This window comes from Podarcis liolepis (genome assembly GCF_965112155.1).
Source record: "Podarcis liolepis genome assembly, chromosome: 6".
Lineage (NCBI taxonomy): Eukaryota > Metazoa > Chordata > Lepidosauria > Squamata > Lacertidae > Podarcis > Podarcis liolepis.
This window is the reverse complement of record NC_139559.1, coordinates 7,317,804-7,389,715: the sequence shown is the minus strand read 5'-3', so window position 1 is coordinate 7,389,715 and position 71,912 is coordinate 7,317,804. Positions and strand designations below refer to the sequence as shown.

The following is a 71,912-nucleotide window of genomic DNA, read 5'->3' as shown; positions in this document are numbered from 1 at the left end:
AGGTAATAGAATCATAGAATTGTAGGGTTAAAAGGTACCCTGAGGATAGTCTGGTCCAACCCCTGCAATACAGCTGTCCCATATGGGGATTGAACCTGCAAACTTTGGCCTCATCAGCACCACACTCTAACCAACGAAGCAGATGAGCAAGTCAAATGAAACACTTAGACTCATAGAATCTTAGAGTTGGAAGGGACCCTAAGGATCATCTAGTCCAACCCCCTGCAAATGCAGGAATCTCAGCTAAAGCATCCATGACAGATGGCCACCCAACCTCTGCTTAAAAACCTCCAAGGAAGGAAAGTCCACCACCTCTCGTGGGAGTCTGTTCCACTGCTGAACAGCTCTCACTGTCAGAAAGTTTTTCCTGACATTTAGTCAGAATCTCCTCCCTCGTAACTTGAAGCCATGGGTTTGAGTCCTACCCTCCAGAGCAGGAGAAAACAAGCACGCTCCCTTGATGTAACAGAAATAATTGTTTACACCTGGCCCACCTAAATGGCACAAAAGAGGGAGCCAGGTGAAGCTCTATGGACAGGAAGTTCTACAACATGGGTGCCACAACGGAAAAGGCTCTGCCTTGCATACTAGCAAACCGCATTTCTGATGGCAATGGGGCGCAAGACAGGGTGTCAGATGATGTGCTCAGGGGATCGGGAGAAATAGGTTTATAGGGATGTCTGGAAAACGATAATCATTGCAAATTGTAACCAGAAACAGACTCAACTCTAATGCACATGAAAGCCCTGCTAGATCAGGCCAAAGGTCTAGGTAGTTCATTATCCTGTCCTGAAAAGTGGTCAATGAGATGCCTCTCCTGGGAAGCTGGAGTAAAATAGCAACTCTCCTTAACTGTGATTGCTAGCAGCCTACGCTCAGAGGCTGTACGCCTCTGACAGTGGACATGCAACATAACCATCATGGCTAGTAGTCATTGATATCCACGAATATCCTCCATGAATTTGCATTACATTTCCTACAAGGTCAAGGCAGTGGAGTTGGTTCTTCCCATCTCATTTTTATCTCACAACGACCCTGTGAGGTAGGCTATTCTGAGAGGCAGTGACTGGCCCCAGGTTGCCCAGCGAGCTCATGGCTGAGTGGTGACTTGAACCCAGGTCTCCCAGTCCGACGTTCTATCTGCCACGCCACACTGGCTCTTATGCGTTTGTTTGATCCTGTTTGAAAGCCATCCAAGTGGGTGGCCATCCCTACGCCGTGTGCTGGTAAATTGGAACAGTAGCTATGTGCAGTTTTAACTATTGGTTGCTTGAAGGAGTCCTCCCAGCTACTTCTAGGTGTGCACCCAATAAGGCGGTTGCCAGAACAGAGAGGCTCTGTCCCCGTCCCAGCTTCTGTATCTCCCCCTCCCAAGCTGCATGCAAGCAGGCAAAGACTTGGCCAGCGTGTAACCTTCTGCTTCTCCCTGGGAGACAGTGGAGCAGGAGAGGTGGGGACAGGAAGAGGAAGTGTAGAAGCCCTAGACTCAACACCAGCCTGGCCTATCTCTCCTTTCTGCACCTGTTCTTCATTCTCCAATTCTGCAGCGTCTCCTCCCTCTGACTCTCGTCTCCTGGCTGCTACAGGTCCTCCCAGTTCCCTGATCCCTTATTTAAAGTCAGCGTCCAAACCCACTTCTCCTGGTGCCCTCTGATCAGTATCCAGCCAGCACTGCTCAGTGTCCAGCCAGTCCCTGCGCCAATCAGCTGTTCTCCTGAGCATCTTCAGCACTGACCTGCTGGACAGCTCCTGGCCTCCCTGGCAGGATTTTGAAACACATGTTAGAGCTGGTGGGAACGAGGCCTGGAGCCAAGTGCACTTAAATACCAGGTGAGAGGAATCTCAGGCCTGGGGGCCAAATGCGGCCTTCCAGATCTCTTTTTATGGCCCTCAGGAGTGTCTCCAGACCACACACACTTCACTGGCTCTGCATCACCCCACAAGGGATTTTGCCTGGCTGGAATTTGCCCTTGAGTGCGAATAATTCTTCTTACATGCCTGGATGGAGAGGGATGGGTGGATGTGGGTGGAAACTAGCCTACTCTACAAATATAAAATTTACATTTGTTACTCCAGTCAGACTAGGCAGCAGTGAGCTAGATGGAAATGCAGTCTGACCTAAATGCCTGCCAAGAAACCATGTCTTGTTCCACGTTCCTCACACCCAACTCTACCTGTCTCTAGACTCTGATGAGAGACTATTCTTCCACCTTGATGTTACATTTCCTGGAACTGCTTCCCCTTGAGAAGTCAGAGTGTTTGTGGACATTTAATAAAGTGCCTAAAATCTGAGATCAGGAAGGGAAGGCATCACAGAAAACAGGCGCTCTGAGTCATATTTCCCCTTCCCTTTCCATTTGGGAAATAGCAGTTTGTTCTGCCTCTTAAATGGATCCTATTTTTGTTCTTTTCCTCTGCTCCCTTTGCTGTGATGGCATGATTCACACATTTGAACACAGCACAAAAGGGGTTTATCAAACATCCAGCATCAGGGCACAGCGTCCTCAAAGCACTTCACTGAATCTGCGCCTTGGTACACTTCTGAAGGCCATGAATATTTCTTTCCCTTTATTTTTTAATAAGTGCTTAAAAAACAACAACACCCTTCTGTCTCCAAAATAAATCATGTGTAAAAGTATTTGGCACTTGGGGACTCTCGCAGGGAACTTGGCGTTCTGTGTGAGTGTGATTGCATCGCTGCCAAACAAATTGCATTTTCCATGCCACATGTCGTCTGCTTCTCTGACCTTGTTTCAAACATGCAAAGAGATTGATGGCAGCTCTCTGGGGAATTTAAAAAGTCTCACAGCCTGTGTCTCAAAACCCCTGTGAAAATATTCGACCTCAGTTGCCTTGCTGGACAATCTTTGCTTGGAGATATCAATGAAATCATGAAATGGGGTGAATCCTGGTGGCAGATGGTGGGATCTGGGTCTGCACATTGGATGGCACCAGCTAGGAGAAGTAGCTAGGACAAGATCAGGGATCAGTTGTGCTTGGAGACCCAACTCCCAACAGCTCCAGCCAGCATGCTCAGTGGTCAGGGACCATGAGCATTGTAGTGAAAGATTCGGGACAGATAAGATAAAGTTCTTCACACAGCACACAATTACTGTATTTTTCACTCCATAAGACACTTTTTTCTTCCTAAAAAGTAAGGGGAAATGTCTGTGTGTCTTATGGAGTGAATGCGTGGTCCCTGGAGCCAAATTGCCCAGGGGCAAAAAGCAGATAATGCTCTTCTTCTTCTTCTTCTTCTTCTTCTTCTTCTTCTTCTTCTTCTTTTTGAAAGAGGGAAGTAAGTGTTGAAACAAAGCCACTGATCTGCAAGCAACCGGGAGGGAGATAAAGGATGCTAGCAATAAAGGAGGCTGCCTGGGAGGGGGGAGGTAAAGACAGCGAACTTGCAAGGAGAGGAGACAGGAAGACTAAAGCAATGAGGAGAGAAATTAGAAGAAAAGGAGGAGCAAAAAACTGCTCCAGCTAAGGAAAAGACACTAAGGCAAACAAGAGGGAAGGGACTGTTGAAAGGAAGCAGCTGATTGGTAAGCAATCGGGCGGGAGATAAGGGACGCTAGCGATAAAGGAGGCTGTCTGAGAGGTAAAAGCCCATGGATCCTCAGGATTTTTACATTGAGCCACCCCAAATTCACCACCAGATCACATAGCATGTCCATGGCTACAGCCTGCACCCAAAAAATCACGCACCCACTGTTGCATAGGGTCGCAATGGTGCAAAAACATGGTTACAAAGCACGGATCCACATGGATCCTCAGGATTTTTGCATTGGGCTATCCCAAACTCACCGTCAAATCACATGTCTGTGGTCACAACATGAACCACAAAAATTATACATCCACTGTTTAGTTCAGAATATATTTTTTCTTTTTTTCCTCCTCTAAAAACTAGGTGCGTCTTATGGTCAGGTGCATCTTATGGAGCGAAAAATACGGTAAACTATGAAACTCCCTCCCAAAGGAGGCAGTGATGATCACCAATCCACAGATGGCTTCAAAAGGGGATTAGGCAAATTTGTGATCAGTTATGGGACATGTCTTGATGCCACCTAGGGCAGGTGTGTGCAGCAGGGGTGGGGGGCAGAGGATAAATGAAGCCCACCACACCTGTCGGGCCACTGCCACTGCTGGAACAACACCAGCCCTGAGTGTCATGGCTATTACTCCCTCCTTGTGCAGCCCTCCCTGGATCTGGGTCTTGCAAGGCTGCTCAGGGAGGGTGGTGTGTGGACGTGACAGCCATAATTCTTCAACATCAACTTTGTTGGACTGGTTGTGTTGTTCGGATGCCTGATTATTGCCTTCCAAAGCCACATCTCTATTCTGAACTGAAAAGTGGAAAATGTAGTGCTGGTGGTCAACAGAAGAGGTTCAAAGACTCTCTCAAGGCAAATCTTTTTTAAAGAATGTAGTATAAACACTGACAACTGGGAAACACTGGCCTGCGGGTGCTCCAATTGGAGAACAGCCTTTACCAAAGGTGTCATGGGTTTTGAAGATGCTCGGACTCAGTTTGGTTAAACTCATGTTGGTAGCGTCGAGAACACTATGAGTGGCTGCCAAGACCATATAACACCGATCCTGAAAGAGCTTCATTGACTCCCATTACGTTTCCAAGCACAATTCAAAGTGTTGGTGCTGACCTTTAAAGCCCTAAATGGCCTCGGTCCTGTATACCTGAAGGAGCGTCTCCACCCCCATCGTTCTGCCCAGATACTGAGGTCCAGTGCCGAGGGCCTTCTAGCGGTTCCCTCCCTGCGAGAAGTGAGGCTACAGGGAACCAGGCAGAGGGTCTTCTTGGTGGTGGCGCCTGCCCTGTGTAACGCCCTCCCAGCAGATGTCAAGGCAATAAACAACTATTTTACATTTAAAAGACAGCTGAAGGCGGCCCTGTTTAGGGACGTTTTTAATGTCTGACACTGTATTGTTTTTAATATTTGGTTGGAAGCTGCCCAGAGTGGCTGGGGAAAAATACATTATTATTATTATTATTATTATTATTATTATTATTATTATTATTATTATTATTATTATTATTATGTCTACCCATCTCGTCCTCTGTCGTTCCCTTCTCCTTGTGCCCTCATCTTTCCCAGCATCAGGGTCTTTTCCAGGGAGTCTTCTCTTCTCATGAGGTGGCCAAAGTCTTGGAGCCTCAGCTTCAGGATCTGCCCTTCCAGTGAGCACTCAGGGCTGATTCCCTTCAGAATGGATAGGTTTGGTCTTCTTGCAGTCCATGAGACTCTCAAGAGTCTCCTCCAGCACCATGCTACACCCCTGCAATCAATGCTACACCCCTGCAATCAATGGGTCCTACCCCTGATGTCTACGTTCTGCCTCCACAGTTGGAAGCCACAGGAGGAGAGAGGGCTCTTATTCTTGAATCTGGTGCTTAGGCCTTCTACGGGCATCTGAGCGGCCACTGTGAGAACAGGATAGTGGAATAGATGGGCCTTTGGCTTGATCCTGCAGGTTCTTCTTATTCTCTGATGTCCAGCAACATTTGGAGTGTCTCCAGCCCTGATCCACACTCTGGAAAGGGTTCAAAAAAACCTTCCCTTCCCCTTCCATTTCCAACACTGGCATTCATTTCATAAACAAACCCTGTGCATTGCAATTTAAGCGTTATTAATATGGGACTGTAATTGATGGAAGCCAGCCTAAAGATGAATCAATAAGGTATTAGATGTCCAAAGTTCTGACTAGGGAGCCTACAGCAAGGTAAAAATCAATGTGCACATGGTCGAGATTTTGCCAAGACGAATTTATTAGGCGACTCAACGCAGTCCTCGTTGTTTAGAGTCATTAATCTCCGAGCTTAACTCCTCTCTTGAATGACGTGCCAAAGCCATTTGGACACATTAGCAGGCCCTTTGGGTCCTTTGTGATGACAACCACAGGCAAGGATGGCAGTGGAGGCATAAATAGAACTAATTGCACTGAGAAAGTATCTGAAGTGCAGGCTGTCTTCCTTTTTTGCAAAAAAAAATTTTTTAAGATGAGGATACCAACCATAATAACAAAAGCAAGAAAATTCCCTTCCCCTTACTACAAAGGTAAGTAAATGCAAATAAACTCTATGGCCAGTGATTCATGTGATGGTTCTGTTTCTCATCCCAGAATCCCAAGGATACAGCATAGAACCCCAAGGATACTGGCAAATGGTTCCTATGGGAGGTCTCTTTGATTTCTAAGGTAAAGGTAAAGGGACCCCTGACCATTAGGTCCAGTCATGGCCGACTCTGGGGTTGTGGCGCTCATCTCGCTTTATTGGCCGAGGGAGCCGGCGTACAGCTTCCAGGTCATGAGGCCAGCATGACTAAGCCGCTTCTGGCAAACCAGAGCAGCGCATGGAAACACCGTTTACCTTTCCGCTGGAGTGGTAGCTATTTATCTACTTGCACTTTGACGTGCTTTCGAACTGCTAGGTTGGCAGGAGCTGGGACCGAGCAACGGGAGCTCACCCCATCAAGGGGATTCAAACCGCCGACCTTCTGATCGGCAAGTCCTAGGCTCTGTGGTTTAATCCACAGCGCCACCCGCGTCCCTTTTACTACAAAGGTAAGTAAATGCAAATAAACTCTATGGCCAGTGATTCATGTGATGGTTCTGTTTCTCATCCCAGAACCCCAAGGAGACTGGCAAATGGTTCCTATGGGAAGTCTCTTTGATTTCTAAGAGGCAGCTGCTATTGTGCTCCTATCTGCCTTGTTAACAGATTTATTGCTTCTAGAACTAGATGAAAATGCCCATCCCCACAATTCCACACTTTATTGAACATGAGCATGAAATTTATTTCGGTCAGAGACCAGCTTGTAAAACACAAATGGAACTACAATTCCAACAGCAAAACAAACATTTAAAACGATGGATTTTAAGTTTTAAAATGTGATAGGCATATAAACACATAAAAACTTTTAGACTACCTTAGAGAAAAGACCCAGAGTCACCAGTGGATCCGAGTTTGGGAATTTTCTTAACAAACTAGATTGAATCGGGGGGGGTGGTCAGCGCCTACAGATCTGTGCACAGAATCTGGGTACAATCCGGGTCGTCTTGTGGTCTTTGCCTAACAGGAGAAGATTGAATATTTGCTTTAGCGTGAGGTCAGCAAGCCTCACCAGCAGGGGGTCAATGGTTTTTCTACATGCCTCATTGTAAAAGGGACATCTAGAAAATATGTGTTTGGGGCTTCCTATATCCCCCAATTGTTGTTGTTTAGTTGTTTAGTCGTGTCCGACTCTTTGTGACCCCCTGGACCAGAACACGCCAGGCACTCCTGCCTTCCACTGCCTCCTGCAGTTTGGTCAAACTCATGCTGGTAGCTTCGAGAACATTGTCCAACCATCTCATCCTCTGTTGTCCCCTTCTCCTTGTGCCCTCCATCTCTCCCAACATCAGGGTCTTTTCCGGGGAGTCTTCTCTTCTCATGAGGTGGCCAAAGTATTGGAGCCTCAGCTTCAGGATATGTCCTTCCAGTGAGCACTCACGGCTGATTTCCTTCAGAATGGAGAGGTTTGATCTTCTTGCAGTCCATGGGACTCTCAAGAGTCTCCTCCAGCACCAGAATTCGAAAGCATCAATTCTTCGGCGATCAGCCTTCTTTATGGTCCAGCTCTCACTTCCATACATCACTACTGGGAAAACCATAGCAAATTCTCTGGTCATATGGGACTTTTTTAAAGGATCCTTCCAAGACCGGTGAGGGCAGAGCCGAGCTTCAGGCAATCCACATTTTATTTATTTCTTGCATATCTCCTGCATTTATAGCCCACTGTTTTCTCCAAGAAGCTCAGGGCTGTACACGTGGTTCTCCACCCTCCTCACTGAATCTCCACAACAACCCTGTGAGGTAGGATAGGCTGAGAGACAGCCTAGGCATGCCCTGTGGAACACCTTCTATAGCAAGCAAAGCTCTAAACCACGTAAGCTACAGAACCATGTCTTCATTATCAAAGACCCATTGCATAATCTCACATAGTTGGAGAGTAACTGAGTAGCACTGACAGCCCATAAATCATCAGAGCTTGAGCATGTGCCAGGCTTACTAAGCATGTCGCTTACTAAGCATGTCGCCTTGAGCCAGAGAGTTTGCATAGCATTACATCAAATCTAAATTGGAGATTTGGATGTTTGGATGTGTCAGTGATGTGGCCGTGTGCTCGGTGGCATAACGCTTGCATCATCCATCACAGCCACCAAATCTGCCTTTAAACAAAGCTCTTCCTAAGCCTGTTTTCCCCTGCTCTGTTTTCCCCCGGACTTGAACCCAAGTTACAAGAAAGGAGATTCTGACTAAACATCAGGTAGAACTTTCTGACAGTCAGAACTGTTCGACAGTGGAACGGTCTCCCTCGGGAGGTTGTGAACTCTCCTTCCTTGGAGGCTATTAAGCAGAGTGAAATATATTTGGAGTCCTATAGTGATTTCATGCTCTTTATTGCAGCTTGTAAAAAAGTGACTGAATTGGCCCCCAAACCTCAGGCTTTTACAGACATTATTTATACAATGAGTTCTGTCTGATTGGCTGGTTCTACTTCCCTGCTGGAGCCTGATTGGTCTTTTCCTGCAGGCCAATCAGTTGTTGCATTCTACGATCCTACCAGCCTAATAGGCTGATTAACTTCTTCCTGGAGCCTGATTGGTCTACTCCTGCAAGCCAATCTGTTGTTGCATTCTAGGATCCTACTTGCCTATTGCTCTAGGATCCAAGGTTAGTACAGTTCCATATCTTTAAAGCCCATCCAATGCACATTCAAAGCACACCACTTTCCCTAAAGAATCACGAGAACTGTAGTTTCCCACTCGCAGAACAGCAATTCTCTGAACGCTTAACAGACTGCAGTTCCCAGGATACTATGGGAAAAGCTATGTACATTGGGGGAAGTATCCTTTTTAATTATAATTCTTTTTAGAATGTCTTAATCTATTTCTACTATGATTTTGTTTTTAAATTGTATGTCTGTTTGCCGCCCGGGGCTCCTGGAGGAGGAAGGGCCGGATATCAATTCACCAAAAACAAAACAATAATAATAAACATGTAGTGTAGATATACTGGATAGTTCACAACAGCTGGGTGGACCCTGCTAGCTACCCCTTTCTCATTCATTGTGTCAATCGTAGCCAGTATTAGATCTCCACTGAGAAGCCAGCAGCAGCTTCTAGCATCCTATCTCAGAAGATACCAGGTGTCCTAAGAAGCCAGTAGGGGCTTCTAACCAGTGGTATATAACTGCTGCCTTTTCCCTTCCTGATACAACATGTCCCTGCAAGATTCTAGACCAGCCACTCTACCCATAGGTTTGAAAAATCCCACACAGCAGATTTCATCTACAATCCTACCAAAAGGCCTATTTTCATGCATTTAGCAGGCATTGAAAGCTGTTCCATGGAGGTGCTTTAATCTGCAAAGGAAGGAGAAATGAACTCTAGCTAATGAATCCTGCCTTTGTTTATGTATAAAAAAGGTGTTTTGAGAAGAAAGGGCTTTGGGAGATTAAGAAAAAGAGAAAGAAAACAGCGCCAGGAGGGTAAAAACTGCCTAAGGTTGTAGGCATGGCAAGCAAATTCATCTTGAAAATGGAATATTGCTGCATCAGATGCATAGATATTATTATTATTATTACCCCACCCATCTGGCTGGGTTTCTCTAGCCACTCTAGGCGGCTTCCAGCAAAATATTAAAATAGAATAATTCATCAAATATTAAAAGCTTCCCTAAACAGGGCTGCCTTCAGATGTCGTCTAAAAGTCAGGGAGTTGTTTATTTCTTTGACATCTGATGGGAGGGCGCCACTACCGAGAAGGCCCTCTTCCTGATTCCCTGTAGCTTCACTTCTCACAGTGAGGGAACTGCCAGAAGACCCTCGGAAGAGGACCTCAGTGTCTGGGCTCAACAATGTGGGTGGAGATGCTCGTTCAGGTATACAGGGCCAAAGCCGTTTAGGGCTTTAAAGGTCAGCACTTTGAATTGTGCTCAGAGCGGAGTGCTACATTCCTAAGAAGTGATGACTCCAATGAAATTGATGGAGGGAGGGAGGAGGACAGCAAAAGACCATTCATCATGCATCCTACTTTACAGAGAGTGGTCCTCTGCCTGAATGACTGTCAGAGAATAGAGCTCCATTTCAAAGAGACCTCTATCTGAAGGGCTGTCCAGTCCACGTCTTAGAACCCTAAGATAGGGAAGGAGGAAGGCTTGAAGTTGTCCAGGAAAGTTGAGCAGGCAAATCTATCACCAACTCTGAGCCTTCCCCACTATGGCGAGATCAATTGTGTTTCCCTTTAGAGCAACTTAAGAGGAATGGCTAAGGGAGCTGGGCATGTTTAGCCTGGAGAAGAGGAGGTTAAGGGATGATATGATAGCCATGTTCAAATATATAAAAGGATGTCACATTGAGGAGGGAGAAACGTGGTTTTCTGCTGCTCCAGAGAAGCGGACACGGAGCAATGGATTCAAACTACAAGAAAGAAGATTCCACCTAAACATTAGGAAGAACTTCCTGACAGCAAGAGCTGTTTGACAGTGGAATTTGCTGCCAAGGAGTGTGGTGGAGTCTCCTACTTTGGAGGTCTTTAAGCAGAGGCTTGACAACCATATGTCAGGAGTGCTCTGATGGTGTTTCCTGCTTGGCAGGGGGTTGGACTCGATGGCCCTTGTGGTCTCTTCCAACTCTATGATTCTATGATTCTAACTCTTTCTCAATTGTTGCATTCATATGAATTAGTATACAGTGGTACCTCAGGTTACAGACACTTCAGGTTACAGACTCCGCTAACCCAGAAATAGTACCTTGGGTTAAGAACTTTGCTTCAGAATGAGGACAGAAATCGTGCTCCGGCGGCGCGGTGGCAGCGGGAGGCCCCATTAGCTAAAGTGGTGCTTCAGGTTAAGAACAGTTTCAGGTTAAGAACTGACCTCCGGAACGAATTAAGTTCTTAACCCGAGGTACCACTGTACATCGTTTTTATGCAAAACTCCGTCATCTTTTGCTGTTTTATTTAATGTTGATGATGCATGTTGGGGTATTTGTCGGCCACCCGGTCTTAGAGCAAAACCCTCCAGCGCCACCTAGTGTTGCCTTATTGATGGAAGAAGGCTGAGCAGGCACACCATAGATCTGGGGCCCCTTAGGAAGACCTGGGGGCTTTGTGGCTCAACAGCGTCATTGTTGGGGAAGGGAGGAAGGAGGAATTGGACTCAGAGTACAGGGCAAAAGGGATTTCAGATTAAGTCCCCCACAACGCCAGACACACATAGATGATGATGGGGAGGAGTGCTTTTTTCTGGGGGTACACAGAGGTACACATACCCCTAAATATTTTGTGAATCTAAGCCGGCCTCATTGAGGGACCATATTTCAATATGAGTAAGAAAATGAGAATACCCCTAATTAAAAAAAAAAAAATTTTAGAAAAAAAGCACTGGTGGGGAGCAAAGTTCTTTCAAGACAAAAGGATGCCTCCTCTCTCCCTCCCTGTTCTGGGGGTTCTCCCAACCAATTTTGGGGAGCACAGGGAAAGAGGTGGGAGGGAGTCCTGTTGCAAGAGCAGAAGTCCTTGCGTAGACTTCTGGTGATGGGGCTAGGTAGGCAAATCCTGCTCTTGGAAAGCAATTTGAGGGCACAGATGTCACACCAAAGCACATTTTATGAAACGTGTAAAGGCGAAGGTTAATAAGCATTGGGTTGCATTCAATGCTAGTTCTACTCAAAGTAGACCCATTGGAATGAATGGGCATGACTAACATAGTCTCATTGATTTTAGTGTGTCAACTCTGAGTAGGCCTTGGTTGGAGATAAAATGGCATTGTTTAGGGCAGGGGTCAGCAAACTTTTTCAGCAGGAGGCCAGTCCACTGTCCCTCAGGTCTTGTGAGGGGCCGGACTATATTTTGAAAAAATAATGAAAGAATTCCTATGCCCCACAAATAACCCAGAGATGCATTTTAAATAAAAGGACACATTCTACTCATGTAAAAACATGCTGATATCCGGACCGTCCGCGGGCTGGATTTCGAAGGCGATCTGGCCAGATCCGGCCCCCTGGCCTTAGTTTGCCTATGCATGGTTTAGGATGCTAAACTAGGAGCTGGGAAACCAGGGTTCAAATTCCCACTAAGGCATGAAGCTTACTGGGTGACCTTGAACTAGTTTCTGTCTCTCAGCCTACCTCCCAGGGTTGTTGTGAGGATTAAACAGGGAGGCCGAAAACCGTATAACCACCTTGAGCTGTTTGGAGCAAAGGTAGGTAAAGGTAAATTGACCCCTGACCATTAGGTCCAGTCGTGACCGACTCTGGAGTTGCTACACTCATCTCGCTTTATTGGCCGAGAGAGCCGGCGTACAGCTTCCGGGTCATGTGGCCAGCATGACTAAGCCGCTTATGGCGAACCAGAGCAGCGCACGGAAACACCGTTTACCTTCCCGCCGGAGCGGTACCTATTTATCTGCTTGCACTTTGACGTGCTTTTGAACTGCTAGATTGGCAGGAGCAGGGACCGAGCAATGGGAGCGTTGCGGGGATTCGAACCGCCACCCTTCTGATCGGCAAGTCCTAGGCTCTGTGGTTTAACCCACAGCGCCACTCGCATCCCTGTTTGGAGGAAAGGTAGGGTATAGATAAATAAGTAGATAACTACAAGGATCATTCCAGGAAGGACTGTCGGTGCAAGTGGCGTTTTGTTTCCCCTTAATGTTTTAAGAACCTCCTGCAAAGGTTCTTCGCAGAGCATAGGACTTAATTTGGAACCGTGGACAGGAGCACTTCTCTTAGGGCAAAGAACAGCTGCAACTTTTTCATGTACTGTAGGTAGCACAGCCCAAATGTGTTGTGATGACCTTCTTTGTACACCAGAGAGTGCTCTTATCCCAGTTTTCGAATGCTACCTTGGGTAATGGTATTAAATATTTTTTTAAGGGAATAACAATAGCTGCTAATGTGGCTATAGGTGTTATAGAGTAATCAGCTAAAGATTTACAATAGTTGCTTGAACAGGTGTGTGTGTGTGTGTGTGTGTGTGTGTGTGTGTGTGTGTGTTGCAGGGGGGTGTCAGTCTGAATCAATGGCTGCAAACTCTGATCAGTAGCTGTGCAAGTGACTTGCACATTTGCTTATTTCTACGGCTGTTTGTGTACACATGAGTATGAATATTATTTATTTGTGTGCAGCAGAAGCCACTGGAAAAAACCAAAATACATAAAACAGAGTGAAGTATATCACATGGCTAAAATGATTACAGTCATACCTCGGGTTACAGACGCTTCAGGTTGCGTTTTTTTGGGTTACGGACCCGCCAAAACCTGGAAGTACCGGAATGGGTTACTTCCAGGTTTTGGCAGCCGCGCATGCACAGAAGCACTAAAACGTGCTTTGCACATGCACAGAAGCACTGAATCCCAACCCGTGCATGCGCAGAGACGTGCCACTGCGGGTTGCGAACGCTGAGGGTTGCGAACATGCATCCCGCACGGATCACATTCGCAAACTGAGCGTCCACTGTATTCAAACCAGGCATGCCTTCAGATAAAGAGTTTGAACCCCTGTATGCACAGAATCTGGTGGTTCTGATCCAATCAAGCTTATGCCAAAGCCACTTGTGCATTGTCATCTTTTTTAAAAACAAAAACAAAAGCCCAACTCTCACTCTCTCTCCCTCCCTCCCTCCCTCCCTTGTCATGGATCGGCTGGCTGCAGAGGAATAGTGGGAGCTGGGGAACCCAATCCCCAAGGGCAAAAGGCTCAGAGCCAGAAGACTGGTGGTGGTGGGACGACATACATTGAGCGGGCAAAGGGAGAAGAGGGAGCAGACTTGGAGGAGGAAGTGCCAGAAGCTGAAAAGGTAATAGGGTTTAGGGAACAGGAAGAGGCTATGCCAGAGGGTAGTCTCGACCCAGAGGCAGGAGAGGAGAAAGGTCAGGAGATAGAGATGAGACAGGATGCTGAAGAATCCAGGGAATATCCCCCTCCTGCTGCGACCAGCTCCTCTCCCCCAGTCTCCCAGAACAAGTAGAGGAATGAAGAGAGCAGAGCAATGAGGGACTAGATGAAGGAGCTAAGATTGCTTGGAAAGGGCCTGGGAAGGGTAAGGAGTCTTAGGGAGCAGTGGGAAGACACAGACCTTCAGTCCTCGCAACTGCCTCATTCAGGCAAGACCTACTGGGAAGGGTTGCTGTGCTCACTAGGCCTGTGCTCTTTTGTTTCCTGGAGTAAAGAATTAACTTATTTGACATCGGGTCATCGGGTGCATGGTGGTTTTATTGCTGACCTATGCCTGACTCCAGGGACGTGGGTGGCGCTGCGGGTTAAACCACAGAGCCTAGGACTTGCCGATCAGAAGGTTGGTGGTTCGAATCCCGTGACGGGGTGAACTCCTGTTGCTTGGTCCCTGCTCCTGCCAACCTAGCAGTTCAAAAGCACGTCAAAGTGCAAGTAGATAAATAGGTCCTGCGAGAAGGTAAACGGCGTTTCCGTGCGCTGCTGTGGTTCGCCAGAAGCGGCTTAGTCATGCTGGCCACATGACCCAGAAGCTGTACGCTGGCTGCCTCGGCCAATAAAGCGAGATGAGCGCCGCAACCCCAGAGTCAGCCACGACTGGACCTAATGGTCAGGGGTCCCTTTACCTTTACCTTTGCCTGACTCCAGCTCCTGACATAGAATGCTGTGTTTCTGTGTCATAATTTTAAATTACCATATTTTTCTCTCCATAACACTCACTTTTTTCCTCCTAGAAAGTAAGGGGAAATGTCTGTGCGTGTTATGGAGCGAATGCCTACGGGTGGCAGGGGGGATCTGCTGCAGTCGTGAGCAGAGGATCCATGGTTCCCCTTCCTTCCCTCCTCCGTGGCTCGCTTTGAAGCAGCAAAGTGGGAGAAGAGCCGCTGAGTGGGGAGGAGAGAGGGACAGAGAGCCTGCTTCTTTAAAGGAGCAAAGCGGGAGAGGAGAGGAGCTGCTTACATGAGTGTAAGCGGCTCCTGTCCAGTTGGCTCCTTTAAAGCAAGGAGGCTCTCTGTCCCTCTCTCCTCCCCACTCAGCTCGCTAAATAGCAGCAAAGGTTTTCAGCGAGCCGGGGAGGAGGGAGAGAAGCAGAGTCTGCTTGCTTTAAAGGAGCTAAGCGGGAGAGGAGAGGAGCCTTCTCCTCTTATACCCCTCTTCTGCATTATTAGCAGCATCCTTCTCCACCCACCCCACGCATGTTCCTTGTCCCTTGAGTGCTTTTCCTTCTCTCCCCACTTAAAGCATGGTTACGAAGCACGGATCCACATGGATCCTCAGGATTTTTGAACTGGGTCACCCCAAATTCACCATCAGATCACATAGCATGTCCATGGCTACAGCTTGCACCAAAAAAATCACGCACCCACTGTTGCCTGGGGCCGCAGTGGTGCAAGAACGTGGTTACAAAGCATGGATCCACATGGATCCTCAGGTTTTTGCATTGGGCTACCCCAAACTCACCGTCAGATCACATGTCTGTGGCCACAGCATGAACCACAAAAATCATACATCCACTGTTTCGTTTAGAATATTTTTTTTCTTGTTTTCCTCTAAAAAACTATGTGTGTGTTATGGTTGGGTGCGTGTTATAGAGTGAAAAATACAGTAATGCACACACTTTTTTGTAGTTATATGAACTCTCTATTTAGGTGCTGGTTCAAGAAGGAAACCTGGTAATTTTAATATTATACGTATAATCACACATATGACATGCAAGAATAGTCTGCCTATTTAGTGGAATTGGGGTGGGGGTGAGGCTCGCTTTTCATTGAGATTAAAGAGTGAGCTAGGCAGTCGGTGGAGGAAGACTGGGAAAAATTTAAGGACTATTTGCAGAAGTACTGTAAAATTAAGGAAGGTTAAACTGACGTCTGATGGAAAAAAAGTGGTATTGGTAAAAAGATTTCTAAGAAAATGTAAACAGGGATTGATAATTGGAAAATTGATATTTATAACAGGTTAACATCTTGAGTGAGGATAAATGCCAGAGGGTAAGGATTTGCTGAATTTATTATCTGAACTGGAATACAAAATGAGAGGTGTGAGGAGGTCAAGAAACTAGTGAAGGAAGTACAAGATTTGAAATTACTAATCTATTTCCTGTTTTGCTTTTTGGGTTTTTCTTATTGTCCTTTTTTTCTTTTTTGTATTTTTATGTGTTTTGTTTTTTGTATTTTTATATTTTTGTAGTTTTTTCTTTATGTTTAAATGTTGGAATTTTTTATTATCTGTGAAACCTTAATAAATATTGTTATATAAAAAAAAGAAAGAGTGAGCTAGGACCCCGGAGAGGTGGGGTCTGGGTTGATAAGCTCAACATTGAGCTTTTCGGAGAATCTCACCCCTCCCACGTACTTGCATTTTGCCTTTCATTCTTCTCATTAGCCAGCTCACTAAGGGAATATTATTATTCGTTTTGTTTAGCGCAGTGTGGCCTTTGTTTCGTTACCTTGCTAAAGAGCCAGAGAGCGAGCAAGCAACGTGACTCTCTTTTTACAAAAAATATCTGTTTTTTTTTAAATTAATCATTTTGCTTTTTAAAAAATTGGGAGGAGAAATAGAGGAGGGCTTGGGTATGCATTGCAACAAACTCAGCATTGACTGTTTCCCTTCATTCACTCATTACATAGGAACCTGGGAAGCAGCCTTCTGCTGAGCCAGACCATTGGCTCATCTTGCTAAATACTGTCTACACTGACTGGCAGTAGCGCACCAGGGTTTCAAACAAGGAGCCTCTACCTGGAGACACAAAGAATTGAACTTGGGACCTACTATGTGGGGCTTAGATGTTTAGTAGGAAACCACACAATGACAAACCTAGGCAGCATCTTAAAAAGCAGAGACGTCACCTTGCCAACAAAGGTCCGTATAGTTAAAGCTATGGTTTTCCCAGTAGTGATGTATGGAAGTGAGAGCTGGGCCATAAAGAAGGCTGATCGCCGAAGAATTGATGCTTTTGAATTATGGTGCTGGAGGAGACTCTTGAGAGTCCCATGGACTGAAAGAAGATCAAACCTATCCATTCTGAAGGAAATCAGCCCTGAGTGCTCACTGGAAGGACAGATCCTGAAGCTGAGGCTCCAAGACTTTGGCCACCTCATGAGAAGAGAAGACTCCCTGGAAAAGACCCTGCTGGGAAAGATTGAGGGCACAAGGAGAAGGGGACGACAGAGGACAAGATGGGTGGACAGTATTCTCATAATATGGTGAACCGAGTTCGATTCCCCGCTCCTCCACCTGCAGCTGCTGGGTGACCTTGGGCTAGTCACACTTCTCTGAAGTCTCTCAGCCTCACTCACCTCACAGAGTGTTTGTTGGGAGGGAGGAAGGGAAAGGAGAATGTTAGCTGCTTTGAGACTCCTTAAAGCGGGATATCAAAACCAAACTCTTCTTCTTCTTCTTGAAGCTACCAGCATGAGTTTGACCAAACTGCAGAAGGCAATGGAAGACAGGAGTGCCTGGCGTGCTCTGGTCCATGGGGTCATGAAGAGTCGGACATGTCTAAATGACTAAACAACAATAACAGGAAACCACAAAGTGTATTTTCCCTGCCCTCTACTGGCCGGAGGAATGCAAGGTTGCTTATACCAAACACTTTCTCCCTGTGCAACATTGTTAGTTGGACCAGCTGATAAGCCCTATTTCTTTTGGGTGAGAAACAAGGTTTCTATTGGAACTTGCATTAATGAATGTTTATGAGAAGGCGAGAGCTATTTCACTGCTCCCCTCCCCCCCCCATCTTTCCCAACCTGAAGGGCAATGCTAATTTTAATTGTAAATCTACATTTCTAGCTGAATGAAAATCCAGCCTGCATCTTTCTGGCGTTTGCTCCACTGTGAGCAACCCTGACGAGGAAAAGATCAAAGATGTCTGTGAACATCTTTGAACGTCTTTTAAATATCAGCATTTGGGGCAAGTAAAGGCCTTGGGGGAAAATACCACCCTCAAATGCACTCTGGAATTTAGTGTTTATTAGCTCGCTAGGGTTTTGGAAAGAGCTCTTGCCTCTTTGAAATTTCCTTGCAAGATTGCTACTTGGAGATAAAAACAAATCAGATAGTATTGATTGATTGATTGATTGATTGATTGATCGATCGATCGATTGATTCATTCATTCATTCATTCTATTTAGAAAATGTGTAAAATTATAAACCACTTGATGGGAGCTGCCCAGAGTGGCTGGGGAAACCCAGCCAGATGGGCGGGGTATTAATAATAATAATAATAATAATAATAATAATAGGATCACCACAAGAGTGTGTCAGCTCAAAGTTCAGAGGGTTGTTGTTGTTGTTTCTTTTTTAAAAAAATATTTTTGCATTTTAAATTTTACAAACAACAACAACAACAAAATACAAACATCCTATCCCCATTGTCTTTCCTCTCCGCCTCCCACCCCCCCTTTGTGGATCCTTATGTTATAGTTTTCATTCTGCATCTCCTCAGTAACTCCAATTATTGTAAATCCTTAATCAAGCCATAATTTAAATTCTTACTACAGGTCAAACCTACTAATGAATGTAGTTCTTTAATTTTTCAAATGCATACAAAATTTTCCCGATTCTTTATTAAAAATTGGTTCTTCCTGGCTCTTGATTCTTCCTGTAAGTTTCGCCAATTCAGCATAGTTCATTAGTTTTACCTGCCTCTCTTCCTTGGTCAGAACGATATATTCTTTCCATCTCTGGGCTAAGAAAGTTTGGGCAGCTGTGGCCACATACATGATCAATTTCTTCTGGTCCTTCAGGATCTCTGCACCTAGAACTCCTAAAAGAAAAGCTTCTGGTTTCTTAGAAAAGGTTATTTTCAACATTTTTCCCCTCTAGCTCATTTTATATCATTTCCCAGAAAGCTTTTACCACCTTACCTCAAAGTTCAGAGTTGTGGGGTAGGAGGAAAACTTTTGTGTTGTGGGAGAAAATTCCCTTGGTGGGTTCAATAAAGAGACTCAAACCAGATTCCCAATTAGTCAGACTTTATTCAGTAACGCATTATGGGATGGGAAGCCCTCCTTGCACCTAACCCAGAGTTCTAGATTCAGGTGGGTAGCCATGTTGGTCTGACGCTGTCAAAATAATAATAATAATAATAATAATAATAATAATAATAATAATAATAATAATAATATTGTCCAGTAGCACCTTAGAGACGAACTATGTTTGTTCTGGGTATAAGCTTTCATGTGCATGCACACTTCTTCAGATGCACATGAAAGCTTATACCCAGAACAAACTTAGTTCGTCTCTAAGGTGCTACTGGAGATATATATATATATATATATATATATATATATATATATATATAGACTTACCCAGAGTTGTTTTTCACTCCAACAGTCAGTGTTAGGTTTTCTCTTAACTGGTTCTTACCAGTTTTGTGGTCAGGCCACACTCTTGCATACAGTGGCGTAGCGTGGGTTGTCAGCATCCGGGGCAAGGCAAGTAATTTGCGCCCCCTAACCCATGGATTTGCGCCCCCTAACCCATGTGGATTTGCACACCCTAACCCCCAGATGTTGCGCCCGGTGTGGCCGGGCCCCCCCTGCACCTCCCACGCTACGCCACTGCTTGCATACGTGACAATGGCTATGCTGATAATCGGTTTTGTAGAATTTCTACCTCACTGAAATTCCCTAGTAAATTTTTCAGGATGTGCAAAATGTTGCTATGTATGCAGAGGATGGAGGTTTGCTGCCACCAAACAGATCTTCCCCATTCTGGACCTGTTCTTGTGGTTATAACAGCCACAACAGAGAGCTTTCTTACAATTTATGTCTTTTCTTTCTTAAGATATTTTTATGTCACCATCAGTCTTGAGGCCGCATTGGGGGGGGGGGAATGAAGAAAAAATGAAAACCTGACATAAGCGCAAGATGATGATGTGATACACCAAAAATTGGAAACCACAAGAAATACCAACAATAGAATCATAGAATAGAATCATAGAATCATAGAGTTGGAAGAGACCACAAGGGCCATCGAGTCCAACCCCCTGCCAAGCAGGAAATACCATCAGAGCACTCCTGACATATGGTTGTCAAGCCTCTGCTTAAAGACCTCCAAAGTAGGAGACTCCACCACACTCCTTGGCAGCAAATTCCACTGTCGAACAGCTCTTACTGTCAGGAAGTTCTTCCTAATGTTTAGGTGGAATCTTCTTTCTTGTAGTTTGGATCCATTGCTCCGTGTCCGCTTCTCTGCAGCAGCAGAAAACAACCTTTCTCCTTTTGACATCCTTTTATATATTTGAACATGGCTATCATATCACCCCTTAACCTCCTCTTCTCCAGGCTAAACATGCCCAGCTCCCTTAGCCGTTCCTCATTAAGCATCGTTTCCAGGCCTTTGACCATTTTGGTTGCCCTCCTCTGGACACATTCCAGTTTGTCAGTGTCCTTCTTGAATTGTGGTGCCCAGAACTGGACACAGTACTCCAGGTGAGGTCTGACCAGAGCAGAATACAGTGGCACTATTACTTCCCTTGATCTAGATGCTATACTCCTATTGATGCAGCCCAGAACTGCATTGGCTTTTTTAGCTGCCGCGTCACACTGTTGGCTCATGTCAAGTTTATGGTCAACCAAGACTCCTAGATCCTTTTCACATGTACTGCTCTCAAGCCAGGTGTCACCCATCTTGTATTTGTGCCTCTCATTTTTTTTGCGCAAGTGCAATACTTTACATTTCTCCCTGTTAAAGTTCATCTTGTTTGTTTTGGCCCAGTTCTCTAATCTGTCATGGTCGTTTTGAAGTGTGATCCTGTCCTCTGGGGTGTTAGCCACCCCTCCCAGTTTGGTGTCATCTGCAAATTTGATCAGGATGCCCTTGAGTCCATCATCCAAGTCGTTGATAAAGATGTTGAATAAGACCGGGCCCTAGACAGCACCCTGTGGCACCCCACTAGTCACTCTTCTCCAGGATGAATAGAAGAATGGCAGGTGAATAGAAGAATGGCAGATGAAGGTGCTGGACTTCTTGGAGCTGGCCGACCTGACTGGAAGAATCCGCAACCAGAAAGAAGAGGAGACACAAAAGGATTGGAAGAAATTCAAAGAATATTTAGCTAAATATTGTAATATAAGATAAATAGAAAATCCTTGGAAATAACAAATAAGCTTAGGGGTAGAATAAGGATACGTGGTAGTAAATATTAAGGATTAGAATATTAATAAGGATAAGAGGTTAGTAAATGAAAGAAGTTAATATTATTAGAAATATGAACTTGGAGAACAGAACTGTTATAAAGGTGATATAATGAAATTCAGTTAGAGGGGATTCGAGGAAGTCAGTTATCAATGTTATGAGAATTAGGTATTTGAAGAAATATTTTTTTCCTGTGTTTAATTTTATTGTATTGTAGTGTGTTTTTCTTTGTTGTGTTTTTTGTTATGTCATTTTGTGATAAATGTGGAAAGTCAAAAAAAGTTTGGGGGGGGAGAAGATGATGTGATACAAAATAAATGCAGCTGAAACTGATCATGAACAAATTGCACACTAGAAAATGCCTGATTGCTGAAGAGGGAACAAGGTTTAGTGAGCAGGGAGAGGCTGTGGCAGAAAGCAGTCCAGACTCAGGGGCAGAAGCAGAGGCTGGAGAGGAATGAGTCAAGAGGCAGAGATGAGGCAGGTTGCTGAAGAAGCCAGGGAGTCTTCTCCTCCTGCTGTGACCAGCTCCCTTTCCTTCTGGTCTCCCAAAGAGGTATGAAGGAGTGCAGAGCAAATATAGACAAGGCGAGATAGACAGGTTGCTTGGGGAGGCCTCTGGGGAGGACGAAGCTTGGAGAGCTGTGGGACAAGACCTACTGGGAAGATTTGCTGTGCCCACTAGACCTCAGCTGTTTTGTTTCCTTGAATAAAGAGTTAACTTCACTGGCACCTTGTGAGTTATTGCTGACCTGAGCCCGATTCTTGCCTTGACACAGCAGCACTAAGACCGCAGAACTTGAAAGGCAACACCATTGCTAAGAATGCTTCATCGCTTAAGTCTTTGTTGCTAAGGCATCCCTTGCTGGGCAGCTTTGTATTTCAAAGGCATGCAGGAGGCATCTCCCATCATCTCCCCTCCATCAGCCAACCACATCGCATGATTCAGTTGCCATTTTATGCAAGAGAAGACTTTGTCCGGAATCAGAAGCCTCTTGGAATTCAAAATGCTCACCGAGAGGCCTGTCGTACTGCATAAATTTAAATATTCTCTCTCCCCTCTCCCACTTTCTGCATTCAATTTACTTCTGTCCTGGGGAAAGCAGATTAATCTGCAGAAATAAATCTGTTATGTATACTAAAATGAAATTGATTTGGCAGCCATTGCCAAAAGTCAACCAGTCCCCATCCTCTAAATGCAAGCAATCAGGTGGGGAAGACGTTGTTTTGATACACCAAAGGCTGAAATATATATATATATTTATGGGGAGGGGGAATCAAAGAGCAATGCAGCAAACACAGCTCTGCACCAAAGGATATTTGTTTGCTGCCTTGCTCTTTGAGCCCCAAACTTACCCTTCAAATTCTGCTTTCAAGCAGCAGTGAAAACAGAAACTTAAATTTTAACAGAACACGCTGAACTAGAATAACAGAATTGCAGAGTTGGAAGGGACCCTGTGGGTCATTTATGTTGATATTTTCTCTCACATTGCGAGAATCTCCTGGTCTGATGTTTTGAGAAAGGAGGGGGCGGAAACTGCTTTTTTACTCTCCTGCTCCTGGCTGACTGCCTGACTGTGTGTGGAGAGAGTCTTATCTATGTAGTGACTAGATGGCAGAGTGGGAGCTGCAACACTCCTGCAAGCCGGTCGTTCTTTAGTTTGTAGTAGCTATTAGAAATAAAAGGAGTTATGCTTCACAGCTTTCTTCCGTGTTGTTCATACTCTGCTGAGTCTGATGCTCACAATGCAGTTATGAGACCAGTGCAATGCACTGAGACCTGTTTTCCAGGATTGGAAGGTCTCTGAAAGTGCTCCAGTCGCCTAGCCCAGTCGGAGCAGAACCAGTTATTGAGCCCAGTCGCTGACATCGGTTGAAAGGCGTACTGACAATTTAGCCCAACCCCCTGCAACTGACATTACATACTGAATTTTCCAGGCCAAAGCAAAACATCTTTACCCAGTGCTAAAATGTCTACTCAGACTGGAAGTTGTTCTCCATGATCTCAGACTAGAGTCTTTCCCAGTCCTGAGACCTGAAATCCACTGGAAATGGGACATGATATCCCATTTCAAAGTTGCTGAGCTTTTCTTGGGGGGGGGGCGGGTTGGGGACTTTTTTGCAGCTCTTCTGAGGGAGGGAGGAACAGCAGCAGCCACTAACCTTACAATCGCTGGACAGATGACAGCCTCCGTTTCTAAACTCCGGCTTCCCTTCTGTAACAATAGAGGCTGATGGAGGGAAAGGGGGCAGGGATGGAAGGGGGCCAGTGATCGACATGTTGGACATCCTTGTTCTAGAGCATGGGTCAGCAAACTAAGGTCCACGGGCCGCATCAGGCCCAATTGCCTTCTGGATCCGGCCCACGGACGGTCCAGGAATCGCCGCGTGGATCGCCAGCATGTGCATTCTTTCCCTCTCCCTCCCTCTCCCTCCCACACCTCCTCCCTCCCTCCTCCTGGCTTCTCCCTGCCCTGCCTAGAGGAGGAAGGGGTCTGGGCTTTGTTGGTGCCAGCAGCAGCAGCACTCGAGCGGCCGCCATTTTCAGCAGCCCCTGTCCGGAGACCTTTTGCGCACCACCCATCATCCCTCCTCTGCCACCGCCGCCGCCAGCCCCTGCCGCTCGCAAGACACAGATAAGCAGCCACCGGGGCTCGTGGTGCTCTTGCATCCCCCCCCCAAAAAAATATAGTCCAGCCCCCCACAAGGTCTGAGGGACAGTGGACCTGCCCCCTGCTGAAAAAGTTTGCTGACCCCTGTTCTAGTGTAATGTTCCTTATCCGAGAATCTCCTTTGCACATCAATAAGGAGAACTGTATTTCCCAGCTGCAATTGCCTGATAATGGAAACTTAGCAGCAAAAAATGCTGTGCTTCCTTGAGGATGTCCCTTTAGGTAAATCTGAGACTTTAAAAGCTAGAGTATGTCTCATATTTTAACATTGGCCCTGGAAACTCTAGGAGGGGGGAAAGTTCTGACTGTTAATCACTGCAGGATGAATGTCTTGCCTTTTCCTGTAAGACCTATTACAATCTTACACCCCTTGCCTTTTCCTGTAAGACCTATTACAGTCGTTAAGAGTCGTCAACAGGCTCATCTCAGCTATCTGCCAATCTCCCATTCCCACCACCCTTCTGAGTAATACCCCTCCCCACCTTCTCACTATATAGAAGGGTCTGGCAACTTCTGTTTCAGTGTATCTGCAGAAGTAAAGATGCACACGAAAGCTCATACCAAGAACTAACTTAGTTGGTCTTTAAGGTGCTACTGGAAGGAATTTTTTTATTTTGACTATGGCAGACCAACACAGCTACCTATCTGTAACTGGATGAATGTTTGTAAAGGCAAGAGCAGCCCAACTCACTGCTGTTTTATGACATCTCAAGTTAGTTTCTGTTACGGAAATTACGGGGGTGGGAGCACATCTTTAAAGTTGTTAAATGTTACAAATATTATGCCTGAATGTACCCTTTCAACTTGACAGCTCAGGGAAGTTACCTAGCTTTAAAAATAATATAAAATCAACTCCTTTGCCAGTTTCCTCCATTCCAAAGCTATTTTCTCCTTGAAACAGGACTCCAGGAAGTTCCCAGAGGTGACAATTGCTGGGCTCATTGTTAGCCAAGGGAAGCCAAATCTCATCACCTGACTTGTCTCAGGCTCCGGACATGCAAAGGAAGTTCTATTGTACTTTTGGGTGGTGGGTACTTAAGACATATTTGTCTATTCTAATCTTATACTTGTGTATTGCCCTGACACATCTGTCTATGCTAATCATGTGTAACCCTCCCCTTTTGTGACATGTAAGTGATGTAGCAATGATGCTGTACGAACTGTATTCTGGGATATGGTGGGAAAGCTTTAAAAGTCCTTATCACCCCATCCTCAGGGTTCAAAATTCCTCTTTGAACCTGTTGCGCAATAAACTTTGGTCTACAGCTATTTGCTGTAGCGTCTCCACCCCCATCGTTCTGCCCGGACGCTGAGGTCCAGCGCCGAGGGCCTTCTGGCGGTTCCCTCATTGCGAGAAGCAAAGCTACAGGGAACCAGGCAGAGGGCCTTTTCGGTAGTGGCGCCCGCCCTGTGGAATGCCCTCCCATCAGATGTCAAAACGATAAACAACTACCTGACATTCAGAAGACATCTTAAGGCAGCCCTGTTCAGGGAAGTTTTTAATGTATGATATTTTAGTGTGTTTTTTTGGTTTCTATGGAAGCCACCCAGAGTGGCTGGGGAAACTCAGCCAGATGGGCGGGGTACAAATAATAAATTATTATTATTATTATTATTATTATTATTATTATTATTATTATTATTATTATTTGCTCCGGTGGCTGGACTCCTTCCTTTATTCCGCAGGGGCTCTGCCCGACAAGCTGGGTGACTGAGTAGCCTCACACCTAGATTTTTCCGTAACAGTTTCCAACAACTTGGGCAAGGATACCTAAAATACAGACAGAGAAGGATTTAATCATGCACACCGGTGTGTGTGCATTTTGTAATTAACTACGGAAAACGCTGGTTGCTAATTAATAAGGCCAACTCTCTGTGTAATGAGAGAGGTTACATGGGGCTATGCAGTTCGGCTCTTTTGTACTTATGCAAATAATACAGTTAGTTAATTACGTTTTGGCTTCCGGTCCCACCTCCCTTAATGGAGGCAGCCCCCGTGACAGTGGAAACATTGCAGAGCAAAGCCACCGTTGAAGGAGGCACAAGGGGTTCACAATCCTCATGAAGCTGTGGTATGTACAGGCCCTAAGTATCATGAATAAAGCTGAGCATCTGTGTTTTTTCTCCAACACGGATATGCGGCGGAATGGCCAAACCCTTGGGGTCAGGTCGTTCACCTTCTTTTCCTCTTAATCCCCAAGGGAAGGTGATTATCTCTCTCAATCCGCTATGCATTTTGCCAAAGAAAATATGCTTGAAAAGGCAAGATTATAGGCTATTCAAAATGAGAGACAAATAGGCTCTACTAAAACCCTGGGAGGTGCTGGCTTTCATATAAAGCTCGCCGTTTGATAATACACATGGAAGTACAGGAATTATGTTGCCACCCAGGCTTTGTGCTTTGTTTGGCGGAGCTGAAAATTTAAAGAAGCAGCAGCAGCAGCAGCTTGCTTTGGCCAAGTGTATCATGTATGCAGGACCAGAATTAAGTTTGATGAGGCCCTAAGCTACTGAAGATAATGGGGCCCTTTATATGTCCAGCTGTCCTTTGACAACAACAAATTGTCACTGTTTTTTATGTTGAATATATGCTATATGGTACCGTATTTTCCGCTCTATAAGACGCACCAAACCACAAGACGCACCCAGTTTTTGGAGGAGGAAAACAAGAAAAAAAAATATTCTGAATCTCAGAAGCCAGAACAGCAAGAGGGATCGCTGCGCAGTGAAAGCAAAAATCCCTCTTGCTGTTCTGGCTTCTGGGATAGCTGCGCAGCCTGCATTCGCTCCATAAGACACACACACATTTCCCCTTACTTTTTAGGAGGGAAAAAGTGAGTCTTGTAGAGCAAAAATTACGGTAATTTATGGAGCTAATAGGTATCTAAAGCCATTTGCACATAACAAAATATGTACTTCATCAAAGTAATTGATAGAGAAATGAGCAAACCAGTGATATTTTAGGGAGCAGGCTAGCAGGTGAGGCCCATTACTTACATCACAGGAGCCTACACAACACAAACACTGTTGCTGTATGTAGGTTTTGTTTTATTTGTTTTTTATCTTATATTTTGGAAATGTACATCCAGGTTTTCTTTTCCTTTAAATTTTTTTTTGGGGGGGGTGGCGCCCAAGAGAGTGGGGCCCTAGGCTATAGCTTGTTTAGCTTATACGTCAGTCCGGCACTGCATATATGTATGCGTTGAATGGTTTACCTATAAAATGTTGTTTGCAGAAGTGAATCTCAATTAAGGTTGTGCATGCCCCTTTCCCACAATGAGATTTGGGACCCCACTTTGACTGGTCTTCTACTTTTCTCCCGGTGGCCAACCAAAAACCCTCCCCACTCGGGGTTTCTAGCAACAGGTATTCAGAGGCATAATGCCATGGGAACCTCTCCATCATGGCTTTGATAGCCGGATGATGATGATGATGATGATGATAATCACTGCCAGAGATTTCCAAGTGCTGGGTTGTTTTATTAGTTTCTCTTCAAGCACACGTAGCTGCCTAGAAAAATGGTCATTTGCACAGCAATAGTTACAAAGCTCACTCATATCAACAGCAGACAATTATGATAGTTCTGCAGATAATTAAGAAGACTGCATTTCAACCAGCCAGTCAGCCAATCACAGTCCATATAATTCCATAGGCACAGAGCAATAAAGCTATATTCTTAATTCTTCTTTAAATTAAAAGAGGATCTTCTTCAGGAGTCATAACTCTGGGCATGTTCTCTGTGAATAACAAGTGCTACTGAGGTTTACTGGAGATGATGGGAGTTGTAGTTCAGAACATTTGGAAGGACAGCAGCTTGGCAGAGGTTTACAGACTGAGATTCAAATGGAATGCTTAAATGTTGGAGCATCGTAGTCAAACCCCCCCCCCTCAAATGCCCTCTGCCTTTGTTTAGTTTTGAATTTCAGCTTTCCTAAATGTGGTCCAGGGATACATATTGCTGCCACCTTGCTAAAGCTAAGCAGGTCTGGGTCTGGTCTGGAATCACAATGTATGCCCCCTTGAGTTCCATGATAAGTGTATTAAGCAAATAAACATTAATTATTATTATTTTTCATTTGTACCAGATTTGCACCCTGTTCTTCTCAAAGGGCTCAGGGAAGAGCATGCGAGTTTACTTTCACAACACCCCTGCAAAGTAGGTGAGGCTGAGAGATGGGGACCACTCCAAGCTCAACAAGTGAATTTCACAGGCTGGAAAAAGAATCGGACAACCTGGATCTTCATTGTCCAAAAAAACCTAACCTTCTATCCGGCCCAACCCTCCGAAAGCTTGAAACAGCTATCTAAAGGCTTGAAACAGAACAGAAAAGCTTGTTTCAAGCATAGATGTCTTTCTAGACCTGGAAAATATGGAGCAGAGGGGAGTAAAATAAAATTTCCCTACCTAGAATTTGATGGATGGTGGGGGGAATAATATATATATATATAAAATTCAAATTCAGCAGATTTTGAAACAGGCAGGCATAATTCTCAAACTTGCTCCAAAAATTTTAACTTGTGAGAAATGTTGACCACGATCAGTCAGACTTAAGTACTTTCAAGTCCTCAGGAGAACACACACATGAATGCTTGCATGATTGAATGGATCAGCCGGATTTTAAAATCTAAGCTCGAAACAGCCCTGCTCTATTCTCACATCAATCCAATCACTAGGGGGTTGCTAGTTTTGTTAATTTCATGGTCTGGGGTTATATGGACTGATCATATTGGCAAGGGGCACAGCTTACAGGGACCATGCAGAAGTATGTCTGCCTTAGCTCCTTCAGATGGGGGAAGTTTTCTGAGCATGCCATGCCCCCTTTGCTCACAAGGCTCAGAGATACCCTGCCTTTATCCATCCATCCATCTATTGCATTTCCATCCCACATTTTCCTCCAAAGAACTGGAGGTGGCTTTCATACTTCTCCTACCCATTTTGTCCTCACAATATCCCTGTGAGGTAGACTAGGCTGAGAGGCAGTGAATGGCCCCTTATGTCGGCCAGTGAGCTTCATGGCCGACCCTGGTCTCCCATGTCCTAGTCCAACGCTCTGACCGCTAGACCAACCCTGGCTCTCTCTTTGCTCTTGAGGCTAAAGGACTGCACAGATCCCCGGAGCCATTAAAAGCTGCCCTTTGGCAGTTTTCACCCCTGCACATTTCCTTCCAATTGCCAGAACTTGGATGAAAAACAGGGTAGCCAAAAACAAGGGTAGCCAAAAGCAGAGGAACAATCAGAGGTGCTTTATGGAAATGAAAAAACCAAGCACATTGGGTTTTGGGTTTTTTTGTGGTGGTGGATAATACGACTGTTACTTTTCTCCTACACAAATTGAAGGATTTGAGTGCCTAATCGGGGGGGGGGGGGCTGTGTCCATAAAGCATTGGGCATAGAGAAAGGGCAATCAAATTGATTAATTCATTACGTGCAGGACCTGCAATAGAATGATCTATTGTGTATCTTTGCATTCTAGCAAAAATTCTCCTGTTTACAGATCTAGCCAGCAGTTGTGCCATTTCCTGGATACAGTGGTACCTCTGGATGCGAACGGGATCCGTTCTGGAGCCCCATTCGCATCCTGAGTAAAACGTAAGACGCGACTGCATGTCTGCGTGTGCATGGGTCACGTTTTGCCACTTCCGCACATGTGTGTGACATCATTTTGAGCGTCTGCGCATGTGCGAGCGGCAAAACCCAGAAATAACGTGCTCCGTTACTTCCAGGTCACCACGGAGCGTAACTTGAAAACACTCAATCTAAAGCACATCTAACCCGAGGTATGACTGTACTCTGTTCCAGAGAGAGGGAGATAATGAAAAAACCTCTTGAGTTCTTTGGGGGTTTATTTATCTTTTGTCACCTTGATTCTTTTTTTATATAAACTTTTATTTGTACTTCTGGAAGCCTCAAGCTCCCTCTGAGCGTGCTGGTAGGGAACCACCTTCTATCAAGTCAGACAGTGGAGCCATCTAGTTCAGCCTTGCCTACACTGACCGGCAGCAGCTCTCTGTGGTTTCAGGTAGACTTCTCTCCCAGCCCTACCTGGAGGTTCCATTAGGGACTGAACCTGCGACTTCCTGCATGCAAGACAGATGCTCTACCTCTGAGCCACAACTCTTCCCCAAGTGGACACATTGTGGCTCCATTCCCATCAACACTCACCCCTGAGTTTGCTATTAGGAGGAGGGATTTATTTAATCATTGGGCTGGTAATTCTGTGGCACAAAAGACTTCAGTGCAGTCTACCAGGAATACTGAGACTGAAGGGATCGTGAATGTACATTCCCCAAGTTTTCCATTGGTTATTTCTGTTTGGGGAAGCAGTTCTTGAGGATATCTTGTAAGGGCTGGCTGGGAACTACAGCAGCCACCATTTCGATTATGTTGCACCTCCAGAGTTAACATTAAACGTTCTCCCTGCCAGCACCTAGCTAGCCCCTTTCATTGTGTTCATACATTACAGATTTGCTTTGCTGCTAGAGACAGGTTGAAAATCCCTGCTCCTAAGCAGCCTTGTTCTCTCAGACATGACCTTATCTCTGAGCCTCCGATCTCGATTCCTTTGACCTTCATACTGAAAATGAGAATGCTAATTAGAACAGTGCACAGGAATCATATTGAAAATGAGAATGCCCAGGGTTGATTCCAGATGACCCTTTTACTGAGCTTTCATCTTGATTTATTTGCAGTTCCCCAACAACTACTGTTTATATTGAGCACTTGTTCTGATCCGTTTGCACCAAGCAATTATTCTACCACACTTTCCTTTGCCTCTCCCCATCACTTTCCTTCCTGCAAAATGCGGACTTGTTGCGCAAACCCACCAGAGCCTATTTAATTGGCTGGTAGGGGACTGAATCCCACCCGCAAATTAGCAACATTCTGGAAGCGTCCTAGATCTGTACGCAGGAATTTACATTTTTTATATTGCTTTCTTCTGTTATAATCAGTGATTTATTTCTGCTTATCACTATGGGGCTATAGATGTTTTGGCAATAAATAATGAAGAGAGGATATATATTTGCATGTGTGCGCATGTGAATGCTTATGTAGCCAAAACAGCCAGTACCCACATTCACAAGGGAGGTAGAAGCAGATTTATCAGATTCCCCAAGGTGCAAAACATCCGGTGGGAACAAAACTCTAAAAGGGGGGGGGGCTATCCCAGTGGGAACAGAGAGTGCCCATAGAATACTGATGGATTGCTGGGTATATTAGAAAATGGAGGGGAGAAGGGGAATGGGTTTAAGTATCCTGGAGACCATGGCTGGAACACCAAATTGATACACTGTAAAATTCTGTTGCAGATCCTACTTACACTTAAAATTCCTCAAGACAGTGCTAGGCTGGTGGGTAACAACCTGATTGATATAATAATAGTATTTTTTTTTAATAATCTACCAAGTGTGCTCGTGGGTGGATAATTTTGATGGGTCTTTGCTCTGTCTACTTGAAAGACAGTTAGAATTTGTTGCCATTGCTGTGAAATGGTGTTCGTAATGGAGCAAGATTAGATGCCCATCTTTCCGCCCACCAGCCCAGCAGAAAACTGTCAGGTTCTTAGGAAAATATCTCTAACCTTGGCTAGTAGGTGATTCTGCAAGCATTCATTATGTCTTCCTCTGACAGATCAAAACACTTAATGCAAACTTCAGTGTACCAGCCCAGAGAACTTTAAAGCAAGTGACGAGTTCCCAGTGAGCTGGAGAGGTTTTGCCTATTTATTTTCAATGTTTTTATGGGATAACCAACCTCATATAACCAACATGCTTAAGTCTAATTAACGCATGAAGGGGTTAAGACCATAGAGAAAGCTGTCCTGCCAGGCTTATCTGGGTCACTCCTCCTCACCTGAGGAAGAAGGGTTATCAAGATTTTGTTCTTTTCATTCCAGCATGTGAACCCTACCAGGAAGGAAGTCTTGGAAGGAACTAGGTAATTGTTCTTTCCTAGTCTACTAGAGGAGCTCAACTTGTGAGGAGGGCTGAGCTGGTTGCTGCAGCTCAGACTACATAGCTCTTAAAAGCCACTCTTGAGTTTCTATACCAATAATTTGGAGAATTTCACCACTGTAACAGAGCCACATTTTACTGCCTGTGCAACTTTTTCTGAATGCTGCATGGAAAGGCACATGAATCTGACCTTTGGAGAGTTTGTAAGTAAACCATTTTAAACTTACAAAACATGGTCTTTTTCTAAGGCAAGGGACGAGAGGAGTTTGGGAACTCACAGGGGCCTATATTTCCATGCTTTACATTGCTGTGATTTTAAATCTCTGATGGGGTTCTCTCACCAAAGAGTACTTGCCCCAAACTTGGATCTTGGCATCCAGGAGTTCTCCTTGTAATATACCCATTTTTTTTTACTTGCACCAACAGTTTTAAGTATGCTAAAGAGGGTGTTAGACTTGAAGCAGTATACTTGTGAATTACCTGAATCAATGACCTGGTTCACATGGTTTTCAGGAAGATGAATGAGATAAAGTTAATAATAATAAGTCAATGTGGTATAGCCCGGAAGCATAGGCCTGGGGAGATGAGCTCAAATGAAGGCTCAACCACAAAGCTAAATAAATGCCTGGGAGCTAGGCACCATCTCTCAGCCAAAGCTACCAGACAGGGCGGTTATGAAAGCCCAAGCTATGCTAAATACTGATAGGACTGCAAAGCCAGTTTTGTTTTTTAAATCTTTGTTGAATGCTTAGTTGTTTTAGGCGAAGAAGAAGAAGAAGAAGAAGAAGAAGAAGAAGAAGAAGAAGAAGAAGAAGAAGAAGAAGAAATTAATAATGTTGATCCTTTAGGTCCTTGGTGCAACAATGATACACAAACATAATATATTTTTTTTTTAAAAAAAATACAGATATCAGGCTGGATTCAAATTCCAGACTAAGGTAGCTGAACTTCAGTCCCATTGGAACTCCCTGCCTGTTGACCTCAGGCAGACACCATCACTGTACCACTTTTCGGTGTCCACTAAGAATGTTTCTGTTTAGAGAAGCCAACCAATGCATGCAGAATATTGACGTATGTGTTCTCAATCTGTTTTTAGTTTAGTGCTGATTTTTCCCCCCTGTTTCCTTTTTTTTAAAAAAAAAATAATGCTTCAAATACTTGTTCTTAACTGTCTTTACTGATCATTTCATTGCTTTCTTCTCTTTGTAATACTTCTTACAGGGTTTCGGGTTTTTCTTGTTTCTGTTTGACAGAAGCAAGCGGTGTGAAAACATTACGAAACATAATAAATAAATAAATAAATAAATAAATAAATAAATAAATGGTGACCAATTGGTTTCAATAGGACCGAAATATCAACTAACTTAGTCGGGGTGGGGTTGGGGGGGTTACGGCATGCACGGTTATCATTTGCGGCGTCTGCCCTCCGGTGGAGATTCAGAACCGGAATCGCTCTTCATTGCAACATGCTTGCTACACCCGCTTTTTGCTTTAAAACATTGACAAGAAATATGAGCAGCTTACTGGCTGTTTGCCAAATGGTTGTTTCCAGCCATTCCCCAAAAAATGAGTTCCTGGAATCTCTTCGCCCTCCTGCTTCTCCAGTCATATTTCGCAGGAACGTCAAGTAGTTACTCACCGGGTTTCTGAAACCCCACTGTGAGAGACAAACAGTGCAATCCTAAGACGTGTCTACTCGGAAGTAAGCTCTGTGGATTCCTGCAGGGCTTACTCCCGGGTAAGTGGGGTTAGAACGGCAGCCAGAATCTACAAAACATAGAAGCACAGCAGCATATAGAGCATACATAGGAAGCGTTCCAACATCCAGCGGACCAACACGTGAAAAAAAACCACATCATCTCATCAAACCAATTACAAAGAAGTATTTCCACAAGGAGTCTGTACAGTCAATGGTAAGAGGGAAAGCGTCACACATTTCCTTCTGTTCTGATCAACTTCTGCAGGGTTCTGGTGGGGTTAGTGCTTGTCCAATGTCTCCTTTTTATGCTTTTGCAAGAGTAAAAATAGAAATCGTTTTTCTCAGGCACAGCAAGGAAAGATTCCATTTCTTTCCCAACACATTACATGCGTTAATGGAGCCTTGATGGGCAGTTTTGGTAAAGCAAAGCAGCAAGGAGAGGGGACAACTCTGAGCGGAGAAGCAAGAGGGGAGAGCTTCACCCTTTCCCTACCTTCTGCTTTCCTCCTCAGTCTCCCCCTGAGCTGATTTCCCCTCCCAACAGAGTTCTACGTGTATTTCACATTGCAAAAGAAATGTGAAGCACCCTGGGGTATTAACAGGTGGGGGGTGTTTTGGAGTGGAACAACAGGTGGTGGGGGAAGGATCAAGCACAGTGGAGATGGGATAGGTAAAGGGACCCCTGACCATTAGATCCAGTCGTGACCGACTCTGGGGTTGCGGCGCTCATCTCGCTTTATTGGCCAAGGGAGCCGGCATACAGCTTCCGGGTCATGTGGCCAGCATGACTAAGCCACTTCTGGCGAACCAGAGCAGCGCACAGAAACGCTGTTTACCTTCCCATCGGAGTGGTACCTATTTATCTACTTGCACTTTGACGTGCTTTCGAACTGCTAGGTTGGCAGGAGCAGGGACCGAACAACGGGAGCTAACCCCGTCACGGGGATCTGAACCACCGACCTTCTGATCGGCAAGTCCTAGGCTCTGTGGTTTAACCCACAGCGCCACCTGCGTCCAGAGATTGGATAGAAGGCAGTAAATGTATGAGGCTGCTGAGCAGGGACGTCTTACCCATAGAGACTAGTGGTGCAGGGCGCCAAGTTCTGGAGGGCGCCAGGGAAGAGGCGGAGGCTGGATGCGGCGCCTCCCAGCATCAGCTCGCCGTCCTCACCTGCCTCCGCCATGCCGCGCTGAAGCAGCGCCGCGCCCAGAGCCTCTGCCTGCCGTGGCCACCGTGGCACGAGCCGCCACGGCCAGCCTCTGCCTCTTCCCCACTGGAGGAGCTGCCCTCCAGCCGCTGCCCGCCACCTCCAGCCCCGCAAAGCTGGGCGCGTCGCTGGCAGCACCGTCCTCCCTAAAAAAGGTGGGCAATTCTGGGAAACGGGAGGCCACACCGGAGGGGATCTTTGCACCACGGTGCCAGATCTGCTTCAGATGGCCTTGCTGCTGAGCAGGAATGCATGGGGACCTGCTGGGGGCAGCCAGGGCATGGGTTGGCTCAGAGGAGCCTGGTGCAATAGGGCTACTAGGAAAGACGAATTTCAAGCAAAAACATGCAAAATTTGTTCCCGAAACCACACCCATTTGTTCCTGAAAGCTACACCCATACCTATCCCTCTCCCCAATTCTCACATCCTCCCCAACTCTCACATTACCCAGGGCCTGCCATCTCACACTAGCAGGTAAAGGTGAGTTCTTGGAGGACGTCATCAGCACCAGCCTACATCTGCACAGGTGTAGCACACCTGTGCAAGCCATCACCTGGTGAGGGTGCTGGGCTCTCCTCGCTCTTCCTGCTCAGCAGCTGTTTATCGCTTTCTGACAGCTCTCCCTCATTCCGGCCTCCACAAAGTGCAACCCCACCTCCTCATGTCTCTGCTCAAAGCTTCCTCCTTCCAAACCTGCTTTTCTCCAGGCAAAAAAAAACCCAACAAAACGCCACATGAGATTTTGCATGTAGCAAAAGTCGAGGGAATAAAGAGGGTCATATGAAACTCTTTCGTTTTCTAGTTCTAAATGATGATCTTGAGGTTCTTTGGAGCCTCTGCAAATGCTAAATTGATATATATCTGCAGAGCGTTTGTGGCTCTTTGTCGGTCAGATTGTTCCCTGAGCATTTCAGGGGGAAAGCAAACTCCTCCCCATTTGCAGAATGGGTCCTTTTTCTAGCAGGAAGCCGTTGAGATATTTGCATGGGGGGGGGACCTCTAGGGTGGTATTCAACCTCAGCAATTACCCAGAGTAAATTCAGTTGAAATGAACGAACATGACTAAATTAGGTCCATTAATTTCAATAGATCTACTCGGCGTAAAAGCTGGTTGATCAACCACCCATTATGTCTCTGACTACCAAATACTAGGAATAAATTACTGGGCAAGTCCACCACCAGCCATCTACTTGGGGGGAAATGAAAGCAGCATTATGGATCAGATCCAATATTCTTTTCCCACAGTGGCCAACTAGATGCCTATGGGAAGTCCACAAACAGGTGCAATGACACTCTCCCAGCAACTGTTAGTTAGAGGCATGCTGTCTCTGCCACTGGCAATACAGCCATCATAGCTAGTAGCCATTGATAGCATTGATCCGGCTTTCCAAGCCATCCAACAGTTCCTTGGCTGTGATCCACCAAGACAGCGGTCGCCACGAGTTCCTAAGAGTCGACAACGCAGCACTTTGGATTCCCTGTTTTCACGCCCATAATGAACCTGAAACATTTGTTCTTTCCACATTAAGACACTTGAATTGGTTTAATTGACTAAATGCTTCATCTCGGGTTTCCATCAGGAAACCTGCCTGGAATCCACATTGCAATATGAAAGGATAATTAGATTTAAGCAGCCCTCGGCTGTATGCTTGTCCTTAGGTACTCGCTAGGCATAAGTACAGCAGCTGCTGCAGTTTATTGTACAGGGAGTACATGGAGCGGTTGTGGGGAGGGGAGTGAACTCATCTCTTCATTTTTCATCCCTTCAGTCGTCACTGATCAAACTGATGCTTTGCATCTCAATGATGTCCCTTGATTTCATTCTAGCCATGCCCGTCCGTGGCTTCTGCTGCTGCTGCATTGCGAAAAAACCTCCCTGGGTACATTAATCAAAGTGATTAATATTTATCATCGCAGCCTCTCAGGTTGCTCACTAGAGAGATTTTGCAGATGAAGTGAGGGTGCACTTTATATATATATTAAAAACAAACAAACGCAAAAGAGATTGCATTCTCCAACACCAAGTAGGTCTTTATCCTGTATCCATGCACCCATCCACTGAAGGCTGCATGAAGAGATCCTTCTGGATCCCCCTTGCTCGAGGCAGAAATGAACGGTGCAAGGTGCACCATCGTGTTCTCATGAACATTTTGGGGAAATTGTTCCCTCTCAATGCCATTCTGGCCTGTAGCTCCAATGAAGCTTGATTTTTAGAGCACATAGGAAATCCCCAGGCAACGCTTTCTCAATTGATTCCCTGCCTGATGATCTGTTGAATTCACTCAAGCTGTACATCGTGATGAAATGTTCCTTGCCCACGTTTCGGCATTGCCTCCTTCGTTTCAAAGCAAATTGTCTCTCTCTTTCTGTGTGCATGCAAGCGAAGTCTACAGGACCTGTAGCCTTACAGAATCCAAGAGGCATAACCAAATGCAGCCTTTAGAGAGAAAGAAGAGTGTCAATCTGAGGTCACTTTTCTATATCATGGTGAAATTGGTGCTCTCATACGTTCTTCCTCCTGGCTGCCTGTGGGCCAAAACACTTGTACTTCAAAGAGCTGTTATCTGAGTCAACTCCGACGTGGGGGTCGTCGGGCTTTGCTGGCTGACAGGTACCATGGGGATTTCCACGCCTAGTCATGCGGGGTTGTTAGTCCCATCTGAGTTCTTGCAGGCATAAGCCACATCCTTGGCAATACTGCACATGCGGTTGGACATCTGCAACTCCTTCCTGAAGGCAGACGGGAAGCAGAACTTCTTGAAGCAGGTCTTAAAGTTCTCGTCCAAGAAAGCGTAGAGCACTGGGTTGAGGCAGCTGTTGGTGTAGCCCAGGGCGGTGCAAAAGTACAAGATGGCCAGCTTGAACTCGTTGTCAGCCTTGGCCCCAAGGCACCGGACCAGGACGAAGATGTGGACGGGGGTCCAGCAGATGATGAAAACGGCCACCACCACCAGGACCAGACGAGCGATGCGGCGGAGGTTTCGGTCCTTCTCCTTTGATCCGGAGAGAACGCGGACGTTCTTCAGGCGCCTGATCATGAGGCTGTAGCAAATGGTGATCACCATGACGGGGATCATAAAGGAGAAGAGGAATATGCAGATCCCAAATATTGGATCCCAATAATTCACAGGCTCGGGGAGTCTGATCAGGCAGTCGATCTCTGCAGAGGCAAAAAAAAGCAAAGAAAGGGTTTGGGCATGAAAAGAAAGTTTGTTATAGGGAGAAAGATTCAAAACACACTGTGACAATAGGGGCATTTATAATCTAGGGGTGGAAGAGTATTACAATCTGCAATGATACCATCCGAGTGTAAAGAACTGAATCTACTAGGAGTTCTTTGGGGTCTCAGCTTTCAGTGTGAGGATGTCTGTCCAGATAAAGGGAAAATAAAAAAAATTCCTTCCAGTAGCACCTTAAAGACCAACTAAGTTAGTTCTTGGTATGAGCTTTCGTGTGCATGCACACTTCTTCAGTGTATCTGAAGAAGTGTGCATGCACACGAAAGCTCATACCAAGAACTAACTTAGTTGGTCTTTAAGGTGCTACTGGAAGGAATTTTTTTTATTTTGACTATGGCAGACCAACACGGCTACCTATCTACTACCAGATAAAGGGAAGTAATATTACACCTCTCTTCTGCCTTGGTCAGACCATACATGGAGTCTTGTGGCCATTTTGTGGACACCACAATTTAAGGAGGATATTGACAAGCTAGAATGTGTGAAGAGAAGGGTGACCAAGGTGATCAAGCCTTATGAGGAACGGTCGAAGGACTTGGGTACGTTTGGCCTGGAAAAGAGGAGACTGAGAGGAGATATGATAGCCATCTTCAAATACCTCAAGGGCTGTCACATGGAAGATGGAGCAAGCTTGTTTCCTCCTGCTCTGGAGAATTCACCCAAATCAATAGATTTAGTGAGAAAGGAGATTCTGACTAAACATCAGGAAGAACTTTCTGACAGGAAGAGCTATTCAACAGTGAAACGGACTCCCTCAGAAGGTAATGGACTCTTCTTCCTTGGAGGTTTTTAAGCAAAGGTTGGACGGGCATCTGCCACAGATGCTTTAGCTGATATTTCCAGTATGTTTCCGAGCACAATTCAAAGTGTTGGTGCTGACCTTTAAAGCCCTAAACAGCCTCGGTCCTGTAAACCTGAAGGAGCGTCACTACCCCATCGTTCTGCCCAGACACTGAGGTCCAGCACTGAGGGCCTTCTGGTGGTTCCCTTGCTGCGAGAAGCCAAGTTACACAGAACTAGGCAGAGGGCCTTCTCGGTAGTGGTGCCCGCCCTGTGGAACGCCCTCCCACCAGATGTCAAAGAGAAAAACAACTACCAGACTTTTAGAAGACATCTGAAGGCAGCCCGTTTTAGGGAAGCTTTTAGTGTTTAATAGGTTATTGTATTTTAATAGTCTGTTGGAAGCTGCCCCAAGTGGCTGGAGAAACCCAGCCAGATGGGCAGGGTATAAATAAATTACTATTATTGTTATTCCTGCATTGCAGGGCGTTGGATTAGATGACCCTTGGCATCCCTTCCAACTCTACAATTCTGTTATTCTAATGCCTGACAGCCAGTGGTTAGAGTGCTGGACCAGTACCTAGGAGACCAGTGTTGAAAATCCCCAACTCTCCCTTGAAGTTGCCTTATACCAAGTTAAGTCATTGGCCCATCTAGCTCAGTATTCCTCACACCGACTGGTGACAGTTCTCCAGGGTTTCAGGCAGGAGTTTCTGAAGATGCCAGGGATTGGAACTGGGACCTTCTGCATGCAAAGCAGAACCTCTTCCTTTGAACTATTGTCTTCCCCCCAACCCCAAGCGACTCTCAGCAGTTCCATAATATGACTGACATCCACCAAATCTGGAACATTTGCCGTAAAAGACACTGGATAATCACTGTGTTGTGGTGGTTCTTGGCCAGTCACTTTCTCTCACTTTAACTTACTTCGCAGGGTTGTTGAGAGAACAAAAGGGGAGAGGGGAAGAAAGCTACATATTCCACGCTGAGCTCCATGGAGGAGTGCTGGGATATAACAATAACAATAGCAATAATAACAATAACAATAATAATACCCCACCCATCCGACTGGGTTGCCCCAGTTACTCTGGGCAGCTTCCAACATAGTAAAAGGTAAAGGTAAAGGTACCCCTGCCCGTACGGGCCAGTCATGTCCGACTCTAGGGTTGTGCGCTCATCTCACTTAAGAGGCCGGGAGCCAGCGCTGTCCGCAGACACTACTGGGTCACGTGGCCAGCGTGACGAAGCTGCTCTGGCGAGCCAGCACCAGCGCAGCACACGGAAACGCCGTTTACCTTCCCGCTATAAAGCGGTACCTATTTATCTACTTGCACTTAGGGGTGCTTTCAAACTGCTAGGTGGGCAGGAGCTGGGACCGAAAGACAGGAGCTCACCCCGCCACGGGGATTTGAACCGCCGACCATGCAATTGGCAAGTCCTAGGCACTGAGGTTTTACCCACAGCGCCACCCGCCTCCCTTCCAACATAGTACAGTATACAAAAACACAACAACAACAACAACAACAACAACAACACAATTGAATGCCACACATTAAAATCATCGCAATGCAGGGCTGCCTTCAGATGTCTGTGGAAGGATATGAATGTTATCAATAATTTTTAGGGAGCTAGGTAGACACACAGGCACACCCAGGGATGAAATTTAGCCAATGAGCAGCAAGAGGACTAATCCACAGGCAAGTGGAACATCTGATGTTTTGGGCTTCACAAGCGCTTGAACAAGTCTTCCCTTCCACCTTAAGTCCCCAAATTGTTCTGGGAGCTCAGGCGATATGTCATGGGTGGCATTAAAACCCCAGCCAAGCCCATGTAAGCTCAAGATTACTCAGAGTTGTTTCACACTTGGCAAGCAGTCAGGAACGGAAACATGGGCCCCTCGAGTCTTACTAGTGAGCCCGGAAGATTCTTTTGGTTTTGTAACTTGTTGTCATGCCCAGAATTGGGAGGGGGTGCTGGCTGGCTGGGTTGGAGTTACGTCTCTTTGCTAAATTTGCTGACAGGTGGACTAATATCTTCACGGCGCTCTGCTTCGGGGTTCTTCTGAGGATGCCGTGCTTTGCATAGAGATTTCCACTGCTGCATTTAAAGAGCGATTCCAGCTCCATGCATCTGAAGCAAAGCTGAAATGGATTTTTACCATATCCAAGCAAAATGCCCCCCCCAGACAATGCCAAGGTGTGGGGCAGCCGCCCCCAACCTGATGCCCTCCAGAATTTCAGGATTACAGGTCCCAGCAGTCCCAGTCAGCTGCACTGGATAGAGATGATGGGAGTTGTAGTCCAAAACATCTGGAAGGGACCAGGTTGGAGGAGGCTGATATATGGAAATGTACCTGGGATGAATGTACCAGGTGGGGGAGAAATTCAGTTTGCTTTGCATTTGAATGCCAAGCCCCCTATTTTGCAGTTCCCGAAACAAACACATGAGCTGAAACACATTTATCTTTCAAAATTAGCCCTTTTCGAAATAATGGGATTCAGTTCTCCAGCTGAATAACACGAACTGAAATGTGCCTATATTTATGGAAAATACGAAGAAAAATGCTTTCTAGGGAAACGTGTTTGCAAACAAAAGGTGTATATCCACAGAAATTCACATGAATTTTCATGATAACTCACCCTAGACGCAAGCTGAAATGGAATTGTTTAAGACTGGGAAAATGATAAACTGAGAGAAAATGAAATTGGCAGATTCATCCATCATCCTAGATGAACAGGTGGTTGTTGCTCATCCCTAGACATTCATAGTCTTTCCTGACCTTTCCCTTACAGCCTGTTAGGCATTGCTTTTAAGCATCGCCATTTAAAACAAAACACAAAATTAATTATACAGTGACGGAATTGATCCAAAATTCAGTTGACGCAAACAAAAACCCTAACACTGCATGATAACATTGGAAGACTGGGGAAGTTCTCTGCTAAGACATTTCAGCTTGAAAAATTGGAGGGTGGCAGGGCTTCCCCCAAGTTTGCCTGACGCTGCTTTCATTCCCTGATTTGCAGATCTATAGTTATCATTCTGTTGTGGCATTGTCAGTCTCTGCCTCCGATTCTTTAATCTCTTTCAATGTCTGGCTCATAAGATCAAGCCTCTTGATGACTGTTTGTTGGTCTTCCTGAGGGAGAATCCTAAAGGAGCTGAGAAAATCCTCTTCCAAAGGATTTACAGAGTGCCCAGATTCCTGAAGATGATTGTCTAGAGGAATCGGCTGTTTGGCTCACCTGGTTATTTTGATGTTGGGCATGATGCTGCGAATTTAACTCAGGCATGTCTGTTTCCTCCCCACCTGTCAAGTTTTTTTGCAATGTCATTACTTCCATTGGGGTTCCAGGCTTTGGTTTTGTGGGCCCCTCTGAAGCACCAGTCCTCATCTTACATAAGGGTGCAACAATAGAATTGCAAAATACCCAGGCTGGAAAAACTCCTCTGCTTGACAATCTGAATTTCAGCTTGTGAATCAGTGAGGGCAGTCTAGTAGAGGAAAAAGTCAACATAATTTTTTGGATTTGGTTTGTGGTATTCAAGGGTTCAGTCCCAACTAAGTCGATCTCTGTAAGTCCAATGTGATTTGCAGTTGTGCCAGGACTCTTGCCAAAGGCTGGCAGCTGGCAGCTGAGATTTTTATTTTCCCCAAATGCCCCCTAGATCGAGGCCATGATATTTATGGATGGCAGTGGGGTGGCAGGAGTTGGCCCTCAATAAATTGCCCAAACACCCCACTACCATCACACACACCTTTGAAGATTGCAAAATGGGGGAGGGGGCATTTTGATCCAAATGCACACATACACACACCTTCTCAGTGGTATGCATTGCAAAATTGGATGGAGGCATTTTGCCGTGTGTGTGTGTGTGTGTGTGTGTGTGTGTGTGTGTGTAGTGAGTGGTATATATCTTGCCGGCAGCTGATTCTACATAGTGAATCACTACAAAAATATCTTGCTGCACCTAAGTTTACCAGCCAACCCCATCAGAACCATTTTACAACAAAGTAATATTTATCTACAGATAGATGAATTTGAATTGTTTGTATAGTCTGAAAAGCAAAGCTGAAAATCACAGAAGGTTGAGGAAACAATGAAAGAAAGGAATGCCCTTTCTTGTGACTTTCTTATCTTCAAAGTACTCCAGAAAGTACCTATATAGCTACAAGTGCATCATCTTTTATTATTTCTGGTAGATTTCTCATTCCTTGGGTAGGAAGTCATTCATTTAGCTCAAACACCAATAAATTAAGGAATATCCAGGTAATGAGAATTAGTCTTTGAACCACAGCTGAACGGTTTTTGGCAATTTGGTGCCTTCTGGATGTTCTGGATTTTAATTCCCATCAGCCTAGTCAACATGGCCAATGGTCAAGGATGATGGGTATTGTAGTCCAGATCATCTGGAAATGATGTTCTAGTCTTTTTCCCCAGCCCAATATTGAGTGGTTTGTACTACCTTGCATTTCCGAATGACCCCAGCATGAAAACGTACCTTTGTCAAACCTGCTGCACGCTGGGTCTATATTTTTAGGAGGTTGGCAAAGGCTGGCATAAGTTAAAGGTCCATGTGGCAGTTATGCATTTTAGGAAAACATTGGGGAGCATTCAACTGCATTTTACTCAGAGTAGAGCTGTTGAAACTGATGAACCAAAGTTGGATTGAATCCAACTTGTTTTTCTACCAGTGCAATCCTAGCCATGTCTACTCATGCGTAAGTCCCCTTGAATCCAATGAGGCTTACTCCTGGGGAAAGCGGTGTTTAGGTTGCAGCCTAAATGAAGAAGAAAGTTTATAGATTTTAATAAAAAGGTAAAGGTAAAGGACCCCTGGAAGTTAAGTCCAGTCTGGAGTTGCGGTGCTCATCTCGCTTTACAGGCCAAGGGAGCCGGCATTTGTCCACAGACAAGTTTCCGGGTCATGTGGCCAGCATGACTAAGCCGCTTCTGGTGCAACGAAACACCGAAACCAGAGCAGCGCATGGAAATGCCGTTTACCTTCCCGCCAGAGCGGTACCTACTTATCTACTTGCACTTTGACGTGCTTTCGTTGGCAGGAGCTGGTACCGAACAATGGGAGCTCACCCCGTCAAAGGGATTTGAACCACCAACCTTCCAATCGGCAAGCCCAAGAGGCTCAGTGGTTTAGACCACAGTGCCACCCGCCACCCCATAGATTTTAACAATTACCTTTTAAAACAGACAGCCCATCTTGCATTCTTAACATATTTCATTTCACTCACCGTCGTTTTCATTCTCGGTCGATCCCATCACCATCACAGGAATACCAAAGACAGAGGCCAAAGCCCAAATGCAGACGTTGACGACTTTCGCCTTGTGGGGTGTGCGGATATCCAGGGCCTTGATGGGGTGGCAGATGGCAATATATCGGTCCACGCTCATCATCGTCAGCGTGAAGGTACTGGTGAACATGTTGTAGTAGTCGATGGAGATGGCAATCTTGCAGAGAGCGTTTCCAAACGGCCAGGAACCTAGGAAGGTATCGGTGCCTTGGAAAGGTAAAGTTATCAGGCACAAGGTATCAGCCAGGGCCAGGTTAAAGATGTAGATGTTGGTCGCCGTCTTCATCTTGGTGAACCTAGTGCAAGGAAGTTGCAAAAATGAACAGCTGAACGGGTCTGATTTTCAGTGCGACATTTTAAAACTCTACTTAAAAAAAAAAAATCTTGTTTCAAGGAATTGCAAAACTTTTGCATTATGTATTGGCCAAGTTCAATACATAGAATCATAATAAAAAAATTCCTTCCAGTAGCACCTTAAAGACCAACTAAGTTAGTTCTTGGTATGAGCTTTCGTGTGCATGCACACTTCTTCAGATACACTGAAACAGAAGTTGCCAGATCCTTCTATATAGTGAGAAGGTGGGGAGGGGTATTACTCAGAAGGGTGGTGGGAATGGGAGATTGGCAGATAGCTGAGATGAGCCTGTTGACGACTCTTAACGACTGTAATAGGTCTTACGGGAAAAGGCAAGGGGTGAGAAGGTGAAAAATGGCTTAGTCATGTAGAATGAGATAAGAATCCAATGTCTTTGTTCAGACCAGGTCTCTCCATGTAACTGATACATAGAATCATGGAATTGTAGAGTTGGAAGGGACCCCAAGAGTCATCTAGTCGAATCCCCTGCAATGCAGGAATCCTGGCCCTAGGCTTTGAACCACTGACCTTCTGGCTAACAGCCAGATACACTGACCCACTGCACCACCTGGAGAGTAATTTGCTAAGCTCCCGCCGCCTTTAAAAACCCAACAGCCTCCACAATTAGGAATGTTGGAAGCAAAATCTGTTTCAGATTGTTGCAAACAGATTCCAACTAGGATGGGTTGGGAGAGCAGCAGAGACACATTCTCGGTTCATTATCAACCTATTAGACACCCAGAGAGATCTTACTTAGCTCCAGTGGAAAGTTCCATGTTCCTTTCACACATGCAGAGCCATTTTCCATTTCAATGTACAATTAAATAATTATACTTAACCATGTCCACGTCCCGATTTTAAAGTATTATACTTTCCTTTTAGGTATTCTCCACAACTGTGCTAATTTGCCATTGTTTGACGATACCTGAAAAATGTCTTTCAAGCTTAAGTATTTAAAGATTTGTTTGTTTTAAGATGCAGGGATTTCAGGATTACACAGTCCTGTCTACGATCGCAAATGCTCTCATTCCTCTTCAGCTTCCTGATGGCGGTTTATGCGTGCAGCTAACAGATGAATCTAGGTGTGTATGTTGCTAAAATAATACAAGCACACAGCCAGTTATTAAGTTAATCTTTATCCTTGTTGGGGGAAACAGCTAAAAATATTTCCAGGTGTGTGTGTGTGTGTGAAGGGAAAGGGCTCATTGATTCCAGAATAAGGACTGATCACTGCATCCATATATTTAAGCACAGAGGACTGCATGAGTCATCAGGCAAAAAAACTCGCTCGGTAGATGTGTTGGTCCAGAGAAAAGAGCATGTATATAGTTCAGTGACAGAGGACATGTTTTGCACGTAGAAGGTTCCAAATCCAATCCCCAGCAACTCCAATTAAGAAGATTTCGTGTGGCAGGGTTGAGCCAACTGGGCTGAGTCACCATGGCAGGTCTGCCACCACCGCATGACGTACGGAGACTGCGGGAAGTGCCCCCCTGCTGCCAGAACCAAATCCTCCACCATTGGGTCCCATTGCTGCTGCTAAAGCAACAGCCAGCAGGGACTGGAGCTGTGGACTCCATGCCTAAACTAGCTGGCTTTGCCATTTTAATTCAGAGGAAAGCCATAGCTCAGTGGTGCAGAATCTGCTTTGCATGCAGCAGGTTCCGGGTTCAATCCCCAGCACCCCCAGGTCAAGTGAGGAACAAGCTCTGCCAGAAACCCTGGAGAGCTTCTGCCAATCAGGGTAGGCAATACTGATGTTAGGGACTGGCTGGATGAGGAAGAGTACTGGGTAACGCCTGCCCAAGAGCCCCCCCCCCCATGGATGACACAGAAGACAATGGCTTAGACCCCGAGTCGTGGTGGTGGGTGTCAGGGGTCCAAGGTTCCCAGCTTCATAACACAGTAAGCGTAGGCAATAAAAAAGGCGGATTTATTGCAAAAACAAACAGATAGCTCCAAATGGCTCCGACAAAGCCTCCAGCATCATTACTCAAGATGACCCTTCTGAAGACTCCTTCCGGTGTCCATCGAAGATATTGAACTCACGACTTTTACATCTCTTGTTTTGCTTTCTATCTAGCAGTCCTCCCATTCACCAACTCTTCGGACTTAGTGGGTCAGCTCCAACCTCTTCCTGTTCTGAGAGGCTGAGTCTATTTATGCCTTTTTGTGCTTCCTGAGAGCTTCTTCTGTGTTCTAGCCTGCTCTCAGCTCCTGCCTTATCAGCCTGCCCGTCAAGGTTAGGAAGAGCCGAAGTCTGCAGCTGCCAGCTCTCCCTTGCCTGACTAACATCTAAGTCTCTCTGTTCCTAGCTGCTTTCTGCAGTTGGCTTCAAACCTTCGCTTGCAACTGGCTCATTCCTGACAGTGGGACACTGGGGAGCAATCTGGGGAAAGGATGAGCTGGGAGGTGCTAGAAGCTGGGGGGTAGAGCGATCAAGGTGGGTCAGATGAAGGAGGCCCTTCCAGGGCAGGTGTAGAGGCAAAGAGTCACAGTGTGAGTGCAGACTCAGACAGAAAGGAGTCAGAGGTTGCCATTGCAAGAAGAAGAAGAGGAGGAGGAGGAGGAGTTTGGATTTGATATCCCGCTTTATCACTACCCAAAGGAGTCTCAAAACAGCTAACATTCTCCTTTCCCTTCCTTCCCCACAACAAACACTCTGTGAGGCTGAGAGACTTCAAAGACGTGTGACTAGCCCAAGGTCACCCAGCAGCTGCATGTGGAGGAGCGGAGATGCGAACCCAGTTCACCAGATTACGAGACTACCGCTCTTAATCACTACACCACGCTGGCTCTCAGAGTCCCAGTCCTGCTGGTTTTCCTCGCCCTTTGACACTTTGCTCAAGGAGAGTCCTGCACGTTGCTAAGCAATGGGCCAGACAGGCCCAGAGGAGGAGCCCCCCCCCCCCCCTTGAGGCAGCATTTTCTGTTTGGGGCGGATCCAGAGTGAGAGCCTAGAAGGGGAAGACAGGCCCAGTGGTCAGTCTCAGCAATGTCTCCAGCTGAATAAGATGACCCAGAGGAACTCTGCTGTCGTTACTTTCTGTGAATAGAAACTAATTGAATTTCGTGCCTTGTTTCCTGCCCTGTGGATGGCCTGTGCTTGCCTGACAGCTCCTTGACAACTGAGCTAGGTGCACCCCATGTTCCTAATGGACCCCCAGGTTCTTAATTACGCCAGCCCTATGTACATCAGGTCCAGCATATTTGTTTTTTTGTTTTTTTAAATGATATTTATTAATATTTCACAAGCAATAAAAACAAAATCCAACATTTAAACGTTTAAACAATTAAACTACAAAAACAAAACAAATAAAAATACACAGTAGAAAAACAGTTGATAAAAGAAAGGTAGAAAGAAAGGGGAAAAAAATAAAAGATGGAAAGTAAGAAGAGAAAAGGCCACAAAACAAAGCTAAAAATGAATTAATATTTTCAAATCTTATGTTTTCTTCACTAATTTCTTGACCTCCTCACACCTCCCATTTTGTATTCCAATTCAGATATTAAATTCAGCAAATCCTTACCCTCTAGCATTTTATCCTTACTCCATATATTAACCTATTATTATAAATATCCATTTCCAATCATCATTCCCTATTTACATTTTCTTAAGCATCTCTTTACCAGTACCACTTATTTTCCATCAGGCGTCATTTCAACATTCCTTAATTTTACAGTGCTTCTGCAGGTAATCTTTAAACTTCTTCCAATCTTCCTCCACCGACTCTTCTCCCTGGTCACGGATTCTGCCGGTCATCTCTGCAGGTCCAGCATATTTGAAGCAGTTGGGCCAATAAGGTCAGGCACACTGCCTGGTGCTGGAATCAGTGTTATTGCCAAACTACCACATCACCACTGCCAGGTGAGCAGGCACACTAACTGAGTGTCCGCAGAAGAACGTGTCTCAGTGGGGTGGCCCATTGATGGCATGGCTCACTGGGGATCGAGGCCATGCACCTGAACTCCCCACCACTGCTCTCTTAATGATGAGGATGCATAATTATCCTTGATTATCCTGACATTTGCATAGCCTCTGTGTAAGTGTGATAGGAAGCCAGAGTAGGTGTGAAAAAGACAGCATTGTGTGGAAGAAAAGGATTTCAGCAGGTGTTGCTTTCATGACAACCTGCACCTGGTGAAATGTCATCTTCTGCATCTTCTTTTGCATGTAAGCCCTGTGACCAGACAGCAAAATAAAAAAAAATGAGAATCACTGCACCAGCACTGAATCTTGTTGCAGCAAAATCCCAGAGGCCAAGAACTGAGAAGTCCAACTTTATCCATCACCTGTCACCCTATCCATGTAACTGATATACAAATTGTGTTGATTACATGCAACTAAAATATACCAATTAGCATCAGCTTGCTTGCTTCTGATATTCTTTAGATGCGCCATTCATTGCCGAACATGTTGTCTGTGCTTGATCTAAATAAACAAGCGAGGCTTTTTGCACCAGTCCGTCCAGATATGGGCAAGCTAATCTAGGTTTCTCTCGCTTTATCACCAGCCGTCAACACGTATTTGAAAGCTGAATAGGCTGGCCTGTAATGGCTCACAGAGCTAAATGGTTTGACCATGTCTCAACATCGGTTTGGGTGTCATAAGGCAGCTCTCTCTGAATTGCAAAGCAGAATGGAAGGGATTTTTTTTCCCCCGGTGGTGAAGGAGATTGTGAAGTTTTAGGACAACTGGTGAGTAGTTTTATCCTTTTTCATTAAATGTATGTACAGCCCTTCATCTGAAGACCACAGGGTGGTTTACAGTACAGAAACAAAAAAATACATAACACTACCACCAATAACAAAAAGTGGCTCATGTAGTAGAAATTATAGTATATGCTTTGATAGCTAGAGATGTAAAAACTGAATAGAAATGAAAAGGATATTCTTAGAAGCAGTGCTTTTTCTGGGGAGGATACAGGGGTACACATTCCCTCAAACATTTTGAGAATCTTTGTACTTTTGTCCATTTACTCTATTTATTTTTCCCGATTTGAACTATAAAATGGTGGTTTTCTTGAGTCAAAATGAGAGTACCCCTAGGTGGGAGCAGTGGTTAGAAGAATCTACTTAGGCTGCATTAAGAATGTGCCAACACATGTTGTCTGTTCGAGAACTGATCTGCTCAATTTTGCACCCCCTTGGCTCTGCACCTTGTGGGGGGGGGGGGAAACTGCCCGTACCACCCTAAATCTGGCGTTCCCACCTGAATCCACCGTTGGACGTCTTTTGCAGAAGGAGTTTGCCTCTTCTCTGACTTGTGGATGTATGCTTCACTGCCCTGTCGATACTCCTATATATAGCACGACTTTTGATTACTCTGCGCGAAGACATCGACTCAGTGCTAATTACATTTGCATTTGACTTGCTCCAGTTGCCTGTTGCAACTATGTGTCTGGTGCATAAGGACTGAGATGCAAAGAAAAATGAAAGGCATGGGAGCGCTTTGATGGGCTTCTGATAATGTATTTGCCTTGCCCTGCACTCAAATTTAATTTAATTTTATCCCTCCTATGTGCAGCGAATTTCTTTTTGGTCATCATTAGAGATCAGATTATTGGAAGAATATTAACTTCATTTGTCTCTGTTTTCCTGCTGCCCACTTCCCTCCTCCGCTGCCTGTTTTCCTTAGAAGTCAGTTAATATGGAGGCAAGAAAACCATTCTTCCTAAAGAGGAACGAGGCCATGGCCCAGTGTTCTCTGCCACCTTGGTGGGGCATGAACACAATCATGATTACACTAAATACTTTGTAGACCAGAAACCCCACACCAGGGGCAGCAGGTCCCAGTTTGCCACCTGAGACGAACTAGAAAGGTGGGTTCAACCACAGAGCCTAGGACTTGCCGATCAGAAGGTCGGCGGTTCAAATCCCTGCGATGGGGTGAGCTCCCGTTGCTCGGTCCCTGCTCCTGCCAACCTAGCAGTTTGAAAGCACGTCAAATTGCAAGTAGATGAATAGGTACCGCTCCAGCGGGAAGGTAAACAGCGTTTCCATGCACTGCTCTGGTTCGCCAGAAGTGGCTTAGTCATGCTGGCCATATGACCCGGAAGCTGTATGCCGGCTCCCTCAGCCAATAAAGTGAGATGAGCGCCGCAACCCCAGAGTCGGCCACGACTGCACCTAATGGTCAGGGGTCCCTTTACCTTTACCTTTTTACCCTCATCCCAATGGATGCTTCCCTTGCAGTGTCATGTGGTAGAGCCCATGAAGCAGTGGAGACAGTGGTTCTGGTGAGATTTTAGTGAGATACCCCAGTGGGGTAGATATATATTTATAGGACCCACCCTGCTTTTGTGATTGTTAGGTTGTTTTTAACTGTTTTAATACTGTGGTACCTTGGTTCTCAAACTTAATCTGTTCCAGAAGTCCATTCCAAAACCAAAGCATTCCAAAACCAAGGCGTGCTTTCGCACAGAAAGTAATGCAAAGGGGATTAATCCATTCCAGCAATTTAACATGAATTTTACTATCTAACAAGAACATCGATCCATAAAATGAAAGCAATAAACAACGTACTGCAGTCACACAATCAGTCAATCAGTAGCTAAACTGGGTTCCACACAGTCACAAAAACAAAACAAAAAAGCCGCAAGAAAAGCAAAGTAAATAGCAAAAACTGACAGACCTCAGTGTAACACTCAAAACAGAAGTGGGGCACTCAAATCGGAAGCATAACACTCAAAACGGAGCATGTTCAGCTTCTGAAAAAAGTTCGCAAACCGGAACACTTACTTCCGGTTTTGCAGTGTTTGGGTTCCAAGTTGTTTGAGCATCAAGGCATTTGAGAACTGAGGTACCACTGTATTGTGCTCTAATGTTGTGATCCACCTTGGGACCTTAGGGTGAAGGGCAGGCAAAAAATAAATAAATGAACTTTGCAATGAAAGGGTTGGGAACAGGGGAGGACTTTGGCCTTTCAAATTTCCGTGGCACCCTGGCCAGAATCTGATCACTGTCACCCCGGCTCTCGCCTTCTATTCAATTCAATTCACTATGTCATAGTTACGACACCCTGCAGCGCCCCCAAAGAATTGATTCCCAGTGCAACGGATCCAGATGTGCTGCCCTAAATCCGCCTCTGTTGGGAGCATAGCTGTCAACTTTTCCCTTTTCTTGCGAGGAATCCTATTTGGAATAAGGGAGTTTCCCTTTAAAAAAGGGCAAAGTTGACAGCTATGGTTGGGAGGCATGGGAAACTCTATTTCTCACACTTCCCATTGCACCCAGACTCTAAAGATGGGGCTCACTGCTCTCTTTTTCAGTCCTCCCTGCTGCAGCCCCTCTTCTTTGCCCTGGAAAATTCAGGGAAATTAGTGAGGAGGATTAGCACAGAGGTCCAACAAGCCTTGGTGGTACTGCCATTCTCTGAAGAAACCTCAGAGAGACCCTCGCTGGATATTTAAAGCTACCCTATTGTTTTTCAGTCTGGTGTGCTTTGAGTCGGACCAGGCATACATGAGCCTAAGTATCTCCACGGAGGGCGAAGCGAGAAAACCTTTCGCGAATGTGTTCCGTTTGATTCTAAACGCACGCAGGGCTGAGAAAGGCGAGTGGCGAGAAAGACGCAAACAATCACACGGCTACCCAGCACGTCATTGCAGAATAATTTTGAGCAATGCTTCTCAGCAGGAGCATTCATCAGCCGGCGAGCTGCTTTTATTGCTGCTCTCAAATAAGGATATTAAATGGAAGGCAGGGAGAGGAGAACGAAGCCAACAGATTTGGAAATGCAGGCGAATGGATGGACGGGTTGATTTGGAGATAAAATGCACACACATACACACATCTGAAATTTACCCTCTCGGTTTAAGAAAGCGTGTAAGGTTCTTGGAGAATGTAATCCCCCACAGTGCATAACTACAGACAAGTCTCAGGATTTTTTTTTTATTTTTAAGAACCCCCCCCCCCCCCAGGAGGCTAAATGATGAGAAGAAGGAAAGACAGAAGACTGGGAGAACCGCCTGCTACCTGCTACCAAAGGAAGATTAACAGGTAGAACAGGGATCCTAAGTGCTGCCATTTAATTACTTCTCAGAAGTATGAATTGTGCGGATGATTGACTGGGCTATTAAAAATAGACATCTTCTTAGCCAAAGAAGAAGAAGAAGAAGAAGAAGAAGAAGAAGAAGAAGAAGAAGAAGAAGAAGAAGAAGAAGAAGTAATATGAAGGAATGGGCAGAACTGTCAGTTTCAATTTCACATTTTCTCCATCTTATATTCAGTTCCCTACATCTCCGCATCAGTTAGAGATTGGAAAGGGGGGGGAATCCTCTCAAAAATATGCCGGCATTTGAATGCACTTTTCTCTTGCAGCCAATTTGCCTTCAGATACATTTTGCAATGTCTCCTTCACTCGTCCTGATTGTATGTTTATTTTATTTTAATAATAAATAATAATAATAACAATAATAATAATAAACTTTTATTTGTATCCTGCCCTCCCCAGCTGAAACCGGGCTCAGGGCGGCTAACATCAAATATATAACATTGGTATAAAATGAAACAATAATTAAATTACCTCCTAAAAACAAATCAGGATCAAATTAAAATCTAATTAGGTGGCTTTCTGCAGGATTAGAGTTCTGCATGGATTTTATTTTATTTCATTATTTATTTTATTTTATTTTATTATTTATTTTATTTTATTTAAAAAAAACTCTAAAATACCCCCCTCCCAAATTGCTTTGGGGCTAAATCTGGGGTGGGTCAGGGGATCCCTGGGTGGTCCCAGAGAAAGTCAGCCTGATACAGGAGCACCATATTGAGGCTATGGGATGGATAGAGAGGAGCTGTGCACAGACCTAGTAATCACTCATTCAACTGACTGCACCAAAGGTTGCCTTTATTGCAGTGTTTTGTCAGTGCACGCAAGCACGGTGGTAAGATAGGAGAGGAGGAAAGGCACAAATGAACTGATGGAACCCAACGCTGCAGTGAACTGGTTCAGCATAGATAGTGGTTAGAGCGTCGGACGACAACATGGGAGACCAAAGTTCAAAACCCAATTTGGCCATGAAGATCACTGGGTGACCTCAGGACACCAAACTGGGAGTGGTAGCTAATGCCACAGAAGATAGAATTGGGATTTAAGACGAGTTTAACAGATTGGAGAACTGGGCCCAAACTAACAAAATTAATTTCAGTAGGGACGAGTGTGAGGTTCTGCACAAATATAAGACACCAGGCTTACTAGCAGTACATGTGAAAAGGATCATGGGGTCTTGGTGGACCACAAGCTGAACATGAGTCAACAATGTGATGCAGGAGCATAAAGAAGCTACAGTGGTACCTCAGGTTAAGTACTTAATTCATTCTGGAGGTCCATACTTAACCTGAAACTGTTCTTAACCTGTTACAGATAGGTAGCCGTGTTGGTCTGCCATAGTCAAAATAAAAAAATTCCTTCCAGTAGCACCTTAAAGACCAACTAAGTTAGTTCTTGGTATGAGCTTTCATGTGCATGCACACTTCTTCAGATACACTGTGTGTATCTTAACCTGAAGCACCACTTTAGCTAATGTTCTTAACCTGAAGCACCACTTTAGCTAATGGGGCCTCCTGCTGCTGCCGCGCCGCCGGAGCACAATTTCTGTTCTCCTCCTGAAGCAAAGTTCTTAACCTGAAGCACTGTTTCTGGGTTAGCGGAGTCTGTAACCTGAAGCGTATGTAACCTGAAGCGTATGTAACCCGAGGTACCACTGTAATGCTATTCTAGGCTGCATCAACAGCAGTATAGTATTCAAGATCAAGGGAAGTAACAGTACCACTCTATTCTGTCTTGGTCAGACCACACCTGGAATACTGGTGTCCAGTTCTGGGGACCACAATTTAAGAAGGATGTTGAAAAGCTAGAACGTGTGCGGAGGAGGGCAACCAAGATGATCAAAGGTCTGGAAACCAAGACTTAGATGGAATGGTTGAAGGAGCTGGGTATGTTTAGACTGGGAAAGAGGAGACTGAGAGGAGATGTAATAACTACTGTGGAAGAATGGTTCTTGAAATTAATGGATTTGGCTGAGATAGCAAAATTGATGTGTTTAATTAGAAAAAAATCATTGTTGACTTTTATTAATGACTGGAAACCGCTTATGGACTTTTTGTGCAAAAAAAGGATAATGAGCTTGTGATATCTGGGTTTGAAGACTGAAAAAAGGAGCAAGGAGCTTGCATAAGTACAGAAAGCTGATAGACAGACAATTGGAAGTATTTTCTTTTTCTTTTCTTTCTTTTCTTTCTTTCAGTTTTTATGTTAACTCTTGTATATCACTTTTTGTTACATTTTTTAAAGCTTTAATTTTTAAAAAATAGCATTCAAAAAGACGAGATGGAGAAGAGATATGACAGCCATCTTCCAATATGTAGAAGGCTGTCACATGGAGCAAGCTCGTTTCTCCTGCTCCAAAGGTTAGAACCCAAACCAATGGTTTCAAGTTACAAGAAAGGTGTTTCCGACTAAACATCTGGAGGAACTTTCTGACGGTAAGAGACGTTTGACAGTGGAACACTGTCTTAAGTGCTAATCCTCTTTCTATAAATCACTTCTCAACTGTCCTCTCCAATGCCTATAGAACCAGCCCCCCCCCCCGCCTTAGAAGACAATTCCAGCTACATCAGGCCAATGGGCCACCTGGCGCAGCACCTTGTTTTCACAGTGACCAACCAGGTATCTGTGGGAAATGCACAAGAAAGACCTGAACACAACAGCTTTCTCCCTAGCAGCACTCTCCAGCAAAGGGTCTTCAGGGGACAACTCTGCCATTCGTTGGCCGTCATAAAACATCAATGAGAATTTCAACAAGTAAATACAGTGGTACCTCGAGTTACATACGCTTCAGGTTAACCCAGAAATGATACCTTGGGTTAAGAACTTTGCTTCAGGATGAGAACAGAAATCATGCAGCAGCGGCGCGGCAGCAGCAGGAGGCCCCATTAGCTAAAGTGGTGCTTCAGGTTAAGAACAGTTTCAGGTTAAGAACGGCCCTCCAGAACAAATTAAGTACTTAACCCAAGGTACCACTGTAAATACATGATAAATTATCAATAACCTAATCAGCCGCTTTGCAAGAAAAACGTTTGAAAAATAATGATCACAAACTGATGCAGAAATGTGGAGAACCGAATTTAATTGGAAAAAGGAGAAACTGAGAGAGATAAAGGTAAAGGTAAAAGAACCCTGGATGGTTAAGTCCAGTCAAAGGTGACTCTGGGGTTGCGGCGCTCATCTCACGTTCAGGCCAAAGGAGCCGGCGTTTGTCCACAGACAGTTTTCCGGGTCATGTGACCAACAGGACTAAACCACTACTGGTGCACGGAGGACCGTGATGAGTGCCAGAGCGCACAGAAACACCGTTTACCTTCCCACCACAGCGTTACCTATTTATCTACTTGCACTGGTGTGCTTTCGAACTGCTAGGTTAGCAGGAGCTGGGACAGAGCAACGGGAGCTCACCCTGTCACGAGGATTCGAACTGCCGACCTAATGATCAGCAAGCCCAAGAGGCTCAGTGGTTTAGACCACAGCGCCACCCGCATCCCGGACAGAAAACCAATGTTGACAGACATACCTGTCCCTAGGATGGCTTGGTCAGCTCATGACCCCCTGTGATACTTTCCTGTTACCCAGCCCCACCGGCATCCACACAACTGAGGAGAAGATCTGCTCTAGCTAAGGAGAGACCATGCATGTTGATTGCGCCTGGTTCCAAACCATGAAGAAGATGGAGCAAGTATGTTTTCTGCTGCTCCAGAGGACCCAAACTAATGGATTCAAATTGCAAGAAAGGAGATTCCAACTAAACATTAGGAATAATGTTTTTTTCTGGTAAGAACCAATGGAATAGACTCCCTTGGTGGACTCTCCTTCATTGAAGGTTGGCTGGCCTTCTGTTAAGGATTCTTCAGCTGCGATTCTCGCATTGCAGAAGGTTAGACCAGATGACATTTGAGTTCCCTTCCAACTCTACAATTCTATGATTCTATGATTTTAATCATCTAACTTCACTGCCCAATGGTTGTGGCCCTAGTGGACTGAATTTAAGTTAGGGTTGAGTCCATTTGCAGGTGACCTAGGACCTCTCAGTAGAGTTGCCATATATATTTCAAAAAAATTGTTGATGAGCTTTTTTTTTGCAGGAATACCTCAAAACGCCAAAAAAACTAGACATATGGCAGCCCTACCACTGTTCTTCTATTTCCTACTTCTTCTCTGTCAGATGGGCAGCAGTGGGGCAGATGAGGTTTCCTTTCCTACTCATGAAAGTCTAATTCCACAAGGTGTAGAAAAACTGAATACTGAATTGGAAAATCCAGTTAGCCTAAAATAGAATGGGGGAAGATGTAAATGAGGTATGGGTGACATGATTGTATTATTATTTAACATAATTTATGTACTACTTGATTGTAATGAAACTCCTAAGCAGTTTACCAAAATTAAAAAAAATGAAATGATCAATAAAACACAGTTTAAAAACAGGTATTTTAAATACAGGTAAGTAGCCATGTTGGTCAGCCGTAGTCGAAACAGAATAAAAAATTTCCTTCCAGTGTGCACAAAAGCTCATACCAATAACAAACTTAGTTGGTCTCAACCTAGCAGTTCAAAAGCACGTCAAAGTGCAAGTAGATAAATAGGTACCGCTCTGGCGGGAAGGTAAACGGTGCTTCTGTGCGCTGCTCTGGTTCGCCAGAAGCGGCTTGGTCACGCTGGCCACATGACCCGGAAGCTGTACGCCGGCTCCCTCGGCCAATAAAGCAAGATGAGCGCCGCAACCCCAGAGTCATCTGCGACTGGACCTAATGGTCAGGGGTCCCTTTACCTTTTTAAGGTGCTACTGGAAGGAATTTTTTATTAGGTTTTTTAAAATCATCCAAAAGATAATTGAAGTCAACAACAGGATTATTATTTTTAAAAGTGTTTTAATCTCAACTTCTACATGACTGTATAGGCTTAGGGGTCAGCAAACTTTTTCAGCAGGGGGGTGATCAACTGTCCCTCAGACCTTTGGGGGGGCCAGACTATTTGGGGGGGCATGAACAAATTCCTATGCCCCACAAATAACCCAGAGATGTGTTTTAAATAAAAGCACACATTCTACTCATGTAAAAACACGCTAATTTCTGGACCGTCTGCAAGCCGGATTTAGAAGGTGATTGGGCCGGATCCGGCCCCGGGGTCTTAGTTTGCCTACCCATGGGCTTACCTAAACAAAAATCTTTGTCAGCGGGTGCCAAAAAGTGAATAATGAGCACACGCACCTGATTCAATAAGCAGGGAGTTATAAATTAACACCTGAAACTGTGCCACTTCCACAGATAAAAGTGGTTGAGTAGCTAAGGAGATCCTTCAAACAAGCTGGTCTGAAGCGGTTATGCACTTCCTTTGCTAATAGTAACACTTTGAACTTATCTTAGTAGCAAACCAGCAACCAGCTCAGATCTCTAACCCAACTCTGTTGAGAAAGCTCAGTCAGCAGACCATGAGACTCTTAATCTCAGGGTCGTGGGGTCGAGCCCCACGTTGGGCGAAAGATCCCTGCATTGCAGGAGGTCAAACTCGAAGACCCTCGTGGTCCCTTCCAACTCTTCAGTTCTTTGATTACATACACACTGATGTCCAGCACACTTCTGGGCCTAATTCAAAGGAAAACCCTAAATGACTTGGGACCAGGTGACCTGAAGGATCATCTCCTCCCACACGTAGCTGCCTGGATCCTGAGATTAACTTCAAAGGCCCTTTTCCAAGCTCCCCACCAAGTGAGGTACAACAGGTGTCTACAGGAGAAAGGGCTCCTAAGTGGTGGCCCCTCGGTTATAGGAATGCCCTCCCCAAAGAGTCCCTCCTGGCACCTTATTTGTGGCCTTTTCAGCATCTTTTTAGATTGTGAACCTTTAAATCCACAGACGTTTAGATCTGGTGCCTGCTTTCGAAGATACTGTGCATTTCTCTATACCGTCTTACACCTTGCTGTAAAATGTTTACATTTAATGTTTCCCCTGGATTTGAGTACTATTTTATTGTACTGGGGTTGTCTAGAATTGTTTTATTGTTTGCAAGCTGCCCAGAGACCATTTTTTAATCAGGTGGCATATAAATAGTGATTAAAAAACTCAAATGAAGAATGCATTTTCAGTTCCTTCGGTACATTTATGCTCCCCCCGTTCCCAACATGGGAAAAAAACCACTGTCGACCACCAACACCCCACAGAAAACCCAGTCTTGAACTGACTGTGTATATATCTTTGCATCATGTTCCATTTTGCGCTCTGTGTTTTACCCATGCACAGGACATCATTGTATATATATATCAAACACCCCACAGCAAGAATTTTGAGGCAACAGTGTGTATAGTTGCATCAAGAGTCCCTTTTCTTTCTTTTTTGCAGTGTTTTAAGAATGCATCAGTAATGAAAATTTGATGCAATTGAAATGATGGAATGGACACCTGCAGCAAACTCCAGTTAAGAATTTTCTTCTTAAAGGTTTTTGTAATGGGCTGTGCACTATTGTGGCAACATATCATTACTAAGGGGGGGAAAAGTAACCTGTTACATGAGGGTGACCATATGTTGATAGTACTTAAACATACATAATTGAAAATAGCAACAAGAGTATTTGAAAATGCAGCCGTGTGCGTGGAATAAGAAAGCAAATCCAAGTTCATTCTCTTGTATACGATTGTAGCAGTGATGGCAATGTGAAAACATGGGTCCAAGCAGTTTTTTCCACTTGTCTTGGGTTTTCTAGGCATGAGTCTGAGCGGTTTTGCCTTTGCCCCACTGTGTCCCCCACCCACCCCCTAGAAATCCCACTATTTAGTATTAAGTGAGAGCAAGCATCAATCCAGAGAAAACCTGGTGGATGTTTGCTCTGATCCAGCAGTAAACGGGGAGTTTTCCTAGGGGGGAGGTTCTGGAGCAAGCTCTGGTTTAGCCCTGAGACAACACTATCTCATCCAGGGCCAGCCTATGACGCACATGCCTAAGCAGGGATTGGTACCCGAGTTTCCCATGTTCAGACAAAGCACCCCATCTCCCCACAATGATCACACCCTTGGGAACCCCACATTGGATCATTCCAAGCCATTCCGATGCAGACAAATTGGCCTTCCAGAAAGTCACTCCAACCTGCCTCGACCTTCTGCCCTGTTTTGCAGATCTAAGCCACTTGTGACTTAGTCCTCAGTTCAAATCCATGGCAAGCATCCTAATAAATGAAGAACCCATTTGCTATGAGGAGGGCTTCAGCAAGCCACCCTTCTCCCATGTGGTTAGCCGCTGTTTGCAATATGGATTTAATAACGCTGGCCTACTTTTCAGGGTTGCTGTAAGGATTAGAAGAAGGCGATGCTACTGGGTGGGTTCTGGACAGTCTGCACACACCTCATAAAAGCGACTGCTTCAAGTTGATGGCCTAGAAAAACCTCCATTCTCTGCTAGGAGACAGCAAGAGAAAGGAATCTAGCACATGCTCAGAGAAACCCTTGCCTTTATTGCCGTTTCTCGAAGGCCAGAGAAGAGATCCTCAAAGGTAAGCGGCGATGAGCTCTCCGTCAAAGAGAGCCCTTCTCTGCACAGAAGGCTGTGCATTCCTGGGTTAACCCACCTGCATGCTTGGCTTACCTGATGATCACATACATGACGGAGCAGTTCCCCACCAGCCCCACGATGCAGACGATGGAGTAGACGATGACAATTGTGACCTTGATGCCCATGGGCAGGAAGCCATCTGCTGTCCCATTGTGGAACCACTCGCCCAAGCTGAGGTTCCAGAGGGACGAGTCGTTGACCAGCTTCCTCATATAGTAGACATCCTCCGCTTGGATGTGGAGGAGGGGGTCCATGCTGGATGCAGCAAGGTGGGAGCAGCGAAGCTCTGGAGGTGCAGAGAGGGTAGGGAGGAGACGACGCAGGGTTAATCGCGATAACCCAGATTTCTGGCACAGGGGGCAAGATTATTTTGGCGTGAGGAGGGAATGCAGCAGCCCTGCAAAGGCGCTGCATGCGTGCTAATCACATCACGCCTTTCTAACCCGCTTGAAGAAGGAGGTCTGCCAGGGAGACTTTGAAAGGGACTTGCAGCTGGATTCAAGACAGCCGCCGCCGCACGCCCCTTTGCACAAAGAAAGAGGCTGCAGACGGGCAAGACACCCGCCCCCCCTTTTCCGTGCATGCAGGGAATAATCCATCGCCTGCACTTGCTTTCTGCTGCAGAGAAACCTTCCCTTCAAAGTGCACCTCGCAACGCTGGCAGGTGAATGATCGCAGAATGCAAGGCTGTAGGGCCGGAAAGGGGGCGGCTTTTCTTAAAAGCAATTATCTGGAAGAAAGCACCATGCACGGTTTTGTTGCGAAAGCTGCATCAAGTCCGGTCCCCCGAACCCCAAGAAAAAAGAACCCAACACCAGGTTAACTGCAAAGGACACCTTCCCGCTTACCTTGGGGAACACGTCTTCTTTCCTGGAACGCAGGTCTTTGGGGATGGGTGGTCTCTGCTTTTCAGCAGCGCCGTGGCCCAGGCATGACGTCCCCTAGAAAGGAGTTGAGCGAGACAAAGCCGACCTAAAAGAGAGAACTCCCTCTCTCTCTCTCCTCCCTCTCTTTCTCGCAGGCTGCTTTCCCCCCACGGCTCTGAGGAGCTGAGGCTTCAGCAGCGAACTGGATGTGATGCGGAAGAAAAATCCAACTTGGAGAGGGGGTGGGGAAGGGGAGCGGGTTATGCCAAGAAGCGCAACACACACACACACTCAGAGGTTTCTAACCTAAGTGGGAGTGGAGGAAGGGAGCTGGCGGGGGAGAGAGAGCAGACTTGCTTTTGCTAGTCATCAGGACGGAAGGCTGGTCCAGCCACTGGGGCGGGCGAGATACTCGTTCCAACACAGACCTGTCTGGCTTGCTGTTGGGGAGAGGAGAATCGGAGGAGAGAGGCTTCGATCAAAGCGTGGAACACCTGTGGGGGGGTGGGGGGGAAGAGGCGCGGGGGGGGGCATTTGTCTGCTGCTTTCTCCTTCCCCTCTTCTCTCCCGGCTGCTGTGGCATCACCCGTCGTATCTCTGGACCAGTCTCGCCCAGCAAAGTTATGGGAGCAGTGATGGTGGAGGCAGAGGACGTGATCTCCTTTTGCCAAGTCGTGCAGGTAACCTGCTGCACACCTGCTTGGCAGTGCCTCAGGGCAGGGCTGGATAATGGAGACCTTTAGAGGCCCTAAGCACACACACATACACCCCAAAAAGATGTGATTTTTTTTATAAAAAAAGAACAATACTAAACCACAAACTGTTTTTTAAAATAAGAAATATAAAATAGATAGATTGCAACGCATGTCAAGTTCTGATTCCCTTGCGTTATTTTGATCTGCGTCAGCAGGATGAGCCCCTGGTTTAGGTGGGGTTAAGTAATAAAAAGAGAACAGAAATATGCCATTTTATTACATTTCTATCCCAGGAGCTCAGGTTGGTCGCATTGTTCTCCCCCTGTGAGGTAGGTTAGGTTGAGAGGCAGTGACTGGTCCAAGGTCTCCCAGCCAGCTTCATGGCTGAGTGAGGATTTGAACCTGGTCTCCCAGGTTGTAGTCCAACACTCTAACCACTGCTCCGCATTACCTGGGGAATCAGGGAAGAGTATGTACTGGGGTGTAAGAAGCCTAACGAAGTCCTGATTTCCCCCATGATTACTTTGATGCTTTCCCTGAAATGTCAAATTCTTCCCCCCCCCCAAAAAAAAAACCCCAAACCCCTCTCTCTTTTGGCGGTGCCCCTGCTTTTCTGGAGCCTTAAGCATGTCTGTCCATTGTGTAGTCCAGTATTCAGCTGAGTGTCCCAGGAAGATCTCCAAGCTGCAGTTGTCTGGACCAGACAGAGTAGTCACCACTTTGGAAGAACTACAGCAGAATTGGAGCCTTCTGAGTGCAGTCCAGCAATAAAAGAGGCAGCTGCTTGGTCCCGCACTGCCCAATTTAGCACAGAATGACTGGAAGCAGATTTTTTGGGGGGGAGGGGGTGCTGTCCATCTTTCTCAGGTCTACCTGGAGAACCTGGGAATGTTCTTCATGCACCTTCCCACTGAGCTCTCTCCCATCCCCTATCGCAAGGGTCACTCTAAGCAGAACAAAACTCTGCGTGCATAAGGCTATGCACCAGCTACACACTGATCATTACGTGTGGGTGTCTTCTGTGTGTACGCGCATGCCTCAGTCCACCAGGTGGAAATGCACATACGAAGGAGAGATGTCTATGCGCATAGGTAGCTGCCTCCTACTGAGTCATGCCATGGATCTGTCAAGCTCAGTGTGGCCTGTACACTGCCAGGCTCTCTGGGGTATCTTTCCCAGCCATACCTGGAGATGCTCTGTCAGTGAGCTATGGCTTTTCCCAGGGCTCAAACCCATGATGCAAGAGGGCAACCTCCACTGTCTTCAGGGACATGACCTGCTTGGCTCAGTAAGCTCTTTCTATAGAACCATAGAATTTTACAGATGAAGGTGATAGACTACATGGGACTGGCTGAAATGACTGGCAGAATCTGAGACCAGAGGAAAGAGACGGCGGAAGAAGATTGGAAGAAATTTAAAATCTATCTTAAGAGATATTGTAAAATTAATGAGTGTTAAAATGTTATGATTATAGAAAGTAAGTGGACTACAGCTGTAAAGATTAAGTTAAAAGAAAAGAAAAGAATACAACTAGATAAAATTAAGGGTGAGGATTTGCTGAATTAAATTCGAAATTGGAATGCAGAAAGGGGAGGTATGAGGAGGTCGGTGAAGTAAGTTTTAAGAAAATAAGGTTTTGAAATTATACTTGTTTGTTTTTGTGTTTGTTTGTTTGTAGTGAGTATGTTTATATAATTTGTGAAAATTCAATAAATATTATTATAAAAAAAGAACCACAGAATTTTACAGAAGGGACCCCAGGGGTGAAGAACCTTACATTTGTCCCCATTGAAATTCACCCTGTTAGTTTGGGCCCAGTTCTCCAATCTGTTAAGATCAACCCGAATCCCGATTCTGTCTTACGTGGCCTTGGCTGCCTCTCCCAACTTGGTGCCATCTGCAAATTATGATGAGCATCCCCTCAGTACCTTCATCCAAGTTGTTTATAAAGGCATTGAGCAACCAGGGCAGAACTCTGCAACCCCCCTACATTTCTCCAGGATGATGAGAAACCATTAGTGAGCACTAGGCTTGGTTAGTCAAACAGCTACAAATCCACCTAACAGTTACCTTGGGGCCATGGAAGCTCCAGCCCCTGCAATAAAATATTTGAGGGGGCCATGTCCCCTCAAAGTTGACGGGCATTGCCATTCAAATGGTTTTCATGCTCTGTGCCATGTGATTGATTTATAGGGGCAGGGCTTACCTGGGCCCCCAGCATATTTCATTCAAGTTGGCACCCATGGTCTGCCTATTGGATAATCCTACCCTGGCTCCACCCATGTGTTTGTACTGTACCAACTTCCCTGCCATCTTGCTCCTCCCCTCCCTGGTGGTGCTGTGGTCTAAACCACAGAGCCTAGGGCTTGCCGATCAGAAGGTCGGTGGTTCGAATCCCTGCGATGGGGTGAGCTCCCGTTGTTCGGTCCCAGCTCATGCCCACCTAGCAGTTCAAAGGCACGTCAAAGTGCAAGTAGATAAATAGGTACCACTCCAGCAGGAAGGTAAACGGCATTTCCGTGTGCTGCTCTGGTTTGCCAGAAATGGCTTAGTCATGGTGGCCACATGACCTGGAAGCTGTGTGCAGACAAAAGCCGGCTCTCTCAGCTGATAGAGCGAGATGAGCATGCAACCCCAGAATCATCCGCGACTAGACTTAATGGTCAGGAGTACCTTTACCTTTACCACCTGTTGAGGGGCTAGCACTCCATCTTCAACTCATCCCACCAGCCGCTTCTAAAAGTACCTTCTTGATTCCATGCCTCTTCAGTATACCTGAAGAAGGGTCTCCACCCCCACCGTTCAGCCCAGACACTGAGGTCCAGCTCCGAGGGTCTTCTGGTGCTTCCCTCACTGAAAGAAGCGAGGTTACAGCAAACCAGGCAGAGGGCCTTCTCAGTAGTGGCACCCGCACTGTGGAACGCCCTCCCTTCAGATGTCAAGGAAATAAACAACGATCTGACTTTTAGGAGACATCTGAAGGCAGCCCTGCTTAGGGAAGTTTTTAATGTTTGATGTTTTATCGTGTTTTTAATATTCTGTTGGACGCCACCCGGAGTGGCTGGGGAAACCCAGCCAGATGGGTGGAGCATAAATAATAAATTAGTATTATAAATTATTATTATTCTGTATCCCACCTGATATGTTTGCTGGTGGACTGCTTGTTTCCACTCCACTCTTCCCCTTCCCCAGCTGGAACATCAGAATGCCCTGGCCTGCCCCTGATATCCAGTGGCAATGGACTCACTTTTTATAATGCCAGAGCTCTCCTCTCCCTTTTACTGGTCCCTGCTCCAGTGCCTTCAGACAAAGACATTAGCAGATAATGCCTACTTGATTTTGGCTGTGCATCAACTGGCATTAAAGGACAAGAGCAGGTGAAATAGGTTTTTCTAGTCGGTTGGCATCCCTACAACTCATTAACTAGGCTAAGTGTATGTTATTTCACACATAACAGAAATCTGCTATGGAAATAATCAGGAGTAGTGGGATCGAGTTAAGCGAAACCAGCTTCCCATGATTCTCAGCTCATGCAGGTGCTCTGCACCTGTACAGCAGCTTCTGTGGCCTTCAAGACAAATGAAGCACTGTCTTTGATGTCCAAAGTATGGGGCAACATCACACACTTTGACCCTAGACCTTGTTGTTGTTTAGTCGTTTAGTCGTGTCCGACTCTTCGTGAACCCATGGACCAGAGCACGCCAGGCACTCCTGTCTTCCATTGCCTCCCACAATTTGGTCAAACTCATGTTCGTAGCTTTGAGAACACTGTCCAACCATCTCGTCCTCTGTTGTCCCCTTCTCCTTGTGCCCTCCATCTTTCCCAACATCAGGGTCTTTTCCAGGGAGTCTTTTCTTCTCATGAGGTAGCCAAAGTCTTGGAGCCTCCGCTTCAGGATCTGTCCTTCCAGTGAGCACTCAGGGCTGATTTCCTTCAGAATGGATAGGTTTGATCTTCTTGCAGTCCATGGGACTCTCAAGAGTCTCCTCCAGCACCATAATTCAAAAGCATCAATTCTTCAGTGATCAGCCTTCTTTATGGTCCAGCTCTCACTTCCATACATCACTACTGGGAAAACCATGGCTTTAACTATATGGACCTTTGTTGGCAAGGTTATGTCTCTGCTTTTCCCCTAGACCTTAGATGCACCCATAAGGGGTAGACACCCTATATTTAGGGTGGGGAGAGACTGCTACTATCTCAAGTTCCTTTTCCTTTCTTATCTGGTTGGCATCCCTCGGTTTTGGGAGATAATTGAAGAATGTGCTTCAGGGGTGAATTGCCCCCATCACCCATGATGCATGAATGACATCATACTTCAGGAGAAGCTCCCTGCAAGAAAGGAGCAAACACTTGAAGGATACACAGAGAGAGAGAGATTCTGGGCTCATCCACACTTACCTTTTGCTCCACTGCTTTCCCTTGGAAAACTCGCTCTTTCATGCTGAATCGGAACAAATGGCACTTTGGGTTTTCTGTGGATTGCTGTCTGCTCCGATTTGGCACTAAAGAGCAGGTTTTCATGGGGAAAGCACTGGGGCGAGGGAAACAGTTCTTGGAAATGGAGCTTTAAAGTGCATTCCTGGGCCTAGAAACACAGCACAAAATTAAATCTGGATGAGCCCTCTGTCAGGTGTTAAGATCAGCAGAGGGAACTCTTTTAGTATGTCCACACACCCACACACACACAAGTGCCAACCTGCAGTTTGCAGCAAGTGGTCTTGAAATTGTCCCCGCCACCAAATAATAACCATGCAAAGCCAAGAAATGTTTCATGATGCTAAAGCACACACCACCTGCCCTATTTTGAATGCACTCAGCTTGGAGTTGTGTCACAAAGCTCTGCGTAAGCCGATGTGTCAAGTAACAAGCAGGTCGGCTAAGACTTTCTTTATCGGCAGGCTGCATCTCCAAGAAGGATGAGGACAGGAATTGGCAGGGCAGAGAAAGGAGCATTGCAGGGTGGGTGAACCAATAATGGTGACAGGCTGAGTGGAGAAGATGAAAAATGCTAACTGATAGTTATTTCTGTACTTCTTGGCCACTTCCTGATCTGTCATACACCACCAGCTTTTTGGATATTCATTGCATGCAAATTTATGCAGCAGAGTCGCTGCTGCAGAGGCTATTTGTTTTGTGGCACTTGTCTGTTCTGACTTGCGCTGATACACGAGGTTGCAAATGGGTCGTGGAAAAGAAGGGGCTGGGTGCAAGGTGCAACTAGCTGGGATCTGCAAGAGGTTCCCCCAGATTCAAAGAGTTTCCTGACCCAAAAGAGAGGGACGACGGATGAAAAAATGCTTCATTTAAATGCAAAACTACCTAATGCACCTTTCCCAAAGGAAGACACAAACTTGAAGCAAACAAAACCTTTAAAGCAGAGTTTAACTTGCACAGCCCTTTTGGTCAGCGTAAATTCTGCCAGGTCGCCAGGTCACATGACTGAGCAGAAATTGGTTTGGAACAGGTGTACAGCACTCCTTGTCCCATCCTGTCCTGGCCCGCCCCTGAAACAACCATTTTTTGGGGGGGGATTAAAGGGTAAAGGGGACCCCTGACCATTAGGTCCAGTTGTGATCACCTCTGGGGTTGCGGCACTCATCTTGCTTTATTGGCCGAGGGAGCCGGTGTACAGCTTCTGGGTCATGTGGCCAGCATGACTAAGCCGCTTCTGGCGAACCAGAGCAGTGCACGGAAATGCCGTTTACCTTCCTGCCGGAGTGGTACCTATTTATCTACTTGCACTTTCGAACTGCTAGGTTGGCAGGAGCAGGGACCAAGCAAGGGGAGCTCACCCCGTCACGGGGATTCGAACCGCCAACCTTCTGATTGGCAAGTCCTAGGCTCTGTGGTTTAACCCACAGCGCCACCCGCATCCCGAGGGTGGGATTAGGACAGCATAAATTCTGCCAGCTTAAATTCCACTTGGAACAGCTGAAGATCCACCTGTTCCACACTCATACCCTTCAACATTCCTCTGATGAAAATCTGGACATGTGTATTTTATTGCTGTTTTGTTGCTTGAGTTATCTGACTCACAAGAGAGCATGGCAGTGCTGCAAGAGCCAGCTCATTTTCCTCCCTGAGCTTTGCAGCACTGGAGCGAGGAAACGGGACACTCCAGGATCAAATCAGAATCCGGGATGGCTTCTGCAATTCCGGGAATGTCCTGGGAAAATCAGAGTATGTGAGCTCCCTTTTCTCAGCACATCTTGGATTTGAATTGTGCTGTCAATCTGTCAGACTGATTTACTGGTTGCAGAAAAGGTAGGAAATAAATCAAAGCAGCTAACAATATGAATTGTTTAGATATATTTTTCATTCCTGCAATAAAGCTCTTGGGTCAGCTGGAGCAAATTGCATTATGCTTTGTAGTTATTAAATATATGGATGGATGGATGAATGCATTATACAGTGGTACATCGGGTTACAGATGCTTCAGGTTACAGACACTTCAGGTTACAGACTCTGTTAACCCACAAATAGTACCTCGGGTTAAGAACCTTGCTTCAGGATGAGAACAGAAATCGTGCAGTGGCGGCATGGTGGCCCCATTAGCTAAAGTGGTGCTTCGGGTTAAGAACAGTTTCAGGTTAAGAATGGACCTCCAGAACAAATTAAGTTCTAAACCCGAGGTACCACTGTACAATATTGCTAGTTGGACGTGGATTAATTCTGACAATATTGAATGAAACCGTGCATTGTTTTTTCACTTTTAAATGTCTTCAATTGTTCCTGGGCACCTGTCATATCTCAACTCAATGGCTATTTCACAGAACAGAGGCAGCCACACTAAAAGGCCAGCTCTGAGCTACTGCGAAGAGCATTTCTGGGACCTTTGTTTCATACTCCAGGTGCTCAGAACAGCAGAAAGTCCCAAATTCCTGCCATCCCCGCAATCAGGGCTTTTTTTCCAGCGGGCACCTGCCGGCAGTCAGTTCTAGCTCCCCTCAGGTTGGCGCCATTGCCATTCTAAGAGACCGAGGGAGGCATTCGTGGTGAGTTCGGGCTCCTCTTTTAATCTAGATGAATAGCACGGCCCGCAACCAACAACCAAAAGCCTCAAAGAGAGCACTTGTGTAACAGAACAGGATTGTTCGCAACAGTGCACTTCTAATGATCTGCCTATTTCCAAGGTGCTTTGGGAAAGAATGAAGGCACAAGGAACAGCTGCCTGCCAGGACAATGATTGCAGAAGCGGATTCGTTGCCTGCTGCGGAGTCCAACCAGCTGAGATTGCAGAAGGTGATTTCTCTTTCTCATGCCGAGAAAGCCAACATAAAATGTACTTTTAACTAGAATTGCTGCAGCTCAAGCTCAAGGTTAATTCAGAGCAGGTCCAGAGTCAGTGGTGACCTGCCAAGGCCAGTGATCAAGTAGGGGGCCCGAAGCAAGTGTCAAGGCTCAGCACCACTGGGATCTGCTGAGCGCCCAAACCCCAGCAAAGCCTACACTGACGGGCAGCAGAGCTCCAGGGGCCTGGGGAGAAATCCTTCCTGGCCTGCCTGCAGATACTGGAGACTGATATTATTATTATTATTATTATTATTATTATTATTATTATTATTTATTATTATTTATACCCCGCCCATCTGGCTGGGTTTCTCCAGCCACACTGGGCGGCTATCATCAGAATATTAAAATACAATAGTCTATTAAACTTTAAATGCTTCCCTGAACAGGGCTGCCTTCAGATGTCTTCTAAAAGTCTAGTAGTGAACAACTACCAGACTTTTAGAAGACATCTGAAGGCATCTCTTTGACATCTGGTGGGAGGGTGTTCCACAGGGCGGGTGCCATGACCGGGAAGGCCCTCTGCCTGGTTCCCTGTAAATTGGCTTCTCATAGTGAGGGAACCGCCAGAAGGCCCTCGGCACTGGACCTCAGTGTCCGGGCACAATGGTGGGAGTGGAAACGCTCCTTCAGATATACTGGACCGAGGCCATTTAGGGCTTTAAAGGTCAGCACCAACACTTTGAATTGTGCTCAGAAACGTACTGGGAGCCAGTGTAGGTCTTTCAAGACCGGTGTTATGTGGTCTTGGCAGCCGCCCCCACTCACCAGTCTGGCTGCCACATTCTGGATTAGTTGTAGTTTCTGGGTCACCTTCAAAGGTAGCCCCACATAGAGTGCATTGCAGTAGTCCAAGCAAGAGATAACTGGAGAATGCACCACTCTGGCGAGACAGTCTTTGGGCAGGTAGGGTCTCAGCCTGTGTACCTGATGGAGCTGATAAACAGCTGCCCTGGACATAGAATTGACCTGTGCCTCCATGGACAGCTGTGAGTCCAGAATGACTCCCAGGCTGCCCACCTGGTCCTTCAGGGGCACAGTTACCCCATTCAGGACCAGGGAATCCTCCACACCTGCCCGCCTCCTGTCCCCCCAAAACAGTACTTCTGTCTTGTCAGGATTCAACCTCAATCTGTTGGGTTGGAGTAGATGACCTTTGGTGGTCCCTTCCAACTCTATGATTCTGTAATTCTATGAAAGCATATGCTCTACTGCTGAGCTACATATTTCGTCGATCGCGTTGGAGACAGCTGGCGTGGAAAGCGGTCTACAAATGATGAGAAACAAATAAGGAGAATAAAAATGGACAGCCTAACTCAGTGTGGCTTCATATTGACATTTATCTCTTTTTATCCTCACGCCCCCCCCCCCCATTGCATCCCTCTCTGTTCTCCGCCATCAAGCTTCAGGGCTGGATTTTTGCTGGTGGGGTTTCTTCTCTTTTGATGGCACGGTATAAGTAATAAGCCATATTAGCATCTGGATATTGCTTGCGCCCTATAAGCAATAAATATTTCATTCCAAATGAAAGGCATTTCTTGCCCTGTGGGACGAACGCGGCTAATAATTGGGCACATTGCGCATTTGAGTGTTGAGCTGATGAGCATTTTTTACGGGCTTGCGTCTGGTTTTTCTTCCACAGAGGCAAAGATGTCACCACGCCACAGCCTTCCTCGTCATATTAAGCATCCTTGGCTGAGATGTTTAATCAAGGGAATCATGAGGGGAGAATTAATCTCCAATAGGTCATTTTTCCCCCCAGCTGGTCTTGCAGAAGAGCAATCCAATCAGCTCCTCGGCCACCGAAGTCATTTCAAGGAAAAGGTCAGGACGTAAAGGCAGCGCCGGTACGATGACAGCCAGACGCAATCCTTTTTGAGGCATGCAATTAAAGAATCCTGCACTCCTGTAATAGCCTCTTGATAAAGGGTGTTATTAATCATCATTAATATTATCACCTATTCAGAGCTTTTGCAGGTGAGAAATATTTGCAGGAACACACTCCATTTCCTCCAGTAGCAATGTGAGCTCTCGCTCTCTCTCTTTTTTTTTTTACTCTGGCGAGACAGCAGGCTCATCCCACGTACCAGGTGGAGCTGGTAAACAGCTGCCCTGGACACAGAATTGACCTGCGCCTCCACGGACAGGTGTGAGTCTAAAATGACTCCCAGGCTGCACACCTGGTCCTTCAGGGGCACAGTTACCCCATTCAGGACCCGGGGGTCCCCAACACCTGCCCTCTTTGTCCCCCCCAAAACATTACTTCTGTAGACCCATTAATGGCCATGACGCTAGGTCCACTAATTTCATTAGTCCTGCCCTCTCATGAGACCAGGGCCCTGCAGGATCTGATTTCTTTCTGCAGGGCCTGTAAGACAGAGTTGTTCCACCTGGCCGTTGGCTTGGAATCAACTTGATCCCCTCCCCCTCTTTCTTTTTTCCTTTCTCCTTCTGTGATGGAACTCCTATTTGGGGACTTCCCTGGCTTTTTTCTGGCCCACGTAGGACCAGTCTGGGTAGTTGGCCTTGGTGAAGATTTGACATTTTCACCCCCAAAAAGTTTTTGATTTTAGTTTCTACTGAAATGAGGCTGCATTTTCATGTTTTAATGTTGTATTTTAATCTTGTTTTTTAAGCTGTATTTCAACCAATTGTTTTTATATTTGGTGTTAGCTGCTCTGAGCCTGGTCTTGGCTGGGGAGGGCGGGGTATAAATAAATTTTATTTTTTTATTATTATTCTCTTGAATGGGAATGAATCCATGGGCAAAGGGAGCCTTACGGGGCTGGAAATGGGAAGTGGGGCTCTTGCCACCTGCCCAGAAGGAACAGGGAAAAGTATAAGAAAAGGAGCCTGGGGGAAAAGAGAGCGGCTAAATTAATTATCCACACTCCCCCTCCAACCCACTGACTTTCCGACACCTTCATAAGCTTTTTCTCACACCTGCTCTCCTGAGGTTGAGAACGCAATAATCTGATGGATGTTCAGATGTCCCTGCCAGATGGGTGCCCATCTCCACCCGCCTTGCTTCCTTGCTCCCCTCGTGCAAACATCTTGCGGGTTTGCAGAAGCAGCCACGGTTATTAGACAATCA

General features: G+C 45.7%; 1 protein-coding gene across 2 annotated transcripts; it reads right to left on the bottom strand.

The window, feature by feature from the left end:
- Window positions 1–34,726: 34,726 nt before the first annotated feature.
- Window positions 34,727–61,305, bottom strand: OPRL1 (opioid related nociceptin receptor 1). 2 transcript variants are annotated; one of them, XM_083507675.1, is made up of 4 exons: window positions 60,812–61,305; window positions 59,997–60,249; window positions 43,955–44,310; window positions 34,727–37,847 (listed from the first exon to the last, which is right to left on the bottom strand). In XM_083507675.1, exons 2-4 carry the CDS (start codon window positions 60,215–60,217, stop codon window positions 37,324–37,326), a joined length of 1,101 nt encoding a protein of 366 aa, XP_083363801.1. In that variant the 5' UTR covers window positions 60,218–60,249; window positions 60,812–61,305; the 3' UTR covers window positions 34,727–37,323. The 2 variants fall into 2 exon arrangements, with proteins under 2 accessions (XP_083363801.1, XP_083363802.1); XM_083507676.1 differs by having other exon boundaries at window positions 60,012–60,249.
- Between the last annotated feature and the right edge of the window lie 10,607 nt (window positions 61,306–71,912).

Bases quoted from the DNA above. Each gene is read 5' to 3' on its own strand.
- OPRL1 (XM_083507675.1), bottom strand. From the start codon at position 60,217: ATGGACCCCCTCCTCCACATCCAAGCGGAGGATGTCTACTATATGAGG. The intron at 44,311-59,996 runs GTAAGCCAAGCA...TCCTTGCACTAG, and splicing joins GTCATGTATGTGATCATCAG to GTTCACCAAGATGAAGACGG. The intron at 37,848-43,954 runs GTGAGTGAAATG...TTGCCTCTGCAG, and splicing joins GACCGAGAATGAAAACGACG to AGATCGACTGCCTGATCAGA.